Consider the following 72,089-nt stretch of genomic DNA (forward strand, 5'->3'; position numbering starts at 1 on the left):
ATGGTGGATGTTGAGCAAATTTATTGTGATAATCATTTCATGATATTTATAAGTCAAATCATTATGCTATACACCTTAAACTTATACCCTGTTGTATGCCAATTACATCCTAGTAAAACTGGAAGAAAAAAAAACAACTACAACCTTCACTCTGCCCCAGAGTCTCTCCCAGACTTAACTATCTCTAAATTAATCCATCCATTCAGTGAGATACAAACCTTCAGAGGAGCTGGTCAACTTTCAGGATATTTAGACTCTCCTCGACTCCAGCTGTTTCTCTTTTATCCACTCACCTAAATGCCACCATCCTCACTTGCCTCCAGCGCTGCTGGAATATCCTCGCATGAGCTGTTCCTACCTGTCCCTTAAGTTGTACAAGCCACATACCATGGTCAATTAAATTCTCTAAATCACCATGTTGATGTCGCTGATGAAAAACATTCATTAGTTCCCCAAAACTTATCAAATAAAACTCTAATACACCTTTACAGGCTGTTGAATTGTTAGTACCCGGAGCTCAGACCTTCTCATAGATTTTAGGACCCTTCTTTCCACCTAACAGGGTGCTTATAGAGTAGGTACATAATAAGTGTTTGAAGAATGAATAACAAATAAAAAACATTGCTACTAAACCATCAGTGCATAAAATGAAAATAAAGCTCTCTTCATTAATTATTAATTAATAATTATATTAATCAGAATTTCTTTATGTGATCCAAAACTTCATTTTCATAAATGCTAAAAAAAAAAGATGAGATCAGTTGACATTATATTCTGAACTAGATAAATGCCATCCAATTAATGTAATACACATAGGAGCAGGGCTTTAAAAATGAGCAAATGGATTCATTTGTATAAACAAATAAAATGACTTTTTAGGCGATGACATTAGCTAGCACTATATAGATTTTCATTAAATTATTTAAGTTAAAACCATGGTTATTTCTAAAAAGGGTACAAAAGCAGGAGCTTTATATACGTATATAAGTTAGACCGCTTGAAACAGATGGTTCAAGACTTTCGATATTTCTCGTATATGTGTCTGAACTTTGAGAAAAATGATTGACAGGATGGCCTCAAATTACTTCTACTCCCATAAAAAAGCACATATTAAACAATAATGGGAAAATAATCTCAATGCACCAACTCTACATGAAAACTAAGCTGAAATCAAAACTGACAGCTCAGTCCCAAAATGCGCATTCAATCTAATGGGAGAAAATGTCAGCAGAAAATAATTACCCATTACTTTCACTATATTTTCAGTAAAATTAACATGAAAATGTTTCAGGTTGTTGTTGGAGGAAAATTCAACACACAGGTTAATCTTATCTTTAATTATAAAAAAGCAGTGCACACATTTTTTTAACATGCAAATTCAACTGTATATTATTCAGTGTGGGGAAGGTTTGCCATCAGGGGAAAAAAAAAATCTTTCTTTCAGAACAATGGTACCAGGTGCTAACAAATGCATTTCTATTTTTGGTTGTAATTTAATTCTACTCACAAAGAAATGTGCAAGACAGAAAACAATGATAAGAGAAAATTACGTCTATGTTCTGTTTAGTTTTAACATTAACTAACTAGACAGATACACCCGAACATTTGTATAAAAAAGAATTATAATTTTAAAAATAGGTTATAATAGGATGTTTAATGTTAACATTGCATTTTGCAGTTTATATAAGCATTTTAAAGATATTGCCACACTCCTTTTTATGAACTTGCAGAAGTTTTAAAGTCTATTCCTCTGATATGAGACATGATGACTCATCAAAAAGGACATTGTGAAAAATAGTTAGGGCAGATATTGAAATTAAAGTCAATCACATAGAGGTTTGGGGCTTTCCAGGTAGCGCTAGTGGTAAAGAATCCACCTGCCAATGCAGAAGTAAGAGATGCAGGTTTGATTCTGGGTGGGGAAGATCCCCTGGAGGAGGGCACGGCAACCCACTCCAGTTTTCTTGCCTGGAGAATCCCATGGACAGAGAAGCCTGGTGGGGCTACAGTTCATAGGATTACAAAGAGTCAGACATGACTGAAGAGACTTAACAAAGCACAGCACAGAGGTTTAATATTAATTGGAGTAGGGATGATATTGTAGAGTGGCATAAGGCTCTTTAGTTTACTCTTTCCCAGCTTTTTCTGCTGCCTGCCCTGACAGTATCTTCTCTAAGAAGAATGGCAAGGCAACACAAGACAATTGCAGAAGAGTTTTGTTGTTGCTTTTGCTGTTGTTGTTGTTCCTCAACTAGTTTTCATAGAGTAAATTCTGTGATTTCTCCCCAAACTCACAATTTAGGTAACTGTTCCTTGAGGAGACAGCATAGTACAATGATCACGTATTCCAGCTAGAGCCATGATGCCTGAGTTGAAACTTAGCTCTACCACTTACTGTGTATCCTTGGGCAAGTTACTTAACCTCTCTCTATAAATATTTGAAATGGGGATGAGAATATTTCCTTCCTCAGTGGATCGCTTAGAGTATTAAATAAAATGATGCACATAAAATATTTAGTGACTGGAATTTGGGATTTTTCTTTCCTTCAAAGTACAATGTCAAATCTGTTGGTGGCATCATAAATCATGGATTATAAAGACAGACAGTGCTCTTCTGTTAAAGCAACAAGCAACCTCTCCCCAAGTCCTTCTTGTTCTGGGTGTGTTTAGGAGGGGCACAATTGTGCAGAGTCAGGAATAAATGGAAGTGTCATGAACATTCAGTTCAGTTCAGTCACTCAGTCATGTCTGACTCTTTGCGACCCCATGAATTGCAGCACACCAGGTCTCCCTGTCCATCACCAACTCCCAGAGTTCACTCAAACTCATGTCCATCAAGTCGGTGATGCCATCCAGCCATCTCATCCTCTGTTGTCCCCTTCTCCTCCTGCCCCCAATCCCTCCCAGCATCAGAGTCTTTTCCAATGAGTCAACTCTTCGCATGAGGTGGCCAAAGGACTGGAGTTTCAGCTTTAGCATCATTCCTTCCAAAGAACACCCAGGACTAATCTCCTTTAGGATGGACTGGTTGGATCTCCTTGCTGTCCAAGAGACTCTCAAGAGTCTTCTCCAACACCACAGTTCAAAAGCATCAATTTTTCAGCGCTCAGCATTCTTCACAGTCCAACTCTCACATCCATACATGACCACAGGAAAAACCATAGCCTTGACTAGACAGACCTTTTAAAGATCATGAAATCCTTATTAAAGCTTCTCTCTTTCACAAGTGGAGTGAGGTTTGGACCAAACCAAGGCCAGGCAGAGCCTCCCTCTCATGATATGATAAATGTCATATGGCCAATACAGTTTGAGATTCTGCTGACCAATCAGTGTCCCTCTAAGTAACCAAAGGATCTCAAAGAACCACCATGACTAGAAAGAGGCAGGTGTCTTTCATGGTTCTTCCAATGGAATAATGTCCTAATATGCTGACAAGTAAAAAACCTGGTGAACCAAAATTATAGGATTTAATCTCACTTTTATAAAATATTTTTTGTGTGTGTGGACCATCTCTAAAGTCTTTATTCAATTTTTTACAATATTTCTTCTGTTTGACGCTTTGATTTTTTGGCCATGAGGCATGTGGGGTATTAGCTCACCAACCAGGGATTGAACCCATACCTCCTGCATTGGAAGGCAAAGTCTTTATCACTGGAATGCCAGAGAAGTCCCTCGTTTTTACAAAATATTAATAGCCATTTTCAAGCAATGGGATTATGTGAAAGGCACTTTTGTTTTTTTAATTTTGGGACAACTTTAAATTTGTAGAAAAGTTGGAAAGATAGTCCCATGTACCTGTCACCCAGCTTCCCCTACTGTCAACATCTTTTGTAACTGTGGCACATTTGTTAAAACTGAGATTGATATCGTTACCTTACTATTAACTACAGTCCGGACTTCATTTAGATTCTACTAGGTTTTCTAATGATGTCTTTTTTCTTTTCCAGGATTCCACTTTGCCCTTAGGTATCATGTCTCCTGAGTTTCTCTGGTCTATGACAGTTTCTTGGTCTTTTCTTGTTTATCAGAATTTAACTTATATGCAGAGTACATCATGAGAAACGCTGGACTGGAAGAAACACAGCTGGAATCAAGATTGCCGGGAGAAATATCAATAACCTCAGATATGCAGATGACACCACCCTTATGGCAGAAAGTGAAGAGGAACTCAAAAGCCTCTTGATGAAAGTGAAAGTGCACAGTGAAAAAGTTGGCTTAACTCAACATTCAGAAAACTAAGATCATGGCATCCAGTCCCATCACTTCATGGGAAATAGATGGGGAAACAGTGAAAACAGTGTCAGACTTTATTTTTCTGGGCTCCAAAATCACTACAGATGGTGACTGCAGCAATGAAATTAAAAGATGCTTACTCCTTGGAAGGAAAGTTATGACCAACCTAGATAGCATATTCAAAAGCAGAGACATTACTTTGCCAACAAAGGTCCATCTAGTCAAGGCTATGGTTTTTCCTGTGGTCATTTATGGATGTGAGAGTTGGACTGTGAAGAATGCTGAGTGCCAAAAAATTGATGCTTTTGAACTGTGGTGTTGGAGAAGACTCTTGAGAGTCCCTTGCACTGCAAGTAGATCCAACCAGTCCATTCTGAAGGAGATCAGCCCTGGGATTTCTTTGGAAGGAATGATGCTAAAGCTGAAACTCCAGTACTTTGGCCACCTCATGCGAAGAGTGGACTCATTGGAAAAGACTGATGCTGGGAGGGATTGGGAGCAGGAGGAGAAGGGGACGACAGAGGATGAGATGGCTGGATGGCATCACTGCCTGGATGGACGTGAGTCTGAGTGAATTCCGGGAGTTGGTGATGGACAGGGAGGCCTGGCGTGCTGCGATTCATGGGGTTGCAAAGAGTCGGACACGACTGAGCGACTGATCTGATCTGATCTGACTCTTTTGAGGTATACTGGCCAGACAGTTTGTACACTGTGCCTCAATTTGGATTTTCCCGATTTTATTTTTCAGGCTTAGACTGAGAATATAGGTTGTTAAGAAGAATATCACAGAGGTAAAAGTGCCTTTCTTGTTACATCAGCTCAGGGTGTATATGACAACAACGTGACTTTTCACTGGTGATGTCAACCTAGACCTTTTGGTTAAAGTACAATCTGCCAGGTACCTCAATTATAAAGTTACTGTTTTTCCTTTTTCATACCAAAGTCTGGGGACAGGGGTGCTTATTGCTATTGGGATGTCACTGCTTCTGGACCTGCTCAGAAGACAGAGTTGGGAAATAATATGAATGACTTTTACTTTGTTTTATTTTTCAGGTCCATATTTTCTAAATTTCCTGCTAACAACGTTATATTAGTTTTCTGTTGCTATTGCAACAAATTATCACAAACTGAGTGCCTTAAACATACAAAACTTTTATCTTACAGTTTTGTAGTTTATAAGTACCTAATGGAGAAGGAAATGGCAGCCCACACCAGTCTTGCCTAGAAAAAAACTCAACCACCAATGGGTCTCACTGGTCAAAATCCAGGGGTCAAGAGGGCTTGTGTTCCTTTCTGGAGACTCTAGGAAAGACAGAATCCACTTTCTTGCCCTTTCCAGCTTATATAAAATGCTTACATTCCTAGGCTTATTGCTGTCACCTCCCTTCTTCATCTTCAAAGCCAGCAATAATGAGTAGGTTCCTGTCATGTTGCAACTTTCCAACCTCTTGTTCCGCCTCCTTATTCCACTTTTAAGGACCCTTGTGATTACCTTGGGCACAGTTGGATAATCCAAGAAAAATCTTCCTATTTTAAGGACAGTTGATTTTAGCCATCTTAATTCCATCTGCACACTCAATTCCCCTTTGCCATGTAAGGTAACATATCCTCAGGTTCTGGGAACCTGGACATTTTTAAGGAGTTGAGGGAAGATTATTCTGCCTACTACAAATGTGAATTGTTTGGTAACAAGAAAAACACATAAAGTAATGATAAATTAGTGTTTCATAAAACTTTGATCTAACCAGTAGCTTTATTTACCTCTGCAAATTAGAAAAAGTTCTCAACATCTATGAAAAGTTATCATAATATATTGATTTAGTTACTTCAAGACAGTAGTATGTAAAAAGCTACAATGTCTGTCAAATTGTAATAAATACAGAAATCCACAATGACTATTACACCAATGGCATCTCCTGAAATGTGGTGCCCTCACGCTGCGTATGACCTGCTCCAGCCTCCACAGGGGCTAGCAGGGAATTAAGAGGACTATTGCAGACCAGGCCCCACATTAGATGCTTTTCAAACATTACTTCATCCAATGTTCTCAATACCCTGCTGCTGCTGCTGCTGCCACTGCTAAGTCGCTTCAGTCATATCTAACTCTGTGTGACCCCATAGACCGCAGCCCACCAGGCTCTGCCATCCCTGGGATTCTCCAGGCAAGAACACTGGAGTGGGTTGCCATTTCCTTCTCCAATGCATGAAAATGATAAGTGAAAGTGAAGCCACTCAGTTGTGTCTGACTCTTCACGACACCATGGACTGCAGCCTACCAGGCTCCTCCATCTATGGGATTTTCCAGGCAAGAGTACTGGAGTGGGGTTCCATCACCTTCTCCATAATACCCTGCTCAATCTGTCAGTCAGTTCAGTCGCTCAGTCGTGTCTGACTCTTTGCGACCCCATGTTCGCAGCACGCCAGGCCTCCCTGTCCATCACCAACTCCCGGAGTTTACTCAGATTCACGTCCATCGAGTCAGTGATGCCATCCAGCCATCTCATCCTCTTTCTTCCCCTTCTCCTCCTGCCCCCAATCCCTCCCAGCATCAGAGTCTTTTCCAATGAGTCAACTCTTAGCATGAGGTGGCCAAAGTACTGGAGTTTCAGCTTTAGCATCATTCCTTCCAAAGAAATTCCAGGGCTGATGTCCTTCAGAACGGACTGGTTGGATCTCCTTGCAGTGCAAGGGACTCTCAAGAGTCTTCTCCAACACCACAGTTCAAAAGCATCAATTCTTCGGTGCTCAGCTTTCTTCACAGTCCAACTCTCACATCCATAAATGACCACTGGAAAAACCATAGCCTTGACTAGACAGACCTTTGTTGGCAAAGTAATGCCTCTGCTTTTCAATATGCTATCTAGGTTGGTCATAACTTTCCTTCCAAGGAGTAAGCGTCTTTTAATTTCATGGCTGCAGTCACCATCTGTAGTGATTTTGGAGCCCAGAAAAATAAAGTCTGATACTGTTTTCACTGTTTCCCCACCTATTTCCCATGAAGTGATGGGACGGGATGCCATGATCTTAGTTTTCTGAATGTTGAGCTTTAAGCCAACTTTTTCACTCTCCCCCTTCACTTTTCATCAAGAGGCTTTTGAGTTCCTCTTCACTTTCTGCCACAAGGGTGGGGTCATCTGCATATCTGAGGTTATTGATATTTCTCCCAGCAATATTGATTCCAGCTTGTGCTTCTTCCAGTCCAGCGTTTCTCATGGTGTACTCTGCATCTAAGTTAAATAAGCAGGATGACAATATACACCCTTGACGTACTCCTTTTCCTATTTGGAACCAGTCTGTTGTTCCATGTCCAGTCCTAACTGTTGCTTCCTGACCTGCATACAAATTTCTCAAGAGGCAGGTCAGGTGGTCTGGTATTGGCATCTCTTTCAGAATTTTCCAGTTTATTGTGATCCACACAGTCAAAGGCTTTGGCATAGTCAAGAAAGCAGAAATAGATGTTTTTCTGGAATTCTCTTGCTTTTTCCATGATCCAGCGGATGTTGGCAATTTGGTCTCTGGTTCCTCTGCCTTTTCTAAAACCAGCTTGAACAACTGGAAGTTCATGGTTTACGTATTGCTGAAGCCTGGCTTGGAGAATTTTGAGCATTACTTTACTAGTGTGTGAGAGGAGTGCAATTGTGTGGTAGTTTGAGCATTCTTTGGCATTGCCTTTCTTTGGAATTGGAATGAAAACTGACCTTTTCCAGTCCTGTGGCCACTGCTGAGTTTTCCAAATTTGCTGGCATATTGAGTGCAGCACTTTCACAGCATCATCTTTCAGGATTTGAAATAGCTCAACTGGAATTCCATCACCTCCACTAGCTTGGTTCATAGTAATGCTTTCTAAGGCCCACTTGACTTCACATTCCAGGGTGCTCTAGGAATGTGAGCTCCTAGAGCTCACATTGGCTCTAGGTCAATGATCACACCATCGTGATTATCTGGGTTGTAAAGATCTTTTTTGTACAATTCTTCTGTGTATTCTTGCCACCTCTTCTTAATATCTTCTGTTAGGTCCATAACATTTCTGTCCTTTATCGAGCCCATCTTTGCATGAAATGTTCCCTTGGTATCTCTAATTTTCTTGAAGAGATCTCTAGTCTTTCCCATTCTGTTGTTTTCCTCTATTTCTTTGTATTGATCACTGATGAAGGATTTCTTATCTCTTCTTGCTATTCTTTGGAACTCTGCATTCGGAGGCTTATATCTTTCCTTTTCTCCTTTGCTTTTCGCTTCTCTTCTTTTCACAGCTATTTGTAAGGCCTCCCCAGACAGCCATTTTGCTTTTTTGTGTTTCTTTTCCATGGGGATGGTCTTGATCCCTGTCTCCTGTACAAAGTAACAAACCTCAGTCCATAGTTCATCAGGCACTCTATCTATCAGATCTAGTCCCTTAAATCTATTTCTCACTTCCACTGTATAATCATAAGGGATTTGATTTAGGTCATACCTGAATGGTCTAGTGGTTTTCCCTACTTTCTTCAATTTCAGTCTGAGTTTGGCAATAAGGAGTTCATGATCTGAGCCACAGTCAGCTCCTGGTCTTGTTTTTGTTGACTGGATAGAGCTTCTCCATCTTTGGCTGCAAAGAATATAATCAATCTGATTTTGGTGTTGACCATCTGGTGATGTCCATGTGTAGAGTCTTTTCCTGTGTTGTTGGAAGAGGGTGTTTGCTATGACCTGTGCATTTTCTTGGCAAAACTCTATTAGTCTTTGCCCTGCTTCATTCTGTATTCCAAGGCCAAATTTGCCTGTTACGCCAGGTGTTTCTTGACTTCCTACTTTTGCATTCCAGTCCCCTATAATGAAAAGGACATCTTTTTTGGGTGTTAGTTCTAAAAGGTCTTGTAGGTCTTCATAAAACCATTCAACTTCAGCTTCTTCAGCGTTACTGGTTGGGGCATAGACTTGGATTACTGTGATATTGAATGGTTTGCCTTGGAAATGAACAGAGATCATTCTGTTGTTTTTGAGATTGCATCCAAGTACTGCATTTCGAACTCTTTTGTTGACCATGATGGCTACTCCATTTCTTCTGAGGGATTCCTGCCTGAAGTAGTAGATATAATGGTCATCTGAGTTAAATTCACCCATTCCAGTCCATTTTAGTTCGCTGATTCCTAGAATGTCGACGTTCACTCTTGCCATCTCTTGTTTGACCACTTCCAATTTGCCTTGATTCATGGACCTGACATTCCAGGTTCTTACGCAATATTGCTCTTTACAGCATCGGACCTTGCTTCTATCATCAGTCACATCCACAGCTGGGTATTGTTTTTGCTTTGGCTCCATCACTTCATTCTTTCTGGAGTTATTTCTCCACTGATCTCCAGTAGCATATTGGGCATGTACTGACCCAGGGAGTCCCTCTTTCAGTATCCTATCATTTTGCCTTTTCATACTGTTCATGGGGTTCTCAAGGCAAGAATACTGAAGTGGTTTGCCATTCCCTTCTCCAGTGGACCACATTCTGTTAGACCTCTCCACCATGACCCGCCCGTTTGGGCATGGGTGGCTGCGACCAGCGCATTTAGCGCGGGCGGCTACCCCACGTCCGAGGTCAGGGGCAGAAGCCGGGAGGACCCCATGCCTGAGAGGAGAGAGCCAAGAGAAGTTACCCCATGTCCGAGGTCAGGGGTGTCAGCCGAGAGGAGCTACCCAGCATCTGAGGTTAAGGGCAGGAGGAGCAACCCCACCTCCAAGGAGTGGTGGCTGGGCAGGCGCAGGCGGGCCTAGAGGAACTATTCCACGTTCAAGGTCAGAAGGGGCAGCGGTGAGAAGATACCCCTCGACCAAGGTAAGGAGCAGTGGCTGAGCTTTGCTGGAGCAGCTGTGAAGAGATACCCCACGTCCAAGGTAAGAGAAACCCAAGTAAGACGGTAGGTAGTGCAAGTGGGCATCAGAGGGCAGACACACTGAAACCATACTCACAGAAAACTAGTCAATCTAATCACACTAGGATCACAGCCTTGTCTAACTCAATACCCTGCTAGGTGAGGATTAATATCACACTTAATTTAGATTACACATCAAGTCATTTGCCCAACACCATACAACTACTGAATATCAAAATTAGAGTTAAACTGGTAGACCTGACACCAAACCAAAGTCTTTATTCTTTATAGAGTGCAGGGGTGCTCTTTACAGCCATCACCCTATGTCCTTTAAAGACAAAAGAAGGCAAAAACACTGGCCTCCTACAGAGCCTGGAAATGCAGGTTCAGGGAATTCTTGGTCTTTCTGCTAAAGAGATTGGCAACCTACTCCAGTCTTCTTGCTCAGAGAATTCCATGGACAGAGAAACCTGGCCAGCTACATACAGTTCAGGGGGTCACAGAGAGTCAGACAAGACTAAGCGACTTTCACACCACTTCACATCACTGCTAAAATAGGAGCCTCAGCACCTGTCTTTCCACATCACCCACCATGCCACCACCATAATCTTAACCTTATTCAAAATAAAGACTAGATTCTTTTTTTTTCTATCACACAACAGAGCAACTGTTCTAGTGATGATGATGCTACTGCTTAGTCACTTCAGTAGTGTCTGATTCTGTGCAACCCTGTGGACTACAGCCTGTCAGGCTCCTGTATTAATGGGATTCTCCAGGCAAGGATACTGGAGTGGGTTGCAATGCCCTCCTCCAGGGGACCTTCCCAACCCAGGGATCAAACCCAGGTCTCCTGCATTGCAGGCAAATTCTATACCACTTAGCCACAAGGGAAGCCCTGTTCTAGTGATAAATGGACATAAATTAGAGAAACCAAAACTATAGGTGGTTGGTAAATAAGCTTTAATAAGGAAAAGTTTAATAAACAGCAGGAGGAAAAATATTTACCCTTACTATTTCAAATATACATAAATTACAGAAATATTTATGAAGCATTTTAGAATTTTTTAAAAGTTGGGGTTTTTAAAATAGCTCCCATCATTTGGAGTATTTTCCCATGGAACTGATATTTTCATTTACTGCTAGTGGCAATGGAAATTAGTACAACATTTTTGGAAAGCAATGGAAAAATAGCAGGAACCATATGAATTTTCATTAATCTTTTGATCCAGACAATCCAGGAAGTTAAAAAAAATAAATAAATTACTCAGCAGTATAGAAAACCTGGCTTCCCTGGTGGCTGAATGCTAAGAAATCTACCTATAGTGCAGAAGACCCATGTTCGATTCCTGGGGTAGGAAGATCCCCTGGAGAAGGAAATGGCAACTCACTACAGTATTCTTGCCTGGGAAATCCCATGGACAGAGGAGCCTGGAAGGCTACATACAGTCCATGGTGTCACAAGAGTTGAATACAGCTAACAACTAAACCACCACCACCACCACCACCATAAAAAATCTATATGCACAAGGTTCCCTGTTAAGTCGCTTTAGCTGTGTTCAACTCTTGTGACCCTATGGACTGTAGACCACCAGACTCCTCTGTCCATGGGATTCTCCAGGCAAGAATACTGGAATGGGTTGCCATTTTCTTCTCCAGGGGATCTTCTCAACCCAGGGATGGAACCCGCGTCTCATGTCTTCTGCATTGGCAGGTGGATTCTTTACCACTAGCATCACCTGGGAAGCCCCACACACATCAGGTAATTATTGACAAAAACCTAGAAACACCCTAAATGCAGAGCAACAACAAAATGACTTAGTAAATTATAGGACATCAACTTGATGGAAGACAATGTAGTTATTATAATAGTAAATTTAGAATTTTCTCAATGCTAAAAAGCACATTTTTAACATGTCAACAGCTATAAAATCAGGATGTGTCTTATAATCAATATTGTCCTGCATTTCAATTAGAAGCCCCTCCTTTTTTAGAGGTACATAAAATAATGATACATCTTAGATGCAATAAAATATGAAATTTAAAAAAATATGCCAGTATGAAACTATTGTGCTAACATTGAGAGATTCTAAGTGTTTCATTTTGCCTATGTTCAAAATTAAACTATTTATCAATAATAACTTTAAAAGAACAACACATTACAAGAGCTTTGATGAGTGGTGGGAAATTTCTAGAGTACATTCATCTATAAGGAATTTTCATATGCAATGAATAATCCATCTTTTATAAAGAAAGAAAACTGTGGAAGGACCTCTGACAGAAAGAAACTGCTTTTTGGTAAATATGAAGGAATGAAAGGGAAAGGGGTTCAAAATGTTTCCTAATCTACCTTATGATTTGTGGGATGCAGTTTTCTTTTATGTTTAACTTCAAAAGGATCAGGAATTTGGTGCCATGGAGTAAAATTTAGAAACTGAAAATAGCTAAGTAGCTGTCTTTCTTATCATCTTTCATTAAAAGTTATTCTGAATTAAGACATAATTAAACTTGGCATGGAGAATTTGAAGGTAAGTAGTTTTAATCTTACACAAAAATTCTTGCCAAAAGCAAAAAAATAGTGATATAAATTCACATGAGGTTGGAAGGAGTCCTCATTTTTCTAAATACAAGTAAATAGTGATGATTATAAATGCAAAAAATGGGAAGCAATATTAGGAAAGAAATAAATATCATAATACTAAAAGCAGAATTTACTATAAGCATTTTGAGAATTTTTAAAACTACTATCATTAAAGAGTTAACAAAAGAAATGAGATGTCCATTGGTTCTTTTTCCTTTATTTTTTCTATAAGAACATATGAGATTTATTTAGATCTGAGATGAAGAGAAGATGCAACCCAAAAAGAATGACTTAAGTGAGAAATCAATGTAAGTTGGGAAAAAAACATCTAACTTTTTTTTCTGCTGATTACTTTTGATGTAATCATCAGAAACTAGAAATTCTAATTACAATAATTGACTCCAAATCATTTGTGGTATCTTCCCTTTGTTACTCACATGAGTAGCAGAACTTCCAATTTCAGTGGGGCAGAAACAGCCAGAAACAATTCCCACCTCCAGCCAGGAACAGCCTTAGTTTTTCAGCTCCTCTGCAGCCTGTGGTCAAGCTCTCTGCAACGCAATATAAACCAAAGCTACCCACTTTATACTACACACTGGATCCCTCTTTAAGACCATTCTTTACAAAGAAAAATGAGATTTTCATCCTCCTTCAGTTCCCTCTGCTGCCAGTCTCACCGGATATAATGAAGGCCTGGACACCCCAAAACAATCTCAGTTCACAGGCTGACACGGAGACTAGCAGCCGGTACTAGACTGGTGAAGCAGGAAGAATCTTAGAATCTGATGACACCATGAGTCTGCTCTCCCAGCTTTGGAGGGCCAGTCCTAGATGTCCATTGTACATTTTCTATCTTTCCTGTACATTTTCTTTCTACCTAAGCTATAATTATTTCTGGTGTTTGATATTTACAACCATACCTAAGTTGTAACTGATATATCAGGTAAGTATATGTCACGTGCTTCTTGCTTTGTAAAGAACTGTTGTAACATCCTTCAAAAAATAGGATTCCTTTCCTCATTCCCCAAATTGAAGAATGAATCTGTAAGTACCTACACACACTAGACATTCTCTCTTGTGCTCTACTTTTACAGACTGGCAAGAAGGAAACACAAATGAGAAGGAACTGCCAAATAAAAATGACATAGCTGGATAAGATGGTGAGGAGGAGGAGAGTTGGCAAGCGGAAAGTTTGCTCTTCCTTGTCTAACATTCATCAGCTTATAAATATATCTTTAGCAGACTTGAAAGGCAGAAGATAGATCTCTTAAAGCTTTGGATGTGAAGTCAGAAAACATTCTTAGTCCTAGTCCTGTGAACCTGAGGTCTTCATGTAGCCACTCTGGTCTCTTTCCATACATCACTATATACTAACCTCTACTACGTAGAGGTCCTCTACTACATAAAGGTCCCACTATGTGGGACAGTTTCAAGTAAAATAAAATAATCATCATAGAAATGTCCATTTTAGCCATTTTGTGGGCTTGGGCTTCTGGAAATAAGGTTAGAATTGTTATTCCATACTAAATCTTCTCCCAAACATATATATATATATATATATATATAGATTAGAATATTTTCTGACCATCCCTTCATTCTTATTTTAAAACTTCCTGAAGGTCTACTTCATGGATACAATTCTTAGGATCATTTTACCATTGGCTTCCAAACTAGGTATTCCATGCTGACGCATTTGATTATGGAAAACTTTTATCATCTGTGGTACATCTTTCATACTTAATGGTCAGTTTCTAAAGAGAAATAAACCTGGGGGTTATTTTCAATTGGCTGCTAGCACAGTTAATTCAACTCATGTTCATTAGTCACCAACTGTGAGCATCACCGACTCCATGGACATCAATTTGAGCAAACTCTGGGAGATAACAAAGGACAAATGTGCTGCAGTCCATGGACTGCAAGAGTCAGACATAACTTAGCGACTGAACAACAACAAATGTACATATTGCTGTGGGCATTAAGAAGATACTTTCTGAGGATGGGGGTGAGGTTGGTAGAAGTGGTAAAAATAAAATAACTCAGTATACAACATGACTAGGGGCCACTCAATAATTAATAATGTACCCTCAATTAATAATAAAGAATCCCTCATGGGATCCTTGCAATCATAAACTCTATGCTTTTTACCTCATGTCCAAAGCTCACTTGAAGAAGGAGCTATTTATGAAGGAAATTTGTATAGTCTTTCCATTTTTCCTAGCACTTCAGGTTTTACCCTCAAATTAAGCTAATCCCTCAGAAAGGTCTACACTTGTCCTGAGTTATACTGGCTCTTGAGATGAGCCTTGAATAGAATTGTGCCTGTCATTTACTGAGGAATGATGCTAAAGTCACACAGCTTTATATAGTGTTGAGAATCTTTTCCACTGCCCTTAATGGACAGCCCATGTGAGCAGTTTAGTTTAGATTTTAATGTAATGAAATATTTGTTTCTCACCAAAACTGATATGATTATTTTTCTTAGACATCAAACCTATGTTCCAGACCAACTTTTGTTTTCACATTGGTTGCCAACGTGAGCCCAGTTTCTTGTTCATCTCTGCTGCTGCTGCTAAGTCGTAACAGTCGTGTCCAACTCTGTACGACCCCGTAGACAGCAGCCCACCAGCCTCCTCTGTCCCTGGGAGTCTCCAGGCGAGAAAACTGGAGTGGGTTGCCATTTCCTTCTCCATGTTCATCTCTAACAACTATGAAAAAAACTCACATAATGTGAACACTTGTGCTTTTCTCATTCTTCTCATGTTCCAACCCCTCAGACTTAACTTTCCTCTGACTCCAATTCATATTCACCCTGGTCTTATCACTTTTCTCTCCCTCTTATAGCTCACTGCTTTGATATATGAGTTGGCCATAAGCAACTTAAGATGAGTTCTAGAAGAAGACAAAGAATAGATAATAAATGAAATTAATAAATAAGGGTCCAAATTCAGGCAAAGAGTGGATGTCCTGAAGTATTCTAAGGACCCTGAGTCTAAAGGCCATTTCATTCTACATCACATCTGCCTAGCCAGCTATACCAGTCCTAAAGGCGTATGTTCTTCCCAAACCACAGTAAATAAGATCCTCTACAATACATAGTTGGTAGAATCTCCCTGACTCCATGGAATTAGAAACATTGGCCAGAAAGAAACCATTTTTCTCCCAAGGAAACTGGCAGAATCCCATAGAGCTCTTGGAGGTTACTGAACTCTGGCTTCACTACATCACTGCAGCAAGAAAACAAGTACATTTGTACCTGAGCTTATTCCAGGAAAGTTGCCATATACAATGTAGGTAGCAGATTATAAAGTCACTTGCTTAGTTTTCAGTTTGTTAAAGACAATTGAAAAGTTGGCAACTGAATTCAAGTCAGTTAATAGCTGACTAAGGCCAACTTTTCCATACAACTGTGTACTCAATCAGGTAATAATTAATTAAAAATTAAATAAGCAACAAATATTTGTAAACTAGCTGCTATAAGGACAAAATATGAATTAGTCGATGTTGAGAAGCTGGAAAGCGTTGAAAATTCCTATGGCTGAGAAGTATGCAATTAAGTGAGAAAGACTAAATTAATACTCAAAAGTCTATCAACCTAGATGTCCATTGACAGAAGAATGGATAAAGAAGTTGTAGTACATATATACAATGGGATATTACTCAGTCATAAAAAGGAACGAATTTGAGTCCGTTCTAGTGAGGTGGATGAACCTAGAGCCTGCTATACAGATGAAATAAGTCAGAAAAGAGAAAAAAACAAATATTATATATTAACACATACATATGGAATCTAGGAAAAAAGGTACTGGTGAACCTATTTGCAGGGTAGGACTAGAGACCCAGATATAGAGAACAGATTTGTAGACACAACAGAGGAAGGAGAGGGTGGGATGAATTGAGAGAGTAGCATTGAAACATACATTACCATATGTAAAATAGATAGCTAGTGGGAAGTTGCTATATAACACAGGGAGCTCAACCTGGTGCTTTGTGATGACCTAGAGGGAGGGGATGGGGTAGGTGGTGGGAGGGAGGTCCAAGAGGGAGGGGACATATGTATACTTATGGCTGATTCACATTGTTGTATGGCAGAAACCAACATAACATTGTAAAACAATTATCCTCCAATTAAAAATAAATTTTAAAAATTAACCTAAGTCCCAATTCAAAAAAAAAAAAATAGCCTAAACTTTGAAAAATGGTCTTCTGCAGACCTTAGAAAAGCAGCCTATCTTACCCAATTACACAAGTCAAAATGACTTTTTACAAGCTAACCATTAAATTTTGGCTTTGAATGTCAAAAAAAAAATTCATCAATATTATGCAGATAACCTATTCTCTAAATCCTATATAGGAAATACAAAGTGTTCCTACTGGATATAATTAAGAATATATTCATAGAGGCCATAAATTTTGAGATAATTCTCTCTAGATCATATTGGCAAGTGAACAGAAGAAGGAACAGAAGTATGACTGGTTAGGAAAAAAAGAATGAGCAAACAGTAAAAAATAATCAGGAATGATGCCAAATGTAAAACATTCAGACTGTCTCAATAAAGTTGGAATAAAAACAAAAACAAAACCACTTGGCCTGGCAATCTGTAGAATGGTGGAGAATAACACTAGGGAAGAACATTAGCACAGGCTGATAAATTTGTCCTTAACTTAGTGGAAAGGGAGACATCCTTGAACATTTCCAACAAAGGAAGTGATGGCATCAGAGATTCCTTAACAGACAGAATCTAGAAACAAAATGAGGGCTGGATTAGATCTGGGGAGGAAGACATAGTTGAAAAAGAAGTAATCCTACTCTATTTAACACCTCCTTACTGAACAGCAAGTGTTGAATCTACTGATACACCGGTTATGTACACTGAAGACAGAATCACACACAGAATTACTGCAACAACCTTTGGAATAATTTACGAGCGATACTTAGCTTTACTGATATGCAACCATACGGGATTCCTGGATAGAAAATCTATGATCACATCATAATTTAACTATCTCAATCACTTCAGTTTAAAAGAAATCAAAGAGGATGTCCAGCAGAGTCTCTGGATTTCTTTATTCTAGCAATTGAAGCAACAAGGGGTCTGGTTTTCTGAACATTATTGAGTAGAAATGTTTATTTCTGCAAATCTTGCCTTTGTTTTCAAAATTATAAGTGTACTGGTTCCCCTCTAACTCATTAAGTGCTTTTGTTCCATGGCTCCCATTTGAACAACAGAGAAACCTTCAACAAGACAATTTCCATCACAACTGGGATCAATCTGAAATCTAAACTTAATGTAAAAAAATAATTTATTTCCTGCTTTTCAACTTCCTTTTCCTAGACACCAAAGGATAATTCTATTAAAAATGCAATTAGCTCTGATCATCATGCATATCCAATTCAGCAAGTGTTTAGATGCACGATACTGGATGCTTGGGGCTGGTGCACTGGGACGACCCAGAGGGATGGAATGGGGAGGGAGGAGGGAGGAGGGTTCAGGATGGGGAACACATGTATACCTGTGGCGGATTAATTTTGATATTTGGCAAATCTAATACAGTTATGTAAAGTTTAAAAATAAAATAAAATTTAAAAAAAAAATAAAAATTAAAATAAAATCTTCTTTGGGCACACTGCTTTTTGAAAAGCTTTGCAGTTCCAAATGCATTTGAATGTGTTTGGCAAAGGGGTCACTTCTGGACATTGCTGCCCATTTATATCTCCACGTTATATACCCTTACATGCCTTTATACCAAATTCTATTGAGGCCAACCCTCTGACACCCTTTTCAGCTCAGGGTACTCTTATCACACAAATACAGGAAGGTAGATTTATGATGTTTCAAATTCCTCCAGTTGTTATGAAATGGTGAACTTCTTCATTAATATTTTTGAAAACTTCTGAAAATCTCAAAGGATAAAATAAAAACCCTATTCCCACCTCATGCACACAAAAATTGATCATATGTTGACATTCTAAATTTTTGTGTTTTCTAAAGAAATAAGTCAAGTTAACATCTCCTTAGTCTCTTACCCTCTGACCCTGTTTTCTTGCTCTGTCTCAGGAGCAATTCCAGCACTTTGCTATTAAACTTTCCAATCCATTATAATACTTTGATACATATATAAATACCTTCCCTGGCAGCTCAATGACAAAGAGCCGGCCACTCAGTGGCAAAGTGGCCTGCCAATGCAGGAGACACAAGAGATGCAGGTTCAATCCCTCAGTTGGGAAGATCTCAATATAGTTGGGAGAAAGAAATGGCAACCCACTCCAGAATTCTTGCCTAGGAAATCCCATAGACAGAGGAGCCTGATGGACTACAGTTCATGAGGTCACAAAAGAGTCGTATATGACTTAGTGACTAAGCAATGACAACAACATCCGTAAATAATACAAACTGCTATTTTGTGTTACTTTTCACATTTAAATAAATTGCATCATAAAATCATATTGTTCTGTAGTATTTCCACTTAGCATTATATTTTTGAGATCTATCAATATATAACCTCTTTGATTGTGTCCACTCTTTTTCACCCCTGGATTGTGTTTCATTGTGGAAGCAAACACAATTGTATTTTTCTATTTGGATAATTCATTGTTTTTTTTTCACGTTTTTTTTACTTTCATAAACAATGCTGAATGAGAAGTAGCTTTGAGCAAGCAGGTCTACTTATGCAGTTGGAGAGTTATCTCTTTGGGGTTTAGAAATGAGATGTGTATGCACTGTTAGTTTTTTGGGAAACTGCCAAATTGCTCTCCAAAGTGGCTATATCATTTATACCCCTCTGATTATTTCAGTCTTTTTAATTTTTACCAATCTGGTGGTGAAAATTGTGACTAATTGTTGTTTCCATTTGCATCCTCAAGATTACAAGCAAGGAAGGCCGAGTGAAATTCTCCAGGCTGTGACACGTGGGGCGGGGGTGGCTGCTGGCCTTGGGCACAAGAGGTGACAGCACCATCAGCAGCCTTGCCTTAGGGACTTATATTATGGTAGGGCTCCAGGCCACCACTTACAAGGCTCAGAGAAAGGCCTCAGCAAGGTCATCAACTCCCCGCGAAAGGCCTGCAGTACACCATGCTTAGCAAGCCTTCCAGTGTTGCACAATAAGACAAAGCAAAATGCTCCTTGCTTCCTATGTAACATGGTAAAGAGCAGCCTAAGTGTGACAGAATGTTTATCCAAGAGCCACATTTTTAAAAGTAGAAACACTTTGTTCAAAGCAGTAAGGCCCACTGAGTGCCCCACTGAATGGGTGAGGTTTATAATTAGGGGTCTTATCATTTTCTTTCTCAAGTTCCTCTCCTCTTCCATTTTTCTATCCTCCTGAAAGCTCCTGAGTCCTCCTCCAATCTTAGTCTAGCAATTCATGGCAAAGTAATAAAGCACAAACTGGAAATCAGAAAATGTCAACTCTGGGCCCAGCACTGTTGATAAACTAACACAACACTTTGGACAAATCATTTTTCTGCTGAGTCTTATCTTTCTTTTGGGATGATGAAGTGATGCCAAAGGCCATAATCTAGGATTTAAAGCCTCTCACTTTCTAGCTTTCCCTTCAGAGGAACCAGAGATCAAATTGCCAACATCCATTGGATCATTGAAAAATGAGAGAGTTCCAGAAAAACATCTACTTCTGCTTTATTGACTATGCCAAAGCCTTTTACTGTATAAAGTGAAAGTGAAGTTGTTCAGTCGTGTCCGACTCTTTGCAACCCCATGGACTATAGCCTATCAGGCTCCTCTGTCCATGGGATTTTCCAGGCAAGAGTGCTGGAGTGGATTGCCATTTCCTTCTCCAGGGGATCTTCCCGACCCAGGAATCGAACCCGGGTCTCCCACATTGCAGGCAGACGCTTTACCGTCTGACCAACCTAAACAGCATATTTATTTGACTGTATGGATAACAACAAACTGTGGAAAATTCTTAAAGAGATGGGAATACCAGGCCACCTGACCTGCCTCCTGAGAAATCTGTATGCAGGTCAAGAAGCAACAGTTAGAACCAGACATAAAACAACAGACTAGTTCCAAATCGGGAAAGGAGTACATCAAAGCTGTGTATTGCCACCCTGCTTATTTAACTTACATGCAGAGTACATCATGAGAAATGCTGGACTAGATGAAGCACAAGTTGGACTCAAGCTTGCCAGGACAAATATCAATAACCTCAGATACACAGATGACACAACCTTTATGGCAGAAAGCAAAGAAGAACTAAAGAGCCTCTTGATAAAAGTGAAAGAGAAGAGTGAAAAAGTTGACTTAAAACTCAACATTCAGAAAACGAAGATCATGGCATCTGGTCCCACCATTTCATGGCAAATAGATGGAGAAACAATAGAAACAGTGACAGATTTTATTTTCTTGGGCTCCAAAATCACCTCAGATGGTGACTATAGCCATGAAATTAAAAGACACTTGCTCCTCAAAAGAAAAGTTATGACAAACCTAGACAGCATATTAAAAAGCAGAGACATTATTTTGCCAACAAAGGTCTGTCTAGTCAAGGCTATGGTTTTTCCAGTGGTCATGTATGAATGTGAGAGTTGGACTATAAAGAAAGCTGAGCACCAAAGAATTGATGCCTTTGAACTGAGGTGTTGGAGAAGACTCTTGAGAGTCCCTTGGACTGCAAGGAGATCCAACCAGTCCCTCCTAAAGGAAATCAGTGCTGAATATTCATTAGAAGTACTGACACTGAAGCTGAAGCTCCAATACTTTGGCCACCCAATGCAAAGAACTGACTCATTAGAAAAGACTCTGATGCTGGGAAAGATTGAAGGCGGGAGGAGAAGGGGATGACAGAGGATGAGATGGTTGGATGGCATCATCGACTTGATGGACATGAGTTTGAGTAAACTCCAGGAGTTGGTGATAGACATGGAGGCCAGGCATGCTGCACCCCATGGGGTCGCAAAGAGTCAGACATGATTGAGCAACTGAACTGAACTGAACGGATCTCTACCCCATCCCTCTGTATCTGTATCTCGGTGTCTCTGTGTCCTTCTCTGTTTCCATGTCTGTCTCTCTGTCTCTGTCTCACACAAGCACACATACACCCTACCACTATATACATTAAGAAATCACTGTTCCAATTTGCCTGTTTCATTTTATTAGCACATCCCACAGGAGGGGAATGACCCACCAAAGGCAGCAGAGCCAGAACTCCATCCAATTCAGCCAGTGCCATTTCCCACCCCAAATCTGCTTTCTCCTGTCTTTAGAGCCAGGTTCCCTGCTCCTCCCTTGGTGTCAGTCTATCGACCTCATTGCTTATTCCTTTCTAAGGGAAGGAGGGTGAACTAGAGAAAAACCTCATCCATCCCCTCATCACCCAAAGTAGCTGGTGCTCCATCTGTCATTCATTCTACAAGGAACCAGGCTAGGGGATTTCTACCGAGGGAATTTCACTTGCTATCAGGCTTTCAATGTTACACTTATGTGGCAATCAAACCTTATCCAGAGGTCTCTCTGACCCAGTGAGTCAGGGAGAATACAAAATTCACCCAGGCATTACACAGACAATCCCTGAGAATATGTGTGTGATAGTGTGGCAGATAGAATGGTTTCATGATCCCTGACTCTCAGTGTTCATGTCCTTGTAATAATCCTCTCCCTCTGATTGTGGACTGGTTACCTGTGACTTTATTCTAACCAATGGAATATGGCAAAGATGATATGATTTAATTCCCAGGATTATATTATTCTGGACAAGACTCTATCTTGCTAAGCAACTTGCTCTACCTTGTTGCCTATGAAAAAGCAAGCTGCTTTAAGTCCTACAGCCACAAGTAAATTAATTATGCCAACAACCAGCATGAGCATGGAAGCAAGCCTTTTCTCAGTCAAACCTCCAGATGAGAATGCAGCCCTGGTCGACACCTTGATCAAAGCCTTTCAGAGGACTCAACTAAACCATGTTGAGACTCCTGACCTAAAAAAGCTGTGAGATAATACATATGTGTTGTTTTTATCTGCTTTGTATATGGTTACTTGATACACAGCACGTAAAACTAATGCAGGCAGGTATGCTTCATATGGTGTTTTACACATTCAGTATATGGGAGAACTATCTCGAATCTTACGTACAGAAAGAGAAATGTCTTCATGAAGCCAATTCTTTCTGCCCCATGACAACAGTTCGGGTCATGGCCTCTCTCCTCTGCTGAGGAGGAGAGAACCAGAACTCTCAGAGTTCTGACGTATCAGAACTCTGGATACGTCAGAGTATTAAGTCAGAGTAGCCAACGACAGACAAGCATCAAGGCTTTCCTGTCATCTTCAGCATCTGGGCCTCACAACAGAGGTGAGTGGGAAAAAAATCAAAGTAGAGTATTTAAAGGGGCAAAGAACCAAAGCATGGTTCTACCCTTCAAGCTAGAGAGACTCCAATCACTAGTCCCCAGCTACTCTTTCTGATTCTGATGCAACTCAACCAAATTGGGCTACTTCAGGTGAGTCCTTTCTGTAACTAGAATTGACAGAATATTCATTCTGGGCTACATGAGACCTGCATAATCCAGATTCTTTCCCATATTTCTACACTCCCGTTGTGACCTTCTTTTAGTGCTGGACTTCACCTTGCTTCCTCTTGCCGTGGGGCATTTGCACATGTTGGCTCCTGACACATTATTTCCTCCAATTTTCACATAGTTCATTCCTTCTTCAGATCTCAGCTTAGGTGACACAGCCACAGAGAAGCCTGTCCTTAACTTTGTGACTGAGCCTAATGCCTAACGACAGGCCCTCAGGCTATGATAACTCTCACCTCCTCGACATTTGTCACAGGCTAACTGTGCATTGGCCTCTTTGACTCTTTGCTCAATGCAAGACTCCCCCACTAGCCTCTTTCTGAGCCACAAGGAGAGAACTAGGACAAGTTTTGACTTTTTGTTGACTTGCCATTATCTTGCCGGCACTGAGCCTTGAACATAGTATGTTTCAATAAAAACTCGTTCAGTAAAGAGCTGACTAAAACATATCTGTCTAAAATAATTGAGGGGAAAATGAGCCCTGGCCTGAGAGTCAGGACACTCTGTGAACCAGCTTTGCACTCAATTTCAGCATGACATAGAGTTGGCCATTCCGATGCCTTGTGAGTCTTCGTACCCCTGACTCGCTGAGAGTATCGTCAGTGCTACTGGTTGCTTGTTACTGACTGTGTTTTTCACTTTGCCTCTTCAAGGAAGCAATAATGGGAAGACCTTTGAAATCCTGCTTCATTTCCTCAGAGCCCCAAAATTCTCAACAAAAAATTCTCAAAAGGAGTACAGGCTGCATGTAAACCAGAGAGTCCATTGGGGTCTGAAGTTAAAAGGTCATATTGTGTGGAATGGTCCTCATAGTCATCTGGGAACAATAACTGAAACATATAAATTACAGAACTGAGATGGCTGGCTGCTGTATCCATGGAAACAGATGTTGGCTTGGCCAAAGTGCTTTATAATGATTATGATTAATCATCCTTGAAATCACTGTTATTTATTGGTGTATAACTGATGGAACCATGTTGGAAGGGCTATATCATACAGTTTTACAAATTTCCTGTTGCCAGAGTTAGCACTCTGGTCATAAAATAGTAAAAATGTTCTTGAAAATATTCTTATTAAACATCAGAACAGGAAAATATAATGGCCATAGCTCTGAATAATAGTCAATAAAAACATTGTGCCAACTCAAGTCACTAATGTTCAAATTATGCTTTCTTCCATGCTTCATATAAACTTAGTGTTAAAAAGCACTTCAATAAGTGACAACATTTCTTTTGTATGTTTTTCCTAAACACTGTTCACAACTCTGCTTTATCTGTTTAAGTCAGAACTATTTGTTGTTGTTGTTCAGTCACTCAGTCATGTCTGACTCTTTGCGATCCCAAGGACTGCAGCATACAAGGCTTCCCTGTCCATCAGCAAATCCCGGAGCTTGCTCAAACTCATGTCCATTGAGTTGGTGATGCCATCCAACCATCTCGTCCTCTGTCATCCCCTTCTCCTTCTGCATTCAATCTTTTCCAGCATTAGGGTCTTTTCTAATTAGTCAGATCTTCACATCAGGTGGTGAAAGTGTTGAAGCTTCAACTTCAACATCAGTTTCTACAATGAATATTCAGGATTGATTTCCTTTAGGATTGACTGGTTTGATCTCCTTGCAGTCCAAGGGACTCTCAAGAGTCTTCTCCAACACCACAGTTCAAATGCATCAGTTCTTTGGCACTCAGCCTTCTTCTCACAAAAATCTGGAAAAAGTTATGGTTCATTTATTGTTGCCCTTCCTTTAGCCAATCTTCCTTGTCACTAATATTTTTCCACCTTTATTTTCTGTTCAGATAAACTGAAGTTTGTACCTCCACCACTTAAGTGTGATTTATTTTAATCTTGTCACATGCATGATTGAAGCATGACCAGAGTATGGAAACAGTCTTCATGTAAACTCTTTTTCAGCTGGAGATAGGGGGCACTTTACGGAGACAGGGGGCATCTGGTTCTTTCAGAGCCATCTTAGCTTCCTTCTATCCTCCCATCATTGCCTATCCCCACCCTGATCTATAAGTCAACAGGCACCTAACAAAACATGCACAACATTACTCTCCCTCACATGAGACAGAGAAATACCAAGCGATGTGGCAACAGCCCACCGTGGGCTTGGGTGTATTCCTAGTGCATGTTTTCCCAGAACAGATCCAACTCCTCAGATACATATGGCATTGTTTTCAGTGGAAACAGAAACAGAGGGCTGAGAGAGAGGCCAGAGCCTCAGGTGCTGTTGATACAAGTCTTTCCTAAGCACATCCACAAAGCTACTACCGTATCATTCTTGATCTAGTGCCACAAATAAACAGCAACCCCTGGGCCCTGGGCTATGTTCTCTGAACAGCACCGGGATTGTTCTGCACAATGCTCTGATTGTCTGTGGGGCAGGGCAGCTGGAGAGCAATGGAGTGGGTGCTGAAAGTCTGCTCCAGCAGCCACGCTAGGAGATGTTCCGAGCACCAGGTGTGTTAGCCACTGTCGATGCGCAGAAAGGCCCTGAGATGTGAGTCACAGTCACCTCAAACTTCCTGTCCTACTCTATCCTATAGACCTAGAAAATGACCTAGAATGCTTTGTACACCTGCAAAGGACAAGGCAAATGTGGTACACAGGAAATTAATGAAAAAACAATGCAAAAAATATTTGAAAGGAAGCATATTTATACCTATTCTCCAGCAATTTTGGCTGGAGAGTCTTTATATAATACATCACAGAAGGGCAGACATGAGGCTCATATACTGTTTAAATGGGCACAAAAGCAGGGCTGCCCCAGAGGCTTGTGGAACTTCTGTATCTTCAATCCAGAGAACCGAGAGCTACATCAGAAGTTTCCAACTCTCTGCACATTCCAGAATGGAGAATTAGCATTCTTTATTTTTAAATTGCCTCTGGAAGACTCCATGATCTTATTTTAAAACATATTCCATAGATTATTATAAAATGTAATAAAGAGAAGCAACTATTTGTTATGATCTATCCCAGTGTTCTTTACCTGGGGATTATTTTGCTCACTGGGACACTTGTTGCAATGTCTAGAGACATGTTTTATTGTCACAACTGGTGAGGCAGGCAGGAGTTACTGATGTTTAGTGGGTAGAGGTCAGGGACACTACTAAACCCCTCTACAAGGCACAGGACGCTGCCACATAACAAAAAACTAGCCAGCCCAAAATGTCAATAGCGCCAAGTTTGAAAAACCCTTATCTAGACAAATAGCCAGTATGACTAAATTATTCCTCTCTGAAAGATTCATCATTTGAATAACTGGACTAATCATTAAAGGCGTCTCTGTATAGAATGCCTTGGTTTCAGACCATTGCATTAATTTCATCGAAGGATAATACTAGTAAGTATTCAAGTAAAATTAACAATTTCAAACTGCCTACCATGCAGGCACACTCTGCCTTTACAAGGGATACTATTTGAGAGGTGAGTAGTCGCAGGCCTGTAAAACACTAAATAGGTGTTGTAGAGAAGGAAGTAATCCATTCGACTTGGGCATCAGGGAAAATTTAATATAAAATGATTTTGAACTCTCAAGCAAATTGTGCCTTACTTTCTAATGCTATAATTTGGCCATAGTTTTGAACTCTTGATTTGAATTATACCAGGCACTCTTCTAAATACATTCATTATTTCATCACATTCTCAAAAAAATCCTATGAAGTAGGAACTACTATTCTCATCTAACAGATGAGATAGCATTCTAGTAGGGACTTGACCATCTCCAGAGTGAGTGTGCATTGCTGCAGAGCCATGTAATCTCTTAGGAATGGGGCTAAGTGATCTGAACCAGAGATATCACCACCCAATCACTGTCCCCTGACCTCTGCAGGGAGGGGTTCCTGGTCTTTAAGGTCCTCACAGCACCAGCATTCATTATTCTATCACCAACAGGACAATTATTTCACAAAACAATCATTCTGGGGTAGGCTCCAAACTGTGGAGGGAAAACAGGCCTTCAAGTAATCACAGAATGGTAACATTTGAATAGCTATCAGTATATTAACTCTAAAAGGAATTTTACCTTAGTCTATATTCCCCAAATGGGTTAAAAGTTAAGTCCCTGTCATTGCCTCCCCAAGTTCAAATCAATTTTATCCTGATTGAGGCTCAAATTCACTGCTCTGTGACAACCTAGAGGGGTAGGATGGGGTCGGAGGTGGGAGGGATGTTCAAGAGGGAGGGGACGTGCTGGCCAATGGCTGATTCATGTTGATGTATAGCAGGAACCAAGACAATACTGTAAAGCAATTATCCTTCAATTATAAGTAAATATATTTTTTTTAAGTCACCTATTAAAAATAATTTCATCCTGACTGTACAAATATAGTCTAAATGTTGCATTTCATTTATTCACTCATTCAACAAATATGTACTGATCATCTATCACATTCTGGTAAATGGGTTGAATACCTGGGATATAGCAGTAATCAACTACACAAAAATTCCTTAACCTCATGGAACTAATCAATGAAAATGAAACTTTGATATTAGAAGATTCCTAGGTAAAGAAAGTGGCCATAATGTTTCTTGTCTGTATTTAAATTATTGCCATCTTTATTCAACTGAATTTCCAATTTACACTTAATCTTACCATAAAATGTTTAGTGTTTTCCCATGTTGTTTCTCAAATAGATGTAGGCAGGATCTCTGGAAGGGATAATTAATGAAAAATGTCATCACCTAACTCTTTCCGAAATATTTAAATAACAAAGGAAGATGTATTAAGCTAAAAGATACCAATACAATTTTCTTATCTCAATGTGCTTTATTTTCTGAGTGCTTCTAGGTTTCTTTCCAGTGTATAGCAACTGAAATATTTCCACAAATTTATTTCTGAAATAAAATATATCAGGCTGAGAGATTTTAAGAGCAATTTCATTTTTATATCATTCATCTCTTTTCCATATTCTAGTTTAGAGAGCTCAGTTGAGCAGCTTTGCTACATCATTTTTACTGTAATAACGAAGATTTTTATCAGATCCCTTGACAAAACCATTCACTTTACCTTTCTTTGTCTGTTCATGTTGCTCCCTACATCTGAAAATCCTCATTTTGTCTCCACTAACCAATCTGCAACCATCCTTCATAAACTTATTTGAGATTATCTTGCTTATGTATATGTGCTTATTTTCATATTTTTCTCTATTCTTGAAAAGATTTGAAACAGCCTACAAAATGACACATAGGAGATGTAATAGCAACAGTTAAAAGTAAGGCAAGAGAAGAAAGTAAAACCAGAGAGGAGATGAAACACAGCAAGGAATGAGTTTAAAAATGCATATCACCACAACTTGCACATGTGCAATAGGTGAACATAAATCTAGCCCTAAATTTTCTGGCAGCCAACATGAAAAGAGAAACCTCATCAGTCACTCAATTCAGTGTCCATGCCAAATTTCCCAACAAAGTTTAATTGTTCTTGGTGCTCAGAACAGTCAGAAACTTTCCCTGGGATCTTCAAAATAGGTGGTGTAATTAGCAATCATTATAACTTTGTTACCATTCATACAACAAGATACACAGGACTGCTTATTAAAATGAATCTTGATGCAGCCCAGTGGTACATGCACAGACACAATACAGAGAAAAGGTGCCCTTCTGAGAGGTAGAAAGAGAAGGCAGGGATGACTGACCCAACAAAAGAGTATTCCAGACTCACTGATCAGTTTTGACTCAGGAATTTAATGTAGAGTTTCAGGAGGTGGATGAACTTGGCAGTCCTCTCTAAATATTGTTCCTCCTAGCTTTTGATTAATGTTGTGTGGTGACAGCAAACGCATCGAGAGAAGCATTCTGTGTGCCATTGAGTCATCCTCGTATCCAAGCAGAGCCCAGAGCTGGGGCTAGAGTTTGTATCCTTTCCAGAAGGTGGGGACTCTGCAGACTTGCCATCAAGACAAATGTCTGATGCACAGCCAGGCCACCTGCCCCCCAAAAAGGAGAGCAGAGGAAGCACTAGCAAGGCAGGCCAGGATGATTCCCAGAAAATTCTTCTGAACCCATTGTAGAGCCAGATGAACAGGCGGATGAGGTCCCAGTTCTCTTCCATTTAGCATGGACAAAATAGCATTAGTCTGAATTAGCTGAAGATAACCAGACTCCCATTTCAGGCAAAATAAAACATCCAAAAAGCCCCGAAAGCATTTTTAGCTTTAAGCAGACTACTTCTGTGTGTTCCATGACAAACCATTATGAAATGCACATCCAGGAAATAGCAACAAGTTGTAGGGGATTATTATTTATTTGTAAGTCCGCTAAAAGATAAGACTATCCAGCAAAGACAATAACTTGTTTGGAAAGAGAAAAAAGAAGAAAAGGCCAAGTGGCCTTTCTTTTGGACAATAATTGGCCAGCGGGGTCAGAGGCTTGTTCAGGCCACGCCTTATTTGAAATAATAGAGCTTTAATATTTATGTAAGAGTGTTTGCTTGTTTTTTCTATAGCCAAGAGAGAGAGGGGTTGAAGTCAGCCTAACCGGATCATTATGAGCCAAGTTTTAAAGAAGGAAAAACTAAATGCAATCCTTTATAATCCCTAAAGCTATCGTCTGCCATGTTGAAAGACTGTCCGTATTGGCTTTGATCTGAGCAGAACCATAATAGAGGAAGTTTTATAAAATTGCTCTTGTACTCAGAGCAGTCAGAAACTTTCCCTGAGATCTTCAAAATAGGTGGTGTAATTAGCAATCATTATAACTTTGTTACCATTCATACAACAAGATACACAGGACTGCTTATTAAAATGAGTCTTGACACAGGCTAGTGGTACATGCACAGACACAATACAGAGAGGCTCATGTCTACACTGAGCTATTCAAACAGCCAAATCTTATATACAAGGATAAAGATCAAGGGATTTTCAATAAGTGCACCAACAATTCAATATCTATTTATCTAGGAGAGACTGAAGAGGTTAGCGGTGGTCTTTAAAGGAATAAACTTTGCTTAATGTTTACTGTTCCACATATAAAGCATTAGTCTATGAAAACTAAACTCTTAATTTGATAATAAAATACCTGGCATACAGTTTAGGGCTATTGTCCAATAAAGAATAGCTATAACTTATTAAGCAGTGACAGATTTTATTTTCTTGGGCTCCAAAAATCACTGTAGATGGTGACAGCAGCCATGAAATTAAAAGATGCTTGCTCCTGGGGGAAAAAGCTATGACAAACCTAGAAAGCATATTAAAAAGCAGAGACATCACATTGCCAGCAAATGGTTTTTCCAGTAGTCACATACGGATGTGAGTTGGACCATAAAGAAGGCTGAATGCTGAAGAATTGATGCTTTCGAATTGTTGTGCTAGAGAAGACCTTGAGAGTCTCTTGAATTGCAAGATCAAACCAGGCAGTCCTAAAGGAAATCAGCCCTGAATATTCATTTGAAGGATTGTTGCTGAAGCAGAAGCTCTAATACTTTGGCCACCTGATGTGAAGAGCCAACTCACTGGAAAATCCCCTGATGCTGGGAAAAATCGAAGGCAAAAGGAGAAGGAGATGGCAGAGGATGAAAAGGTTAGATACCATCACTGACTCAACGGACATGAATTTGAGCAAACTCTGGGAGATAGTGGAGGACAGAGGAGCCTTGTGTGCTCCAGTCCACGGGGGTGCAGAGAATCAGATACAACTTAATGACTGAACAATAACAAAACATAATTTAGGACAGGAAATACAATCCTCTTAGAGTACAAAATAAACTATACTATTCATCCAATCAAGTGAGGCTGTACCTATAGCATAAATAATGATGGAAAAGTTGAGGAGAAAGGTCCTTGAATATCTTTGGAGGAAAAAAATTACTTCCCTAGAATCTAACTATACATTATTTAGTACAGTAGCCTAACACAGATTCTGATGTGAACTGTTTTTAAAGTAGTGATAAAATTTGAAATAAGTTTTCAACTGTATGAAGTTCTAATCTGTCACATGAGATTTTTAGTACATGTGATAGCTCATTAATCTCCCTGTGGAGGTTTTAAGTTGTTCTACTCTCTATATGCAGAAAGTGGATCCCCTCTTGAGAGTTTAAATAGTTCTCAACTAATAGGATGCCACATCAAATATCTGAAAACCAATTTCAACCTGTTCCCTAGACCTGCCATAACAAAGTAAATTCGTTACCTCAGCAATGTCCCCATCTACAAATAAGGTCATATTCTGAGATACTGGGGGTTACAACTTCAACACATCTTTTCAAGGGAACACAATTCAACCCACTATACAGTCCTAACTTATTCTAACTTATACAGTCCTGAACTTATTCTACAGAATTGAAGGCTCTTTAGAACTGGCAGCTTTAAGCAGTAATGAGGATACCTTGCCCATCCAACTGTAAGTGACCTTGTACCTAAAGAAGTGACATTCCTCATCATGAGAAAGGGACAGCTCTCTTATTGTTTGAGGAGCCACAACATAAGCCATGGAGTGTGTCTTTCTGTTGTTCTCCACTGATGAGAGGCTGTACAGGTTGGTGGTTGATTGCACAGAGCCCGGGGCCCCACTGCCTGGGTTCAAACTCCAGCACCACCACCTCTAGCTGTGGGACCTTAGATGTCTTTTACTGTCTCTGGTCTGCAGTTAACTAGCCTGTAAATGGAGATAATAATAGAACTTCCTCATGGAGATGTTTTGAGATTCAAATGAGCCAATATGTATGAAGTACTTAGAACAGGGCCGAGCACCCAAGGAGCACTATTTTAATGTTAGATATTTTAAGCTGTTTCAAAGTTAAATATTTAAAATAAATGTATTATTTTTCAATATGAGGAATAAAATGTTCACATCTCAATAGAAAACTATCAAGGAAGTTAGGGTTCCCACAAGAACCCCCTTTATGACCCTCATTCCATATTCTCTCTACCTAGTTGTAATTTCTTTTATTTTTAATGTCTTTCCTCCATTAATAATCATGTACCAAGAAGCCTCTCAGTCTAGTTTTGGCTCCACTTTGATCACTCTGTCATGTCGCTCGATTTCACCAACATATCAATAATAGAAGGCAATTGCTTCTTGGATAATGTCTTCATCTCTGGACAAATGACCTCCTCCAGGTAACTATAGACAAGTTCCATGTTTTTCATTTCTTCTACATCCTATAAAACTCAGAACAATATAAAGAACATAAGCAGGTGCTGGATAAATCCCAAATGGTTGAAAGGTAAATACAAAGTAAACCAAGACACTAAGAAGAGGATCCTTTATTGCAGATGAGTTTGCATATCTAAGGATCATTGCTGTGAACCATTTTTGTTCACAAATGCTCAGAAAACTCCAGCAAAGGCATAGAGTACAAAACCTAAGAAGAGATTACAGCTGGGAAGAATTGGCTTCAGGCCTAACATTGCTTTATCATGGTTCTGGCAGGTAATCAATAGGAAATTCTGTTGCATAGACATAAATCATAATTGAGTTTTCATCAGTCTTGTGCCAAGTCTGTGCCTGTATGAAATCCAGGATCTCAGTGCCAAGGTGCCTTATCAGTCCATATGCAAATATGCCTTTTGATGAAATCAAAGAATAGCAGAATTCAGAGGAGACTGCACCTTGTGCTGCCAAAGTTAGGTAGACATTTAACTCTTCATATTGGTCAGTGACTAAAAACTGCCTGCAAAGGGGGAGGAATTTCTCATGCAATGCTGCTCTTTAAATGCTCAAGGGTATTCAGAAATGGGGGAAAAAAATCAACTCACAATGTCTATTCCCCCAAGATAGTATTCAAAAAAATCTCTTACCAAAATCCCTAAAAACTTTATCAAAATTTATTAAAAGACCATTAACTAATACTAAAAATAAGTTTTATATACAGTTTTCTCAAGGCAAAATGGAAAAAAAATAGTATTAGCAACTATCTCCTCTAAATGTCAAAAAGAAGACAAAATTTCCAGACTTTCATCCCTCTCTCAAAGATAACACATCTAAAACTCAAGATGGTTTAAATTGAAAAGCTTTAAATCTACATTCATTTATTTTGAGAGTTGATGGCTAGATTAAATCAAGCTTATAGATTTATAACAATCTGAACTTTTAAAATTCTTTCAAACACCTTCAAGCATACCCTTTTTTTGTTTAGATCAACCACCAGAACTTTTTTTTAAGACACTAAGGACTAACTATCCGAGATGATATTTTACCTAAATATTTGCTCAACAATTCAAACTGCTTCCCATTGCTTACAACAAACACACAGAGAAAGAGATTTTCTAGACCAGCACTTCAGTACAGTAGCCACTATCCATATGTAGCTATATAAATTTAAATCATTCAAACATAATTAAAATTAAAAATTCAGTTCTGCGCTCATACTGGCTACATTTCAAGAGCTGAATACCACACGTGCCTAGCAGCTACAGTATCCTATGACATAAGTATAGAACATTTCTATCATCACAGAAAGTTCTATTGGACAGTGCTGCAAGTCTGTACCATGCTTCTTACATCCATAAAGATCTACGCTTTGTATCATGACAGAGGGAAAGGCCCCTTTTCTCTCTGCATTCTGCAGAGAATCCAGATCTCACTACAGCAACATCTGTTATGAAGAGTGTCCAAAGAAAGGACCACTATTTCCCACCCTGAGCCCACATGCATATGGGAAGAAATAAGAGGCCTCTCCTCCCAGCATGGGAGAGGAAAAGCCTATCAAATTTGCTCTGGGGAAATACAGATGCAGGATGTCAGCAAGATGGCAGAGTAGGAGATTCAAGCCCTCATACTCCCAAAGAAACATCAATTTTAGTAACTGTTCATGGACAGGAATACCCCTGTGGGAACCTGGAAGTCCAGTGGAGAATTTAGAGCACTTCCTTTGAGGATAAAATAAACAAACAAACAAGGATAGAGGCACTGAAGAACAGAAGAGTTTCACTTTCCCTGTGTCAACCATCCTCCACAGCTGCACAGCTCAATGCCATCTCAACCCATGATTTTACCCACAAGGAAAAGTAAGAGCAGAATAAGCACCCATCTTCCCCAGCCTAGTGGGACATAGGTCCCAAAGCCCACTTCTGCCTTACCCTATCCAGAGCATTGAGGGGATCCGCCTAGCCGAATGGTCTTGGGGGGAGTAGGAGCAGGGCAAAAGGGCCGGGGTCACAGAAACCACTGTGCAGATCTCAAAAACTGACCACAGACCCTAGAGGCTGGCCCCCAAACCCCATCAGATATCTCACTGGCAGCCACCCCCCAAACTGGATGGCATGTGACCCAGCACGGTACTTGTATTCTCCCAAGACGGTGCACGTGAGCCTCCACAGACCGTGTATGGGAGCCTCTGCATATGGCATTACAAATCCTTGCAGATAGCACACAGATATCCCAGGCTGGCTTGACGTTACAGGGCTGGGAGAAAGTGTACAACCCTGAATACTCTTCAGAGCACAGACCTGGGGAAAATAACAAAACCAACCCACAGCATGAGAAAAAAATATTTGTTAAATCATATGCAGTGTGTGTGCTGGAGAAGACTCTTGAGATCAAAGAGATCAAACCAGTCAATCCTAAAGGAAATCAAACCTGAATATTCACTGGAAGGACTGATGATGAGGCTGAAAATCCACTACCTTGGCCATCTGATGAGAGGAGTCAACTCATTGGAGAAAATCCTGATGCTAGGAAAGATTGAGGACAAAAGAAGAGGGCAACAGAGAATGAGATGGTTGGATGGCATCACCAAATCAATGGCCATAAGTTGGAGCAAACTCTGAGAGATAGTGAAGGACAGGGAAGCCTGGTGTGCTGTGGTCCATGAGATTGCAGAGTCTGACACAACTTAGTGACTGAACAACAATACAGTATATGACAAGGGATATATTCAGCACCTATAAAGAATTCTTAGAGCTCAACAGTAAAGCGACTTATAACCTGAATGAAAACGGAGAGAATATTTGAAGTCATTGCTCAAAAAAAAAAGTAACCAATAGCAAGTGAAAACATGCTCAACATGGTTACCCATAGTGATATTCACTTGAAAAACAACGAGAAACCACTGAGCACTCACTGAGATGGCTATCATAAAAAGACAGAGCATCAGAAGTGTTGACAAGGTTTCCCCATGAAGCAGGGTGTGTTGACCCATGGCAGAGCACACTTGCTTCTGAGTGAGAGGCATTCCTGGTACAGACCAAGGAGAAAGTGCAAATGTGTATGAGGTTGCATTATAAATGCCCACCTGAGTGTTCTCAACTTTGTCAGCATAAAAAAGGGAAGAAGGGTATTTCTGGACTCTCTGATGCTTTCGTGCCTTATCACCTGGGGCCCCAAAGAGCTACAGAATCCACAAACTTTCTAATCTCTCTAAGAGGATGATGTCCACCAGTGTGTTGTGAGAAAGCCCCTAAACAAAGAAGAAACTTAAAACCAAAGACCCAACATTCACCATCTTGTTACACCATGTTATGCAACATAAACATTGGTGTATCGCTCTGAAGAAACAGCACATTAAGCAAAATAAGAAAGAGGCTGCAGAACATGCTAAACTTTTGGCCAAGAGAATGAAGGTGGCCAAAGACAAAGACGGGGAACAGATTGCCAAGAGATGGAGAATGTCTTCTCTGAGAACTTCTGAGTACAGTCAAAAATGAGATGTTGTAAGAGTAATAAATTGTTGTTTCTTCACTAAGTTGTGTCTGACTCTTTGCAACTCCATGGACTGTAGCCCGCCAGGCTCCTCTGTCCATGGCATTTTCCAGGCAAGAAGATTGGAGTGAGTTGCCATGCCCTCCTCCTGGGGATCTTCCCAACCCAGGGATTGAACATGGGTCTCCTGCACTGGCACGTAGATTCTTTACCACTGAGCCACCCATAACAAATAAATAAAAAGGGAAGCCCATAACAAATAAATAAAATCAGATAAAAACCAAAAACAGAGTGTATAATGAAAAAATATCTCTAGATCATTTTCTGCTTCTTCAATTTACAGTGTAATATGGGGTGATTAATAAACTTGCTAATTCATGGAACACAGGAGTTATTAAATTAATGTCACATTAAAAAACCAGATAAGAGGTAGCATACTTATTAACATGGAAAGCCATTTCACTGTTACATAAATAACAATTTTATAAACACTTACAAATATGTTTTCCATGCAATGAAAAAAAGTGAAAGTATTAGTCACTCAGTCATGTCCAACTCTTTATGACCCCATTTACTATAGCCCCCCAGGCTCCTCTGTCCATGGAATTCTCCAGGCAAGAATACTGGAGTGGGTAGTGATTCCTTTCTCCAGAGGATCTTCCTGACCCAGAGGTTGAATCCAGGTCTCTTACATTTCTGGCAGATTCTTTACCATCTGAGCCTGTAATGCAGGAGACCAGGTTTGATCTCCTGGCAGGCTACAGTCCATGGGGTTGTGACATGACTGAGCAACTAACACTTTTCATGTAATATCACCAAAGAAATCCTGTCTCACAGAGAAAAATCAGAATGTTTAAAATTACCAAAAGCTTTGAAGTCCAGTGCCAGGAATAGCATAAGTGTCCAATTAATATTTATAGACTGATGGGGGGGAATATTTATGTATAAATAAGAATATTGACTATAGGAATACACAGATGATTTTTTCACACAGTATTTCAGTACCATGTTCAGTTTGGAGCCTGAAACTTAAGTGAATAGAGAACTTGGAATAGTTCCAGAGAAAAGCAATGAAAATGATTAAAGACTTGGAAAATGGGGCCTATAAATCATGAGTACAGGAACTGGGGCTTATTTAACCTGAAAGAAAAAGCTACATGACTGCACCAGATTCTTATATCTGAAAGTGAAAGATGGGTGAGATTTCCCATCACCCGTCCATACAGCGCTGCAAGCAGAAATCCAGAAGTGGCAAAGATATTTTCCAAGTATTGGTATTATTTCTGTGAACCTCTCTCTCTTTTCTTGTGGTTTTTAAAACAACCAACAGCAGCCCTGGGACAAGCTGGGTGTGCATTGATTAAACCCACAAATGTGTATCTAGTGCCACCGTGGGCCAGGTGCCTTGCTGGGCATTATGGAGAGACAAGAGTGGGGTAATGTGTGACTCCTAACCTCAGGAGTGTGGAGGGTTAGTCCAGGAGACAACCATGTAAAGACGGTTGCTGGATGTCAGGGAATCTCCTCTGCAGATGATACACAGTGTCTCTAAGAAAGGCACAGGAAAGTTCACTTGGGAGGCTGGGGTAAAAAAAAAAAAAAAAAAAGAGTTTATTTACCAGGGTCTTAATGCTGCAAATGAGTTTGTTGAGCAGAAGTAGGCAGGAGAGCACTTAGGACATTCTGTGTGAACAGACATCAAGCACAGAAAAATCCAGGCATGTGAGACGGACACGTGAGAGCTTGAACCAGTCAGGAGGGCCGGAGCAGATAAGGGAAATGTTATCACATCCAATTTGCAGATGAAGAAACTGAGGTTCAGTTTCTTTCGATTTGGGCAAGGTTATCAGCAATCAAGATCAGAGTTGGGACTTGAACTCACAAGTCCTGATCTCCAGTTGTTACTCCTTTAGCAATTCTAAGGTGCCATGGTGTGTCAGATAAATATTTCTTTCCATCAGAGCTGAAATTGTTATCAACAAAAAATTCATCTTGTTGAGTAATTTGAGGGGGAGATGATGTCATCATGGTCATATGGTGCAAAGTCACTGGATTCTGTGTACACACACACACACACACACACACGAGTTATTTATAAATACAGTTTAATTTAGCCAAAATGTCATTTACTAATGAATAATGCATCTCTGCTTTATTTGTTCAGTTATACCCTACATAGTAAAGATGAGAGATGTGAACTAGAATTAAATTATTTTCAATTTTTTATTTTAAATTGAAACAAAATGTACCATGTACCCGAGCTGCAGGAAGAGAGCTTTCTATTATCACTCCTGCTGCAGCCTCACATCTTTTCTTTTCCTCATGTTTTTAATGAAAATCTTCAGCCAATCTAACAATAATCAAAAAATGATTCTGGATCAACATACACAAAATGTGGGGAAAGTAGCAGCTTGCTGGAGTCCAGGCAAATCATAAAATAAAACAGAAGTCATTGGCGAGTTAGCGATTTAGTTTATTTGATTTGTTTTCTCTATAATTGGAAACTAGCAAAATTACTTCTGAAGTTTTGGATATTAAGAATCTAGAATTCCTGAATCTGAATGTTTCCGTCTCCATAATTGACTGATAATGAAGGAAAAGTGCATTTCCAATTCTCTTTAGTCTTTGTGTACAGACACAAGGACCTAACTGCAGATAAAAGGCTGCAGAAGAAGACCTGATAGTCCAAAAAACATTATAAGACTCAAACATACAAAACATCATTACTTCATTCATTCTAATGTTTCTTTTTTTCACATAACCCCAAAATATAATGACTATTGTATTCATTTTCTATGTGCAAGACAGAAATCCATCTAAAACATATCCCTCTTCTAAAAATCCGCTGTTTCTTAGAAGGTTCCTAGATAAACTCCCAATTAAATAAGTTGCCCTAGAAAACCTCATACCAATATTCCTATGTGATCACAGTTTCAGAATGACATTTTTTCCTGCCCCATGCCTGGAAACACCTTAAAATTCAATATCGGAGGATGAACTTTCCTGGTTCAATTTCCCAAGTGTCCTAATCATAATTATATCCAGTGTGTTGGTAATTACTCCCAGGAAGTGCTCAAGGACACGAAAGCTCGCCTCTCTATCTTGGTCTTCTAGTCCCCTTCTCCTAGCATGGAAATGCTGTATTAAGTGAGGAAGACGGAACTGTGCTGGGTGGTCACAACGACTGTGATTACCTCTATGCACTTGCCTTACAAAGGCACCAAAAGTCACTGAGAAGCAGGGCAATTTCTTAGCCATTAGTTTGTGAGAATCCTGGCTGCCCTAATATGGTTTAAAACATGAACATCATGACCTCAATGTTCTCAGAAGGTGTTAGTCTCCCTGCCTCTCTTTCAGGGAAGTCCTGAGTTATTTTGCTTAGAAAGAGTGGATGCATTTTAAAGCAAATAGTCCTGAGTATAGCTTGAGTACATGTCTGAACTCTCGGCTTCAGGTCGAGCTAACCTACAAAAATGAGAAATATAAGCTTGGCCTATTAGTGAGCCCTGATCGGCTCTGACACCACTGAGGAGAGTGACTTCAGAAACTGGCACTAGCTAGTACGCATGCACTGGCTGGGAGTCCACACGAGCTGGTCGCCCAGAGTGATGGTTGGAGGCAGAAGCCCCTCTCACCTAAACCTGCAGGTGCAAAAGCCAGAGGAGTCATCTAAGTTCCTGTCCTAAATAATATGACTCGCGTTAAAACTAGAGAGATGCATTGGCATAGGTCTTTATATTGATGTAAAGAGACCCAGAGGTAGGAAGCAGAGCCTGAATTGAAGGTAAGTAGGAGGGTGTTTGAGGAAACTGCATAATGCATTGGGTGGATGGTGGGATTTATTTTAAAGTCCATAGATGGAGCTGACCTCCCTACAGGAGAACCCCTCCCCTAGCCAGGCTGGGTCTGCGTTTGCCCAGGCTACTGCTGCTGCTGCTGCTAACCCACTTCAGTCGTGTCTGACTCTGTGCAACCCCAGAGATGGCAGCCCACCAGGCTCCCCTGTCCCTGGGATTCTCCAGGCAAGAACACTGGAGTGGGTTGCCATTTCCTTCTCCAATGCATGAAAGTGAAAAGTGAAAGTGAAGTCTCTCAGTCGTGTCCAACTCTTCGCCACCCCACGGACTCAGCCTACCAGGCTCCTCCATCCATGGGATTTTCCAGGCAAGAGTACTGGAGTGGGGTGCCATTGCCTTCTCCGTTGCCCAGGCTGGTACACTCCTAAATCAGAGGTACATTCTCAGGTATGTTCTGCAGTCTCTACCCTTTACTGCTGATGCATAAAATGAAGCCAATGGAGCTGAGGAACTCTTTCAAGCACATTTTGGCTGTCTTGGGAAAATCAGCACTAGTTATTAGGTTCTAGTGTAGTTGACAGAATTTCAGCAGAGAGCCCAGGACTGATATGCAGGCATGTGAGGAAGACTGATGGAGTGGATCGCCATAAGTACATCCCACTGTTCTCCTCCCAGGCAGGTGGTATCCACGGGTCAGAAGAAAGAGATTACAGGGTGAGCTGAAATTCTACCAACTATTAGAATAATAGTGGTACCAGGAGATGCAGAAAGAACTGGACATGGTATTTCAGGTGGAGGAAAGCAGTGGAATTTTATTTGTTATATATCCACATTGGCTGCTGTGTGGATCAGTTGTGTAGTCTTTAAAAGATCCAGTTAAGAGTGTTCTTCTTTCAGAACAGACTGATATGCTCGCTCTGCTGCTGCTGCAGCTAAGTCACTTCAGTCATGTCCAACTCTGTGCGACCCCATAGACGGCAGCCCACCAGGCTGCCCCGTCCCTGGGATTCTCCAGGCAAGAACACTGGAGTGGGTTGCCATTTCCTTCTCCAATGCATGAAAGTGAAAACTGAAAGTGAAGTCGCTCAGTCGTGTCCGACTCTTAGCGACCCCATGGACTGTAGCCCACCAGGCTCCTCCATCCACGGGATTTTCCAGGCAAGAGTACTGGAGTGGGGTGCCATTGCCTTCTCCATATGCTCGCTCTATTAGTCTGTAAATTTTCAAAAGGTAAATGGAACTATAGATAGACAGCATCCTCCAAACTGGGATTTAAGTGGTCGTGCTATATCAGATCCTAGCAGATTCCTTGATGAATAGGGAGGGTATCAGAGAATGGTGCCCTGGTGGGAAGGATCAGGACCAGGAGTAAGCCCTAATTTGGTTTCTCACGGAGGACGCCCATATCAGTCAGGGCAGGCTAACATCTGCAAACCCTCTTTCACTCCCTTAAGATCGCTGCCCAAATGTCACCTTATTGAAGAGTAATTTTATGGCCACCCCACACAAGATAGAAGTCCCATACTTATTTTTCTTTATTTTTCTTCTACATCATGACCGTTGTCTATAGCACTATATATTTTACTGAGTTATTTATTCTCTGTATCCTCTCACTAGCACTTAAGTTCCATGAGGCCAGGAACTTGACCTGTTTCATTCACTGTTGTACCTCGAGCACCTAAGTCAGCACCTTCGTACTGGCCATTTAATAGTTATTTGTGCCGTGACTAGTACATGGTGGGAGGGACAAATTGAGAAATTGGGACTGGTATACACATACTACAATATATAAAATAGATAATAAGAATGCACTGTAGAGCACAGGGAACTCTACTCAATACTCTGTAATAACCCATATAGGAAAAGACTCTAAAAAGAGGGGCTATATGTATATTTATAGACTTCCCAGGTGACTCAGTGGTAAAGACTCTGCCTGCCAATACAAGAGATGCAGGAGACACAGGTTCGATCCCTGGGTCAGGAAGATTCCCTGAAATAGGAAATAGCAACCCACTCCAGTATTCTTGCCCTGGAAATCCCATGGACAGAGGAGCCTAGTGGGCTACAGTCCATAGGGTTACAAAGAGTCAGACATGACTGAGTGACTGAGCACACACACACACATATCTACCAAATGTAGCAATTTAATAATGTACTTGAGGTGTCATTATTCTTTTGAGGGTTCCTGCAACCCAGCAAAACAAATTTATTTTTGAAAAAAATTTTAAATTAAAATTATTTATTTCTTATATATATAATTACACAACCAGGAAACTTAACAATATTAAAAATATAGCCTAAACTAAAAATAAAAATAGTGCATGGTAACTTCATTCATGATAACATATGCTCGGTAGCACTCCCTTTCCTATTTATCTAAGTCAATAAATTCAATCATTTGCTTCCCCTCTTCCCTATCCATAATTTGAGTTGCACTGCCCAAATGAAAAAAAGATCCGATGGTCAGCAAGTTCTATCTTAGAGCATTATATCACACTGATGTCTCTTGTATGAGGGGATGAATGCCGAATAGTTAGCAGATGAGAGGTTGAGTGCTTTTACTAAGTTGATTTAACATAAGTATGCTCTCCATATAGCTCTGGAAGATAAAGATAAAGACAGAAATTGGGCATGGCATGACACAAGGCACTTGACATGCATTATCACATTTAATCTGTACAGCCATCTTGCGAAAGAGAGAAAACTAAAGCTATTTCACCGAAGAGAACACCATGTCTCAGTGATATTAAGTTAGTATCACAGTAGAATTCAAAACAATGTCTGTCTGACTCTAAAAGCCTATGGTCGTTGTGCCACACCATTGGAGGGAGACAATGAAGTATGCTTCACACAAGTGCAACTTCCGCAGAATTTAAGCATCATTTTAATGGTCACAGTTTATAAGAAAAAAACCCTAGGTTCATTTCCAAGAATACTTATTTCATGCTGTTATGAAAATACTTGACACATAAAGTCAACTCTTGCTATTTTTAGACATATTATGCAAGATTTTGGCTCACCCAGGGCAAATCTTTGTTTAAAGCCCGTTTATTAACCAATAGCACCTACTCTGCTTCATGAATTGTCTTTCTGATATTATTGGCAGTTTGTACCCTGCCTACTTAATTACTGAGCTCTAAAATAATCAATGTCTTTTGCCTCACCAAAGCCAAAGCCAAGGCAAATTATGAGACAGAGAGATGCTTCTGCGTCCTCCCATCCCTTCCTTGTTAGAACCTCGCTAGAAGAGAACAGAGAAACAAAAGGAATATAGGCTGCAAGAATTGCTCACTTAACAGTAGGTCTGACATGTAAAGGTCAATAACCAGAATCCTAGTAGGCCATCCCAAGAGCCAATGTTCAGCTGGCTTGGATGGTGTTTCTAATTTTAGAAGTCAATGAGGTAGTAACCACTTCTGTGTGCACCATACTGAGTGTCTTCTAGATTATTATATAGTGCTCACAAAACCTTCACTAAACTTAGATATAAAGGAACTAGAATCCACCCAGGTTTATCTGACTCCAGGGCCCATGTCCTTCTCCACCAAACTATGGTACAGACCAGGAACGTTCCAGGTCAGAGAAGCCATGGGCATCTCAAACCCCAGTGCCCATCTGTGGAAGCAGGACCTTTAGCTCATGGCTAGATAGAAAAGGGTCATGGGACCAGGCCTAGCTAAGCATACCAGGGCCTGATACACATACCATTAACATGTGACATAAGTCAATGAGGCTCACTTCAGTTAAGGCACTGCTCATGGAATCTCAAAAGTTTTTGGATGGAAGCATACACAAGGACCTAACTGCAGATAAAAGGTTTCAGAAGACCTGATAGTCCAACAAAAATTATCAAGACTCTTAAACATACAAAACATCATCTACTTCATTCATTCTACTCATATTTTTTCATATAACCCCAAAATATGATGGCTATTGTATTAATTTTCTACATGCAATACAGATAACACCTTAAACATATCCCTCTTCTAAAGCTATAATTCTGAACTACAGATGAATTAATCAAGGTACTTCCTGTTATAATCAGCTTTCATCATCACCAGATTTACACCTGAACAGGGTACTTCTCTGGTTACTCTGCTTGGGTCCTCCCATTCCAGCTCTTGCCTCAAAGGTACAGGTTAAACCAAGAGGATTTCAAGGAAACCAAAGAAACACTGTGATCCAGGTAGCCCTAAGAATCAATCAAGTAGTTCCCCCATGGGACGACCCAACCCTCAGTCTAAACACTGGATAATATAGCCTAGTCAGGCCACAGGTTTTTAAAAAATATTTTATTAAGGGTCTTTACAGAGCAACATCCAAACTCCAGATCCTGCCAAGAACACCCCGTTATGGTTGAGTACTGGCTGGAGCACGGTAGGTGGCTCCAGCTTCCCACTCTTCTGTTCAGAGATGGGGGTGGAAGGGGCTTCTTAGAGCCAGTCTTACCACTTGGGTCCTCAGGCAGCATGACTTCACTTTGATGCCGAGCACATCCTGTCTGAGTAGCACATGGCACACAGCAGTATCACCATGGTATTTAACAGAGTCCTGCATTATCAGGCCATCCACAAACTTTGTGGACTTAGCCCTATGTCCTCATAATTTCCTAGTCCTGCGACCTCACAGGCTTTGACCCCACCCTTCATAATAGGCAGCACATCATAGCAGAGCCTCCTCTGCACAGCGAGTTCTTCTGGGAGGCTGTAAAGGAGAGACTCTGCCTAAGCAATGGTGCACAGAACTCTTGTGGCCACATTTTCAGTTTAGAGCTAGATACTGCCCTCAGGGAAGCCAAATCTCTTCTGAACCACAGCAGTCAATCTGCAGATCTGCTGGCCCTTCTCACCAAGAACATTCTGCATCCTGGTGGCCAGAATAATGATTTCTGTCCTGGTTGGTGTAACTCAGACCTTCCCATTCCACCGTAGTCATCTTCAGTCAGTTGCTGAATGTGAAACCCATTGGGTTCACTTTTGAGGATGCTATCAGTGACAAACCTCTCCACCTTGGAATCTGTACCACCGTCTTGCTGCCATATGTCACCATAAGGAAAGGCTTCTAACATTTCTTGAGCTCATACTATGTACCAGATACTTTTTTGAGTTTAGACTTTTGAGGTCCAAATTTGAGTAGTCAGAATAAGTAGTTTTGTTTATCTCTCCATATTTGCACTTATTTTTAACTACTCTATCTCTGAGTTGTGTTTCCTAAAACTTCACTGCAGTAGAAGTTTTCCAAGTAAAGAAAGGAAATTCAGGCCAGGAAATAAGTGGCATGAATAAATGACTGGAAATGTGAAAGGTCTCTACCTGCTTTGGGAAAAGATGAGAAGATGGGTGAAATACAAGGCGGTGGACATGGTGGGCGATGAGGACGGTCACCATCTTTATTTTACTCTGTGGGGGAAATTTCAGGAGGGAGATTATAGAGAAATAATTGGAGGTGGATAAGAACCTTGTAATATCTGGTCCTTTATAACACCTTTTATAACCTTATAACATCATACTCCTTTTGTCTCAGTCACTTCAGCACTCAGTCCATTTCATTCTCAGGAGGAATGTGCTTTGAAATCTATTTTAACTTAGCATCTGTTCCAGGGAAAGCTTGATTTCTGCAAGAAAAATCAGGATGGCTTCCCAGTTTCTCCTCAATCCAACCTTCATTCACAGGGCTTTCCTCATTCTCTTTGATGTGAATTTTCAGAATATCATTGTGTATAATCAGTATTCAAACATAGGTTCAACAAGCCCATCGAAAATCAAGTTCAAATGTTTCTATGATACTTCTTACCAAAAATAGAGTCCTCTCTTTCTGGCCATGAGAGTCACCACCATAAAGTATATGGGTTGGCCCTACAAAGAGTACCAGCCTGAGGGGACAGGTAGAAGCAGAAATCTAGCACCAGTCTGCTCCCAAAGTTGAGGAGCTCAGTAGAAGGTGGCATCACTCTCAAAATAAAACACTTGGTTTTTCCCATTCAAATAAATTACTAAGGCTATTAGTAGCCTTTTGTCTCAACAGAAAAAAAAAAAAAAAAAAAAACAGGCTTATGTAATACATTACTGTGTGGATCACAATAAACTGTGGAAAATTCTGAAAGAGATGGGAATACCAGACCACCTGACCTGCCTCTTGAGAAACCTATATGCAGGTCAGGAAGCAACAGTTAGAACTTGACATGGAACAACAGACTAGTTCCAAATAGGAAAAGGAGTACGCCAAGGCTGTATATTGTCACCCTGCTTATTTAACTTATATGCAGAGTACATCATGAGAAATGCTGGGCTGGAGGAAGCACAAGCTGGAATCAAGATTGCTGGGAGAAATATCAATAACCTCAGATATGCAGATGACACCACCCTTATGGCAGAAAGTGAAGAGGAACTAAAGAGCTTCTTGATGAAAGTGAAAGAGGAGAGTGAAAAAGTTGGCTTAAAGTTCAACATTCAGAAAACTAAGATCATGGCATCTGGTCCCATCTCTTCATGGGAAATAGATGGGGAAACAGTGGAAACAGTGTCAGGCTTTATTTTTCTGGGCTCCAAAAATCACTGCAGATGGTGACTGCAGCCATGAAATTAAAAGACGCTTACTCCTTGGAAAGTTATGACCAACCTAGACAGCATATTAAAAAGCAGAGACATTACTTCGTCAACAAAGGTCCGTCTAGTCAAGGCTATGGTTTTTCCTGTGGTCATGTATGAATGTGAGAGTTGGACTATAAAGAAAGCTGAGTGCCAAAGAATTGATGCTTTTCAGCTGTGGTGTTGGAAAAGACTCTTGAGAGTCCCTTGGACTGCAAGGAAATCCAACTAGTCCATCCTAAAGGAGATCGGTCCTGGGTGTTCATTGGAAGGACTGATGTTGAAGCTGAAACTCCAATACTTTGGCTACCTCATGAGAAGAGTTGACTCATTGGAAAAGACTCTGATGCTGGGAGGGATTCGGGGCAGGAGGAGAAGGGGACGACAGAGGATGAAATGGCTAGATGGCATCACCAATTCAACGACAGAGGATGAGATGGCTGGATGGCATCACCAACTCAATGGACATGCTGCTGCTGCTGCTGCTAAGTCACGAGTTTGGGTAAACTCTAGGAGTTGGTGATGGACAGGGAGGCCTGGCGTGCTTCGGTTCATGGGATTGCAAAAAATTGGACACAACTGAGTTAATGAACTGAAATCATTTCAGTGAGAAAGAATAATGACAAAAGATAGATAATTTTGTATGGAAGAAAATGAGTTGAGCCCTAGAATAATAACAAAATGTGACTTTATATACAATAATATGTGTAAATAAGTGCCTGTCATAGAGGAAGTAGTGATGATGTCTATTTGTTACTAATATAAGTAATAATATTTCATATTTATTATTTTTAGGGCATTGAGAGTGTTTATGTAATCAATTTTTAAAGAGTTACCAAAAAATCCATGGCTAATGTGCTATCATTTCAGTGTAAATTAAATGTAGTGGTTCTGATCCATAATAGAAGACAACTATATTATGATATGTATTTTATAAGCTGATGCAAATATGGCAATGTTTTAAGTTTTGACAACTGCATGAGAAAGTACTCCAGAGTTATATTATTCTTGTTCATTTTCAAGATGTTTAAAATGTTTTAAAATTTTATATATTATATAATATATAATTATTCTAATCTCCCAAATAGAAAAGACAGCCTTCATACTGGAAGTGGAGGCAAAGAACCTCTCACGCTAGATGAAATGGCTGAGATCTGGTCCTATTTACTTCTCATACAACCTTGAGCTGATCAATTTATTACCTCTCTAAGCAAGCATTTTCTCACATGTAAAATACAGGAACTGAACTAGATCTCTCAGGGTCTTTACTCAAATTTTATGACCAAGTCTACTCTTTGGCAGCTAAAAAAATGGGGCTAATTTTAATGCATATTGTCTGTTCCCATATCTTGCAAATAACTGATTGCCTAGAAGGGTCAAAGAAGTACCATCTGCTTCTATTACCAATTACATTGTAAAGCTGCCTCAAGTTTGAAAAAAAAAATTTAGTGAAAAACAGAAGTTGCCAGGAAATGTGTTGTAAACAATATCACCCCACATATTTGCTGAATAATTCATAACCAGTACCTAGTAGAAGCATAATTTTTAAAATGACATTTCCCCCAAATACCTGAATGTTCTGACATCAGTAACAAATGATTTAGTTGACATTACTTTTTAAATTACAGTGTTAAAGATTGACATCTCAGATTTAAATTTATTTTATTCTTATCAATTTCCTTTAAATCAACTTTGCTGTATTATATTGGAATGAAATTTTTCCATACTTGACTATCCTTCATTATTGTTCACATATCCTTTTTTAATATTCTTTAGCCAATGTTTTTTCTTTTGAAATATCCCATTTTTCCTCACCAATGAGACCTTTGTTTCATTCAAACTGCAAAAAATAATTTTGCAATCTGATAAATTAATATAAGAACATTCTATTTAATTCTGTAAGGACTAGTACATTAGTGATTTCCAATCTGATACAATGAAAACGTATTTGTTCCATCTTATTTGACTCACCATTAGCTTTTATCCGCTCTACCATTATCTTTTATCCTTTCTACCATTTTCATTGGCCTCCTCAAACTGCAATTTGCTTCCATTTTTAACAAAACTGTATTTCTGCCCCAATTTTTTTTCAGGTAGGATAAGATATACTTATGTCTTCTACTGCATCACCAAATCACAAAGCACTAACAGAAAGTGAGACTATATGAGAAATTTTGCATAGCAGTACTGTTATACCAGTTATAATTTACAAGGGACATTAGTAACAGCTGTGTCTCCAAACTTTAATGCAATGTCAGCCGAGCCTCCCAAGTGAGCCAATCACAGCCCTTCCAGACTTTAATCACAATCTCATAATTGCCTCCCCTTGAGAATGCAAGGTGCTTCCCTGATAGTTCTCAAATCTGCCAGCACAACCTCCAACCCATTCAGGTAATATATACTTCTTAGAAGATTGCAAGGGCCCCCCAGATTTTCTGAATAGGAAGGGCTTCTGGGCAGCTCTCTGATTTGAGTAGGTAGTTGTACAACTTGAGGCCAACATACATAGAAAGCTTGCTATTTTTCTTAGATTATATGAACATTCAGATTGTTTGGGGGTTCCCCTCCTTTTAAGACATCCCTTGGTTCCTCAGCTGCAACAGTGACTTGACTTTTCATTTAACTAGAAAGTCCTGTTACAATGAAAGTTCCAGAGGGTGGGAATTGACTCTACTTCTTTATACAGACTTTCAGATGTTAACTATGCTGTGGGATACCGTCTGGCTATGACAAGTGACTTTGTGCAAAAACAAAGTCTGCCTTTTATTCAGCCTGAAAATTTTCTACCTACTGGACAACTGTCATGATTAGCCATCCTGGATAACTCTTTTTACTGGGTCAAAAGTATAATGTGTTGAATTTTTTAAAGTTTTATTCATTCTTTCATTTATTCAACAACTATTTACTGAGAACTCATTACTATATATTAAAAATAAAACCAAAATTAGTATTTTGGGTAAGGTTTTTTGTGCTTATTTCAACCTATAAATTATAATATTCTTCAAAACTATAGCTAATAAGAGTAAATAAAGAAGGGCTAAGTGACAGACCCATGGATAATTAGAAAAGATATCTACCTAAAAGTCTTCATTTGAGCTCACCACCCACATGTATTTATTCTCTCTCTCTCTTTCCCCATCACCCTCCTAATGTTTCTGTTCACATTTCCCATTCTGTGCTTAATGACAGAAACCTTCTGTCATTGAGTAATGTGTTACCACAGATGGGAAGCACGCCAGTCTCCTTAAACTCATCTCTGCCTTGGATAGATCACTGTTTAGTTGTAGTGCCAGTGGGTCCCCTAGAAAGTGGGCACTGAGATGAAGTTAGGAGTATAAGAGGTTTATTGGGTTGTGATTAGAGGAGTAGAGTCATGATTATGAGAAATAAAAAAGGAGAGGGAGCACAATGGGACAGGAAGAAAATCAGATCACCACACACAGATCTGACAAAGTTTTGCCAACCCAGTGAGGAGCAGTGGAACATAACTTATTGGGTACAAAAGGCTGGGTTCTAGTACCTCTGCTCAGTAGCTGGCTAGTCATTGCCCAGGAAGAGCATAGCTTCATCTAGAAAACTGAAGTTGATCCTATAGTCATTAGCAGCTGGAGGCTATCACTGACCACACTCCCCATAGCTGAACATCAAGTTCTACCTTGAAGGAAAATCCAAGCCCAGGCAACTGAAGTGTTTTCAAGCACAAAGCCCTAAGGAAATGGGGTAAGACTCTCCTCAAACTCAGTCTATGAACAGGAGCAGAGAAAGAGCTGCCTAAAAGGAATGTAGAAGGACTGGGAAGAGTAATCAAAGGAGATACCCAGAACATCTCTCCGGCACCTGAGTCACAGAGGACCCAAAAGACTGTGAGAACCCCAGGGTGTGAAGACACGAACCTAGTGCTTCAATCATCTGAATCCAGACCAGGAATCACTCCTAACTCTACCACTTAAGAGCCTGGTGATATTGGTTATTACCCAGTCTCTCCACATTGTAGCCTCCTTATCAGTACAATGTATGAACATAAGAGGAGTATTGAAAGTTAAAGATAATGATAAAATCACTTTAACATATTAATTCTCAATATTAATTAAGGTAGACCTAAATAAAATCCTTTATGATTATACTGTAGAAGTGATAAACAGATTCAAGGGATTAGATCTGATAGACAGAGTGCCTGAAGAACTATGGAAGGAGGTTCATAACATTGTACAGGAAGTCATGATCAAAACCATCCCTAAGAAAAAGAAATGAAAAAAGGCAAAATGGTTGTCTGAGGAGGCCTTAAAATAAGAAAAGCAAAAGGCAAAGGAGAAAAGGAAAGATATTATCCATCCAAATACAGAGTTCCAAAGAGTAGCAAGGAGAAATAAAAAAGCCTTCCTAAGTGATCAATGCAAAGAAATAGAGGAAAATAATAGAATGGGAAAGACTAAGGGTCTCTTCAAGAAAATTAGAGATACCAAGGGAACATTTCATGCAAAGATGGACACAATAAAGGACAGAAACTGTACAAACCTAACAGAAGCAGAAGATATCAAGAAGAGGTGGCAAGAATACACAGAAGAACTATGCAAAAGAGATCTTAATGACCCAGATAACCACAATGGTGTGATTGCTCACCTAGAGCCAGACATCCTGGAATGTGAAATCAAGTGGGCCTTAGGAAGCATCACTATGAACAAAGCTAATGGAGGTGATAGTATTCCAGTTGAGCTATTACAAATCCTAAAAGATGATGCTGTGAAAGAGCTGCACTCAATATGCCAGCATCTGGAAAACTCAGCAGTGGCCACAGGACTGGAAAAGGTCAGTTTTCATTCCAATCCCAAAGAAAGGCAATGCCAAAGAAGGCTCAAACTACTGCAAATTGTGCTCATCTCACAAGCTAGCGAAGTAATGCTCAAAATTCTACAAGCCAGGCTTCAACAATACGTGAACCATGAACTTCCAGATGTTCAAGCTGGATTCTAAAAGGCAGAGGAACCAGGGATCAAATTGCCAACATCCACTGGATCACCAGGCTTCCCCGGTGGCTCAGACAGTAAAGAGCCTGCCTGTAGTGCGGGAGACCCAGGTTCAATCCCTGGGTCAGGAAGATCCCCTGGAGAAGGAAATGGTAACCCACTCCAGTATTCTTGCCTGGAAAATCCAATGGACAGAGGAGCCTGGCAGGCTACACTCCATGGGGTCAAAAAGAGTCAGACATGACTGAGAGACTCTTTCTTTCTTTCTTTCTTCCTTCCTTTCTTTCTTTCTTTCTTTCTTTCTTTTTTTCACTGGATCATAGAAAAAGCAAGAGAATTCCAGAAAAACATCTACTTCTACTTTATTGACTATGCTAAAGCCTTTGTCTGTGTGGATCACAACAAACTATGCAAAATTCTTAAAGAGAATACCAGACCACCTGATCTGCCTCCTGAGAAATCTGCATGCAGGTCAAGAAGCAACAGCTAGAACCACACATGGAAGCACAGACAGGTTCCAAATTAGGAAAGGAGTACCTCAAGGCTGTATATTTGTAACCCTGTTTATTTAACTTATATGCAGAGTACCTCATGAGAAATGCTGGACTAGATGAAGCACAAGCTGGAATCAAGATTGCTGGGAGAAATATAAATAACCTCAGATATGCAGATGATACCACCTTTATGGCAGAAGGTGAAGAGGAACTAAAGAGCCTCTTGATAAAAGTGAAAGATGAAAGTGAAAAAGCTGGTTTAAAACTCAACATTCAAAAAATGAAGATCATGGCATCCAGTCCCATCGCTTCATGGCAAATAGATGGGGAAACAATGGAAACAGGGACAGACTTTACTTTCTAAGGCTCCCATATCACTGCAGATGGTGACTGCAGCCATGAAATTAAACAACACTTGCTCCCTGGAAGAAAATCTATGACCAACCTAGATAACATACTAAAAAGCAGAGACATTACTTTGCTGTCTAGTCAAGGCTATGGTTTTTCCAGTAGTCATGTATGGATGCGAGAGTTGGACTATAAAGAAAACTGAGCACCAAAGAATTGATGCTTTTGAACTGTAGTTTTGGGACTCTTCAGACTCCCTTGGACTGCAAGGAGATCAAACCAGTCAATCCTAAAGGAAATCAGTCCTGAATATTCATTGGAGGACTGATGCTGAATCTGAAACTCCAATACTTTGGCCACCTGATCCAAAAAACTGACTCATTAGAAGAGACCCTCATGCTGGGAAAGATTGAAGGAAGGAGGAAAAGGGGACAACAAAGGATGAGATGGCTAGACGGCATCACCAACTTCATGGACTTGAGTTTGAGCAAGCTCTGGGAGTTGGTGACGGACAGAGAAGCCTGGCGTGCTGCAGTCCATGGTGTCCAGGGTTGGACACGACTGAGTGACTGAAATGAACTGATTAATTAAGCATTATTCCTGTTGCTGTCAGTTGTTGTTCTATTGAAGACCTTGTTAACTTACTTCAGATTTGCCCCAGGACAGGGCTGCTAGAATAGAGAGCATCTGGTTGAGTGGATAAGGCTCTGGAAATGAACTGCCTGACTTCAAATCCCAACTCTACTATCTATAAGCTGTGAACACTTGAGTAATTATTGAACTTCTCAGTGCCTCAGCATTCTACTCTACAAAAGGAGGATAATAACAATACCTATTTCTTGGGTTTATTTCAGGAAAGGTATTTAGTGCAGGGCCAGCCACTTAGCAAGTGCTCAATAAACCATACCTATTTTCACTAAAAGTATTTTTGCTTTATTATAACATTACTAACTTTATTTAAAAACATTTCAAAAATAGATGTTTAAAACTAGAATAAAACAAAAAAAAATCCATTTGTTGTATGTAAAAAGACAGCTTCAGTTCAGTTCAGTTCAGTCACTCAGTCATGTCCGACTCTTCATGACCCCATGAATCATAGCACGCCAGGCCTCCCTGTCCATCACCATCTCCCAGAGTTCACTCAGACTCACGTCCATCGAGTCAGTGATGCCATCCAGCCATCTCATCCTCTGTCGTCCCCTTCTCCTCCTGCCCCCAATCCCTCCCAGCATCAGAGTCCTTTCCAATGAGTCAACTCTTCGCATGAGGTGGCCAAAGTACTGCAGTTTCAGCTTTAGCATCATTCCTTCCAAAGAACACCCAGGGCTGATCTCCTTCAGAATGGACTGGTTGGATCTCCTTGCAGTCCAAGGGACTCTCAAGAGTCTTCTCCAGCACCACAGTTCAAAAGCACCAATTCTTTGGTACTCAGCCTTCTTCACAGTCCAACTCTCACATCCATACATGACCACAGGAAAAACCATAGCCTTGACTAGACGGACCTTTGTTGGCAAAGTAATGTCTCTGCTTTTCAATATGCTTACACAATCCCAAATAATCTGTATGCAAGGTCCCAAAGTTCTCTATAGCTTTCCACTAGCACCTAGTATGTTTTCAACATATATCTAAATATTCCATACCCATTCTTCAATGATTATCTTGCAGGATACTGTAAGGAAAAACCTCCATCATCTCCACAAATTCTGAACTTTCTTCTTGTTCCAATTCAAGAAGCAAAAATGCATGCAGTGGACTGAAATGGAAAACTGTTGATGCACATCACTCCTTGGTCTACATTTTCAGTTTTGATTCTAGATACATCCGTAGACTATATAACATCTGGTTGGAAATATTTTCAGTAATCTAGGCCTTTGGCATTATGTTGACGAAACTGGATGACTGATTGTTCCTGACATATTTTTTAATCCAGATGTTTGGATTTCCTGAAGGCCTGGCCCAAGTGTTGGTTTGTTCTTGGAAAGATATTACAGTGCAAGCATCTTAAAATTCAGAACTCTACTTTATAAACCTATTCAGCAATGTGCCCTATACACTTAATCCCACAAATGCTACTTGATTTGTTATTCAACCAAATTGTTAATTTAAAAGGCATTTTGGGGGGAGAATGGATACATGTATTTGTACCACTTAGTCCCTTTGCTATTCACCAAAAACTATCACAATGTTTTTAATCAGCTATACCTCAATGCAAAATAAAAAGTATTTTTAAGGAAGAAAAAAAAAAGCATTGAGAGGATACTAGAGATGCAATATTCAGGAAATGTGTTAACAATAGGACACAAATATGAAAAAAACGATCACTAAAGGGTACTAATACATTTTAGGTACAAACTCCAGACTTCCATAGACTGATCTCTTGGCCTGAAAATATGTGGTTAAGTTACTATAACTTATGGGTGAATTTTCTGAATGCCCTGTTGGTAGTTAGAATGAATTTACCCATTAACAAGAGGAAACTGAAAAAGCTGGCTTAAAACTCAACATTCCAAAAACTAACATCATGGCATCACTTCATGGCAAATAGATGGGGAAAAAATGGAACAGTGGCAGATTTTATTTTCTTGGGCTCCAAAATCGCTGCAGATGGTGACTTAGTTCAGTTCAGTTCAGTAGCTGTGTCGTGTCTGACTCTTTGCGACCCCATGAATTGCAGCACGCCAGGCCTCCCTGTCCATCACCATCTCCCAGAGTTCACTCAGACTCACGTCCATCGAGTCAGTGATGCCATCCAGCCATCTCATCCTCTGTCGTCCCCTTCTCCTCCTGCCCCCAATCCCTCCCAGCATCAGAGTCCTTTCCAATGAGTCAACTCTTCGCATGAGGTGGCCAAAGTACTGGAGTTTCAGCTTTAGCATCATTCCTTCCAAAGAACACCCAGGGCTGATCTCCTTTAGAATGGACTGGTTGAATCTCCTTGCAGTCCAAGGAACTCTCAAGAGTCTTCTCCAACACCACAGTTCAAAAGCATCAATTCTACAGTGCTCAGCCTTCTTCACAGTCCAACTCTCACATCCATACATGACCACAGGAAAAACCATAGCCTTGACTAGACGGACCTTTGTTGGCAAAGTAATGTCTCTGCTTTTCAATATGCATCTAGGTTGGTCATAACTTTTCTTCCAAGGAGTAAGCATCTTACTACAGCCATGAAATTAAAAGATGTTTGCTCCTTGGAAGGAAAGCTATGAGAAACCTAGACAGCATATTAAAAAGCAGAGACATCACTTTGCCAACATAGGTCCATATAGTCAAAGATATGGTTTTTCAAGTAGTCATGGATGGATGTGAGTGTTGGACTATAAAGAAGGCTGAGTACCAAAGAATTGATGCTTTCAAACTGTGGTTCCAGAGAAGACTCTTGAGAGTCCCTTGGACTGCAAGGAGATCAAAACAGTCAGTCCTAAAGGAAATCAACCCTGGATATTCATTGGAAGGGCTAATGCCGAAGCCAAAGCTCCAATACTTTGACCCTCTGATGCAAAGAGCCCATTCATTGGAAAAGACCCTGATGCTGGGAAAGACTGAAGGCAAAAGAAGAAAGGGGCAGTAGAGGATGAAATGGTTAGACAGCATTACCGATGTATATGAGTTTAAGCAAACTCCAGGAAACAGGAAAGGACAGGGAAACCTGGCACCCTGCAGTGCATGGGGTTGGATACAACTTGGTGACTGAACAACAACCCATTAACAAAAATTATAAAGGATGGTAAAGTTCCAAGTTTAGTCCACAAAAGTCTATTTAACTGCATGTTATTAACTGACTCCAGAGTTCTACCTTGAGTCTTCTGGGCTCTGCATGTTCCAGGACTTTAAAGCCATTAGTTATAAGTAATTCCTAACCTACTCTAAGCCAGGGTCCTCCTAAGCTGTAAACCCTGATCTCAACAAATCCATCTTAAAAGAAAAGATTAACCAGCTGTAGAGAGTGGACCTAGTGGTGCCTCTGTTTCTAGACAGCTTCCACCTCAGGAAAGCAAGATTGAAAACATGTGGACACACGAGTAATATTTTCCCTCCACTTTATACTTCCCAGAGTCTAATTTCATAACACTTGGTATTTCCCACTTCTAATTCTTCCTAGTCTGATTTTTCCTTCTTAGTCTTTCAGTGGCTGGTCTTTCAGAGACCAATCTGAAGAATGACCACAATGGTCCACAAGTTCAATTCCTCCTTTTCTAACACCAAAAAACAGGGCTCTGGAACCACCAATAATTGACCAAAAAATGAAAAATGATGGTGACTCAATGTGAATTTAAAAAATTAAAAAGTAAAGAAGACATATATATGAATGTGATATCATCTTGAAAATGTACACATCATATCTTTATTCATTATCTTCTGGCTCATTCTCAGCTCAGGCATTTATTTCCAGAGCCTTCCCTGATCACACCTCCATCTCAAGCCTTGTTCCATGTCTCTCCTCTGTGCTTCTAACTTCCTTATGTCTCTCTCTGTGAGTGCCCTCACCACATTGCACTAAAAATGTCCACTTATATACCTGTCTCTCTGATTAGATTGGAACCTTCTTGAAACAAGAACTTTGACTCACCTGTCCTCTCATCCCCAGCACCAACAAAATATGTGTATGCAGTATATGTGCTCAGAAAGTTTTTATGAATAAATTACCCTCTATCAGGCACCAAACAATATGCAAGATATTTTATAATTATTTGGGTATCTAATGTAATAGTATAAATATTTTTAAATTATAGGTATTATCACATGTAATTCCAGCAAAAACCTTATGAGATAGGGATGACTGTTGCCAGTTTAGAGGGGTTGAGTCATGCAATCAGACAGGATCAAAACTGGAACTGAAAGTTAGGGGAAAGGATTTCCAAAGCCCTGTGTCCAGCACTCTTTCTCACTGCTCGTATGAGCTATTGGCACTACAGAATGATGCATTATTCACTTTTTTCCCCAAAATAAACCATCTGCTTGTTCTGTCCCATTAATATGTAATCAAGAATTAGTAAGATTTGTTTGCAATAATTTTGTCTTAGACATTATACTTCAGAGTCTAACCAAGTACACATTTTTCTATTAATGTCCAAGTGACAGCATTAATATGCAGTGTCAATGTAATAACTGAAATATAATGCCAGCTGAAATCTCACAGACACTGGGTATGAGCTGCATGGATTGTATATGGAAAATACTATCTTCTTTGTTACTTAGAAGATCTGATCTTTGTCAGCTGTTAAAAGGGCTTGTAGATGATGTGGAGATTCCTCTGGCTTTGTAGGCACCATCATCATGAATTAATAGATGAAATACAGCCTGCACACACACTTGGAAAACACTGCTGGCTTTTATTTTTGCATAGTCTTACATTTTCCACTGACAGGTTCCAGGATCAGAGAGGAAGTCTGGAATCATTATAATCAACAGCTTTTAAAAAAAAAAAAAAGGCAGAAAGACAGAGCTCACTCATTTCCTAATGGCAACAAAATGATTGAGAGAACAAGTTCAGGACCCCTGTGCCTTGCTGCAAAAAGTGACAAGATTAAAAAGGATAAGACATTGCTGCCAAGATGCTGAGGAGCCATCTCAAAGAACTTGGAAGGTGACTCCAAAACATATGGTCAGAGCATGGACTTCCAGTCAATCCACGAAATCAGATGTAAGATGAAGCCTGCCCTCGGGGATCAACATGAAGGCTCCAGATTGGCATATGAGTGTGGGACACCTGGAAAAAGTAGGGCAAAAATCAAAACTCATCTCTTAAGTGAAGAGGAAATCTTGCATGATATCAGCTAGGGAAGGAAAGATACCCTGGATTACTGCCCAGGACAAAAGATGCTCTCATGGTATCTGAGATCAAACTAAGCACTTATATCCTCAGAGACCTAAGTTTATTCAGTATATTTGGATCATTGTTAAAATGGGACTCACCCATGTCTAGCAATTTTAATCCCTATGAATTTTTGCCTCCAGCATTCTCTGTGGAATATCATGGCCTGTTCTGGGAATATATGGAAAATCCTATGTTCCCAGGTGACCTAGGGACCTCATCCAAATAAAACAATACCACCCTCCTTCTCAGATAATTTAAACTCCATTGACAATTTCTCTGCTGCTCTTATGTACATATTCAGAGCTCAGTTAAGGAAGCTGTGCCTGTCTAGTTCCCCTACCTGACTGTAAACCTAAAACCTTACCCTACCAAAGAATAACTGGGAAATGAACCCTCCAGATAAACAAAAATTCTTTGTCTAAAATCTGATTCTTTAATGAAAAGAAAATGTTTCCTTTAGACCAATAGTAAAAACTCACTCTTTCCTTCTGCCCCCATCCCTGTTAGTCTTTTTGCTAAGTAATATAAGTGACAACAGGTTACAGGATACCATGCTTAGCATTATCACATATCTACAGCTTCAGTCTGTAAAAATTCAAGCAGTAGAAGAGGTTTTGTGACCACTGAGAAGCCACTAAGAAGAAATAGTTAAAAGACCTAAAAAATGCAACAAGATGTAGATTTTACTCAAATTTTATGAATGCTTAGTATATTATGCAAAGTGCTGACATGCTCTGATAGTTTGAGTTTCAAATCATGGCAACTAATTTGAACTAATATATGCAATGCTAGGACTTCTCTGGTAGTTCAGACAGTAAAGAATCTGCTTGCAAGGCAGGAGACTCAGTTCAACCCCTGGGTCAGGAAAATCCTCTAGAGAAGGGAATGGCAACTCACTCCAGTATTCTTGCTTGGAGAATTCCATGGACAGAGGAGCCTGGCAGGCTACAGTCCATGAGGTTCCAGAAAGTTGGACACAACTGAGCAACTAACACTTTCACTTTCACGCAACTTAAAGGGAATTCATTAGAAGATTTCTGCAGGGTTGCACCAAACCCAGAGTGAAGATCAACCTAGATTCAGGAATGGAGCTGGGACTGGGTGTCCTATCCCAGACTGAGACAAAGGCTGAACCAGAGTCCTCTCATTCCCTGTAGGGAATGAGAACAGACTCCATCTCTCAGTCTGCTTTTCTCTGTCTACCTGATTCTTCTTTCTCACAGCTGTCCTTGTCTGCTCATGAGTTCACAGTACAGAGCACGGTCACCAGTAGTTACTCAGTTTTAAATTCTACATACAAATACTCAGAGGGAGACATCTCCCTGTTTTCTGCTTGCCTCAATCTCTCTCCCTAGAAAGTAAGCTGAATTAGGCTTGAAGATAGTGAACTGCCAATAATATAATTTAACTGATTTCAGGTAGATACACAACAAAATTTCCATGATGTCATTAAGCATAATATAGTGCAAGAAAACAAATATTACAATAAAACCACAGGGCTTGTATCATTGAAAAGCCCAAAGATTTGCAAACCCATGACTGGAATAATAAAGAATTATAAAAAATAAGGACAGTGCGAAAATAAAATGTTATTCAATACATGTGCCATACATGAGTAAGCTGAGCACTCTGGGATGCAGACAGACAAAATGAGGATCTCAAGATGTTTGGGGCAGGATGAATGCAGATAAAAGATTAAAGAAGGAAGCAGCATGATTGGGCAAAGTAAAGCTCAGATCACCATGCAGATTTGACCAAGTCTGAGACAAACAAAAAGCAGGTCCAAAGTAATGAACCCCTATTAGAGGAGGTCAGTGTTGGACAGAAATAGCCACGCCCTAGTACCCCTGCCACATCACTCATTGGCGAGAAGCTGCCCAGAAAGAGCAGAGCCATAGCATGAAAGCTGAACTGAATCCTGAAGCCAGTAACAGCAGGAAATGGTCTGCTAACTGCACTCCTTGCAGCTGAATAGCAAATTTTTTCTTGAAGAGAGATTTAAGTGGCACAACTCCACTTCAGCAGCGTATAAAAGCAGAATGATAGCCAGGTGGATAAAAGCCTGCATTCCCACCAGCAGAGAGAACATGCTCGTTTTCTTGTACCTTTACCAACACTGAATATTACATGTGGTTGATTCCTTTTTTAGATTTTCAAGTCTTCTGTACATAGTATTTTCTTGTAATTTAAAAAAATTAACTTCCATAACTACGGTTACCAAAAAAAAGGTAGAAAGACATTTATCATTTTTTGCTGCCTTGAATCCATTCCTCTTTGTAGAATGCCCCAGTTTTTATTCTGGGAGAGTCACTTCTCCTGCTGGACTGTCAGTAGAAGGGCAATGCCAGTGTCATAGGCTACACTGCGCCTCCCCCCACCACACATACACACAAAAATCATATGTTGATGTCTTAAACTCCTAGTACTTTAGAAGGTAACTATATTTGGAGATAGGGTCTTTAAAGACATAAATTAAAATAAGGTCATTAGAGTCGGCCCTAATCTAATATGATGTTGTCTTTTTTAAGAAGAGGACATTCAGACACAGACATGTACAGAGCAGAGACTATGTGAAGACATGGGGAGAAACTTGGTTGTTCAATCGCTCAGTCATTTCCGACACATTGCAATCCCATGGACTGCAGCATGCCAGGCTTCCCTGTCCCTCACTATCTCCCCGAGTTTGCTCAAACTCATGACCATTGAGTCGGTGATGCCATCCAACCATCTCAGCCTCTGCCATCTTCTTCTCCTCCTGCCCTAAATCTTTTCCAGCATCAGAGTCTTTTCCAGTAAGTTGGCTCTTCGCCCTAAGTGGCCAAAGTACTGGAGCTTCAGCTTCAACATCAGGCCTTCCAATAGATATTCAAGGTTGATTTCCTTCGGGATTGACTGGTTTGATCTCCTTGCTGTCCAGGAGACTCTCAAGAGTCTCCTCCAGCATTACAGTTTGAAAGCATCAATTCTTAAACACTCAGTTACCTGGTCATCTACAAACCAAGGAAAGTGGCCTGGAAAAGATCCTTCTATTACAGCCGTCAGAAGGAATCAACTCTGCTGAAACCTTGATGTTGGATTTCTAGCCTCAAAAGCTTCAAGAAAATTAATTTCTGTTGCTTAAGCCCCTACCCCAAGCTATAATATTTTATAACTACAGCCCTGGAAAATTCATGTAATCAGGTTTCTACTTCCTACTATGAAAGAAGAGAAGAACGGGTCCTTCTTCAGTATATAGCTGGTAGAAAGCTCGTGATACAAGCTGCAGGGTTGGCAGTAGAAGCAGTGCTCTGCCCTGGTCACTGTGCTGTGGAGAGTATTCTATGCTCCTTGGCTCTTTAGAGAGCATCCCTACCTAGCACTCGCCCCTTTTTCTCATGAGTATTTCCCTCCCCTCCAATAGCCTTGCAATAATTTCACAGTCAGGTCTGACAGCTCATCCAGGATTCCTAACTGACACAGAAAGTTTTTCTATCACTACTAAATAAATCAGTTTGGCAGCAAAACCCAGTGTGGAGAAACTGTTCATCATTCAGGAAACAAACATGTAAATATATCATTTACATCCATCCAGAATGTAGGTATAAAATCATCTTCCTCAATGGTTCAAGAAGCAAATTTTGAGACATTACTGTTAAGAGAGATTTTTCCCAGGGCTATCATGATAGAGAAAATATGCCTGCTTTTTCAAATTTTTAACCATTTCTTATAAACTAAAATTTTACTACATTTGCCCTTGCCTCCTCCCTACTGTGACTTTAGCAAATCACAGGTAACGATTTGTGAAACTAAACTACACTTTTCACAATTTGCTGTGGCATTTAAGTGGTTGAGTGTTTGGAGTCCAGGTCTTCTAGTCCTATTTTGAGAAAGAATGACACAAATAGATCTTTCTGCACTAGCTCACATGGCAAGGGCCAGAAAGGTAAAATCACATTATCTCAAGAACTTGAACTGATATAACTAACTGCATGATACCTAGATTTGATACTATTTAAATAACTGTGTGTTAATAATATTGATTAAGGATGGAGTAATGCCTGAAGTAAATCTCTAATAGTGGAACTACCCTTAGTCTAATTCTGGTCAATATTTCTCTTCAGTGACCTCTGCAAAGGGTAGGAGGTATGCTTTTCAAATTTAACAAGTACAAAACTAAAGGAGATAATCAATATGTTAGACACAGAAGTTAAAATTTTAAATGATACTGATTGCCCAACCAGTTCTGTCATTTCCTTTTCATTGACAAAATGAAAACATAAAAAGATGGCATTTTAAAATGTCTTGAATTTAGTACCAAAATTTTTACTCTAGTACCAAAATTTCAATAACAATGTATGTGGCTTTAAAATGTTCCAGGTAAACCATTTAACTCAGAAAAGTATAAGGGAATTAACTGAGATGTAAAAAAAAAACACCCAAAGCAATATCCTATTTTTATAAGACTACAAATGTATATATATTAATACATATATACACAAACAAGTATGTATGTGTGCATACTTAAATACATAAAATAAGGATCTAAATTGCTGAATGTTTATCGCTTGGGAAGAGTATTTAGGAGAGAGGAGTGGAAAGAAGGATCTCTCTTATTTTATTCTACATTTTTATCTATGGTATAGAACTTTTACCAAAATAACTTACTCATGTATTAATTGTATAATAAAAGATTAATTAACCAAGTATATAAGGCACAGGTTAAAAACTTTGCATTTCACCTTAGGCTTCAAGATAAAATTTTTATGTCTAAATTACAGGAAGAATTAGTTCTAGGCCTCACTAGTCCAGTCAAACAGCATCACAAAAAATGCATTTGATCCTCAAAAGTATGTTTACCATAATAAGTGTACACAGGGGAGGAAAAACATAATAGCTAGTAGTTTAAAATCCATTTCATATATTGGAAGAGATTGAACTGATTAACCAAAAAAGAAAGCAAAATAAGAGGCAACTTAAGATTTTTTAAAATATTTCAAAAGACATCAAAAAAGAGGTCAAGACATATTAAAAGTGAAAGAAAGTGAAAGTATTAGTCGCTCAGATCAGATCAAATCAGATCAGTCGCTCAGTCGCGTCCAACTCTTTGCGACCCCATGAATCCCAGCACGCCAGGCCTCCCTGTCCATCACTAACTCCCGGAGTTCACTCAGACTCACAGAAAAACCATTTTCTGTGATCAGTTTGACTAGACCAGTGAAGTTTGAAGCTAATTCTTCCTGTAACTTGGGCATAAAATTTTTTTTTTCTTGAAGCTTAAGGTGAAATTTAAAGTTTTTAACCCTGCACCTTGTATACTTGGTAAATTAATCTTTTACTATACACCCATCAGGAGATAGATGATGATGAGAATTGCACAACAATTTGAATATACACTGGACTATACACTACACTATACACTTAATTATATATACTGAAGGACAGGGAAGCCTGGCGTGCTGCAGTCCATGGGATCACAAAGAGCTGGACATGACTTAGTGACTAAATAACAACAAAAACACTGAACTATACACTGAACTGTATAGTTAAGTATGGTTAAAATAATATGTTTTATGTTATGTGAATTATATCACACATTAAATTTTTTTAAAAAAGAGGGTCAAGAATTTTAACTAGAGGGAACAACTAGAATTAGTAGAAGTATAGGAAAGCAGACATTAGGTCAATAATTCTAACAATTAGAACTTCACCCAAATGTAATCCTGCACTTCTGGGTGGGGCTAGGTGACCATCTCTTCAGTTCAGTTCAGTCGCTCTGTCGTGTCCGACTCTTTGCGACCCCATGAGTCCCAGCACGCCAGGCCTCCCTGTCCATCACCAACTCCTGGAGTTCACTCAGACTCACGTCCATCGAGTTAGTGATGCCATCCAGCCATCTCATCCTCTGTCGTCCCCTTCTCCTCCTGCCCCCAAGCCCTCCCAGCATCAGAGACTTTTCCAAAGAATCAACTCTTTGCATGAGGTGGCCAAAGTATTGGAGTTTCAGCTTTAGCATCATTCCCTCCAAAGAAATCCCAGGGCTGATCTCCTTCAGAACGGACTGTTTGGATCTCCTTGCAGTCCAAGGGACTCTCAAGAGTCTTCTCCAACACCACAGTTCAAAAGCATCAATTCTTTGGCACTCAGCCTTCTTCACAGTCCAACTCTTACATCCATACATGGCCACAGGAAAAACCACAGCCTGACTAGACGAACCTTTGTTGGCAAAGTAGTGTCTCTGCTTTTCAATATGCTATCTAGGTTGGTCATAACTTTCCTTCCAAGGAGTAAGCGTCTTTTAATTTCATGGCTGCAGTCACCATCTGCACTGATTTTGGAGCCCAGAAAAATAAAGTCTGACACTGTTTCCACTATTTCCCCATCTATTTCCCATGAAGTGGTGGGACCAGATGCCATGATCTTCATTTTCTGAATGTTGAGCTTTAAGCCAACTTATTCACTCTCCACTTTCACTTTCATCAAGAGGCTTTTGAGTTCCTCTTCACTTTCTGCCATAAGGGTGGTATCATCTGCATATCTGAGGTGATTGATATTTCTCCTGGCAATCTTGATTCCAGCTTGTGCTTCTTCGAGTCCAGCGTTTCTCATGATGTACTCTGCATCGAAGTTAAATAAGCAGGGTGACAATACACAGCCTTGATGTACTTCTTTCCCTATTTGGAACCAGTCTGTTGTTCCATGTCCAGTTCTAACTGTTGCTTCCTGACCTGCATACAGATTTCTCAAGAGGCTGGTCAGGTGGTCTGGTATTCCCATCTCTTTCAGAATTTTCCACAGTTTATTGTGATCCACACAGTCAAAGGCTTTGGCATAGTCAATAAAGCAGAAATAGATGTTTTTCTGGAACTCTCTTGCTTTTTCCATGATCCAGCGGATGTTGGCAATTTGATCTCTGGTTCCTCTGCCTTTTCTGAAACCAGCTTGAACATCTGGAAGTTCACGGTTCACATACTGCTGAAGCCTGGCTTGGAGAATTTTAAGCATTACTTTACTAGCATGTGAGATGAGTGCAATTGTGCGGTAGTTTGAGCATTCTTTGGCATTGCCTTTCTTTGGGACTGGAATGAAAACTGACCTTTTCCAGTCCTGTGGCCACTGCTGAGTTTTCCAAATTTGCTGGCATATTGAGTGCAGCACTTTCACAGCATCATCTTTCAGGATTTGGAATAGCTTAACTGGAATTCCATCACCTCCATTAGCTTTGTTCATAGTGATGCTTTCTAAGGCCCACTTGACTTCACATTCCAAGATATCTGGCTCTAGATGAGTGATCACACCATCGTGATTATCTGGGTCGTGAAGATCTTTTTTGTATAGTTCTTCTGTGTATTCTTGCTACCTCTTCTTAATATCTTCTGCTTCTGTTAGGTCCATAACATTTCTGTCCTTTATCGAGCCCATCTTTGCATGAAATGTTCCCTTGGTATCTCTAATTTTCTTGAAGAGATCTCTAGTCTTTCCCATTCTATTATTTTCCTCTATTTCTTTGCATTGATCGCTGAGGAAGGCTTTCTTATCTCTCCTTGCTATTCTTTGGAACTCTGCATTCAGATGCTTATATCTTTCCTTTTCTCCTTTGCTTTTCGCTTCTCGTCTTTTCACAGCTATTTGTAAGGCCTCCCCAGACAGCCATTTTGCTTTTTTGCATTTCTTTTCCATAAGTTACAAAAAGAATGCTTCTGCTTCAGTTTGATACTAATTATATTTTGTCTACACTCATCTCTGTAATAAATTTTATCTGGAGTACACTTTCTTAATAAGTTCAAATTATCATGCTCATATATTAGTTTCCTAGGTGTCCCATAACTACCACAGACTGAGTGGCTTAAAACAGAATATTATTGTCTCATGGTTCTAGAGGCTGGAATTCTGAAATCAAGGCATCAGCAGGCCCATCCTCCCTCCAAAGGCTTGAGGGAAGATTGTTTCTTGTCATTGCTATCAATCCTTCATATTCCTTGACTTGTTGATCCATCACTTAGATCCCTGCCTCAGTCATCACACTGCCTTCTCTCCAGTGTGGTTCTGTCTCTTTCTACTCTTCTTAACAAGGCCCCCAGTCACTGAAGTTACCGTAATCCAGTATGATTGCATCTTAATTTAACCAACTACACCTGTAATGACTTTATTTCCTTTACAATCTGAGGTTCCAGGTAGACAGTTGGAGGTTGGGGACACTATTCAACCCTGTACATGTTTAAATTATCATGAATTCTGAAACACACTAAATTGGTTTGCTCTATACTTGCAGCCCAAGTCTGTGCTCATAATTCTGAAGGTAATAAAAGCCATACAGATTAGAAATGAAAGGGAAAGTGGAACTGCATATAGGCAAAACAGAAGAGCCTGAGGTCTGGACAGGAATAAATTAATATAAAGGAAGCAAAGTACAAAAACAATGACCTTCTATAAAATTAGTATGATTTTTTTGTATTTGTAATTTTATGTTTTTAGATGTCCTGGTAGCATGTACATGATATGTGCATGAGATATCTCTGCAAATGTATATAATAGCAGTAGTTCACTTTCTTTATGATCAAAGATAGTGCTACCAAGAAAGCAGCTAACTTGTGTGTATAGACATGGACTTTGGGCCATCTTTCTGTGAACAGCCACTTGCTGGCATCCCACTGTAATAGATTATTGAGAGCTGGAATGATTCCCAAGAAAGTATATTGAAATTTACTTTATTTTCTCATTAAAGTCAGGCAATTGCAGTGTATAGTATAAATTACACCTCAACTTAAATTACATGTTTTCCTTTAGCCAAGGGAGAATTTTTTTCAATTGCAATCTTCACAAGTGTATCTATAAATCCATAAATGAAAGGGGAAACTTTTCTTTATATTCCCAAATAAATATCAGCATGAGGTTTTGCAATATGCTAACATTTAATCTTACCTCACTGAGAAATGTAAGTGATTTTTCTAGTTAATTGTCAGAAACTCCTGATAGAGTTGTTTTTCTCTGAAATTTTAACTATATTAATGAGACTACCTCATAAATGTATTACACTTGCCTGCACTGGTGAATAGAGCATAGTAGATTATATTTAGCTTTTTCCCTTATGATTTCTATTGAAAGTTATTCATTTGTAATGGGCTGAATGGTGGCCCCAAAAAGATATGTTCATGTATAGTATGGGCTGAATTGGGCCCCCCCACATTCACATGTTGAAGCCCAAACTTTAACTTCAACTTCACATTCTATTTCAGAATGTGACTATATGTGGGGATAAGGTCTTTAAGAAGGAAAATAAGTTAAAATGAGGCCTTTAGGGTGAGCCAATCAGACTAGCATCCTTACAAGAAGAGGAAATTTAGACACACCAAGAGACACCAGGGGCACATCTGCAAAGAGGAAAGAACACAGGAGGATATGATGAGAAGGGGGCTGTCTGCAAGCGAAAGAGGGAGGCCTTGGAAGGCACAGAATCTGCCAACCGTGACTTCCCTGGTGGTCCAGTGGTTATATTCAGACCTCCCAATGCAGGGGGTATGGGTTCCATCCCTGGTCAGGGAACTAAGATACCACATGCTGCAACTAAAAGATACTGAGTGCTGAACCTAATACCTGGCGAAGCCAAAATAAAAACAAACAAAGACAAAACCTGCCAACACCTTAACCTTGGGCTGCTAGCCTCCAGGACTATGAAACAATAAAATTCTGTTTATGTTATGTCATCTGCCGTATTTTGATATGGCAACCCTAGATGTAAATCAATACAACATCCTAATCCCTAGAATCTGTGAATAGCACCTTACATGGCAAAAGAATGAATGTTACTCAATATGGCAAAAGATGTGATCACGTTAAGACCCTTGAGGGAGGAGAAAAGGAGTTTATCCTGGATTATCTGGGTAAACACCAAATGCCATCACCAATATCCTTACAAGAGAGAGGCAGATGGAGTTTAGAGACACACAGGGAAAAAATGATGCGAAATGATGCAGCCACAAGCCAAGGAATGCCAACAGCACTAGAAGCTGAGAGAGACAAGGACCAGTCTCTCCTAGAGGCTCTAGAGGAAGTTCGGCCCTGCCAACTTCTGGCCTCAAAAACCATTATGGCAGTCTCAGAAAACAAATATAACATACTTCGTTTTAATACAGTGATGTTCTCATGGCTCTTGGCATATGGAGTTTCTAATTGACTACTCTGTGATTATACTGGAAGTACTTGCTCTTTTTCTGATAGTAACAAAATAAACATGCTATTTGCATTCATTCATTTAACATAACCTCATGCACCACAAATTATTTTTAAGAATCAAAGGGTATTATGAACTTCCCTATCCCCCACCACCTTTGTTTCCTCAATTCTTTTATTTTTTCTAAAATTTATTAAATAACGGTCCATATGTTTAAAGTTAAAATTAAATTTGCCTTAAAATAATATTAGATGATTAAGAGCAACTCTATGTACAAGGGCTTCCCTGATGGCTCAGTGGTAAAGAATCTACCTGCCAATGAAGGAGATGCCAGAGACATGGGTTCAAACCCTGCCAGGAAGATCCCCTGAAGGAGGGCATGGCAACCCACTTGAGTATTCTTGCTGGGGAAATCCCATGGACAGAGAAGCCTGGCAGGCTACAGTCCATGGGGTTGCAAAGAGTCAGACACAACTGAGCAACTATGTGCAAAGTTCCTGGCTTCACAATTATCATTTTCTTTTTCTGACCTCAGTTTCTTTAACTTTCAGATAAATATTACATTATTTACCATATTTGTGAGGTTTTCAGAACATTTCCACAAGTTTGATCACCAACTGTGAATACATTAGTGTAAAATTATCAAATGACTTCCTTAAAAATATATTTTTATTTTATGTTTTCCCAAAAGGAAATTTTATCCTATAACTGTGCTATTTTGTATTAACATCTTTGTTGAATCTTTCAGACCTTGTTTAAAATCTTGAAAACCTCATACAATCCTTTTGACTCATTTGAAGCTAAAGAATGGAGTTTGAATTACCAATGTAAAAGTACATGTTCATGAAAATAAATTTGCTTCAGTATAATTTTAACTAAACACAGAATTACAGTGCTTAACAAAGAAAAACTCATTTGGAAAAACATTATAATAGCTTAAAATTTTACTATGATAAGTTAGTAACCAAGTTCATAACATAGTCAATCAACCTCAATCTTATAAGTATTTAATATATGGCTTATGCCTTACATTCTGCTAGAAGCTAAGTGCTAGAGATTCATATATATATATATATATATATATGCAGATTTTTATTTATTATATAAATATTGGGTTGACCAAAAAGTTCATTCAGGTTCTTCCCTAAGATCTTACAGAAAAAACCCAAATTAACTTTTCAGCCAACCCAATATAAAATATATGAAAGAATTTCTGTTGCTTCGGAGTTCAGGAGTAGAAGTTAGCAGAAGTAGCCCAATGTCTTCAATTCTAGTAAAAGAGCAGAAGTGTCTCATGAATGATAGACCAAACTAAGTCTCACTGCTTAAAGCTGAGACTGGAATAGAGGTCCAATAAATATGAGAGGGGTCTGGAAAAAACCTGTGAGTGAAAACTACCTGGGGCTATAATTTAAGTAAACTTGTGATCTAAAGGAGACAGACTGACCTCAAAGTCATGAGCAGGAGCAAATTATACTCTGAAATAAACTCACAGATATAAAGAATAAACTAGTGATTATCAGTGGGGAAAGGGTAGGGAAGAGGGCAAGATAGGGCTAGGGAACAAAGAGATACAAACGACAATGTATAAAATAAATAAGCTATGAGGATATATTGTACCACACAGGGAATATACTGAAATATTTTATAATAACTTTAAATGGAGTAAATCTATAAAAATTTGAATCACTATGTTGTATACCTGAAACTAATCTAATATTGTCAATCAACTATGCTTCAATAAAAATAAACAAAGAATACATTAACCTAAAAATAAATTCATTTGGTATTTTTTTAACCTTTATATAGACATTTCCTACATTTTAGCATCTATGATATGGCTTAAATGAGTGAAAATTCAAATATGCCTTTCCCATTCTTTATTCCATTCCTCAACATTATCCATATGTTGGTATTTCATTAATTAAAATAGAAACTGGATATTTAAAGCCTGCTGCCAAGTCTGATATCAATTCCATTAGACCAATCATTTTCTAATCTCATGAAATCTTTTCCAATTTTATGCCTTAAAAATAGGTAATTATCCACATTCTAGATGGCACCCAGAGACAAAAGCATTGATCAAAATGAAATAAGCCCACCACATAAAGTTCTTTTGTACTCTTATGAAAATTTTGAGTTAACACTTTTGAGAAGCACAGATCAAATGGTAAAATTAGACTAAGAGGGTATCATCATAGAAATTGTAATTTCATCCTTAGTTCTGCTATTTTGACTTCCACCCTCTTATTAGTAAGTTTTATGACTTAAAAGCTCATCATAAGATTTCAATCCCAATTTTCTTGACTTTAACATGCCCCAAAAGCATGAAGTTCTTTCTTTTTTATTCCTACTGGTTGAGTGTAATAGTTACATTATTCCTAGTGAGTTTTCCCAATATTAGCATTCAATCTGAGTCAATTCAGATAACAAATCTTTGTGCTACATTTACACTCAAACTAGACATTTAATTTTCAGGATACCATATTTTAATCAGTCATCGGGGACTCTTATCTGTTTTCAGTCTGGCTGTTTCAGAGGTAATTGGCATTACCAGAGTACTAAGGTTATTCCTGCTCTAATCTCAAAGGTAGAAAATTAATGTATCTGAAATTGCAGATATAAAATGACCCTGAATGTCTAACCTGAGAGGTGGTGGGGCCAAGATCCAGCTTGCATAACTTATGAAGGGAACCCTTCATAAGGACAGAAAGAAACACAATGCTTCTACTTTTCATAGGAAAAATAACAAAGAGCCATTCATATCCTCTAGATAATTCACTAATTCCAAAATTCCACCTGTGATGAAAATACATCCATCATGGTCAATTTTAAGCTTCTAACATAGAGTTGGGAAGAGATGCTAACAAACATCTCTTAGGCCTATATGAACTGAGCTGGTTGCAGTACTCCAACCGTGACCAGGACACACAAAAAAGAAGATAGTCAAAATACGTAGGTGCCTGTGAGGTGCCGGACTATAGCTTGGACAAACTAATATGGGGACAAAGACATGTTTCCTTCACTTCCGTATTTTCCCAGAATGTCAACTCTAGTGTGGCCTACACAGTAGATGCTCAAAACACACGTGTGAACAGCACTAGTAAATTCACTCAGAGTTTGTGCTCAGTGTCTACTGTGCATGATTACTCAAGATTCACCCCAGAGTTCACCGAAACCTCAGCCTACATTTTTCAGCATACTAATATTGATGCCCAACCAAAATTCCTGTCTTCTTCTGGTCCTGCCAGACTATTAACTAAATTTATTTCCTCTTGTTTGTTAATCTGGAGTCCTTTCCTGGCTACATTTTTACCTCTCTCCCAGTTTCCTGGCCCTCTGTGGCTTCCGGGTCCTTTTGTCCTGTATGCTACCCTAGGTAGCTCCCTAGGTCATCAACACAAGCAGGAACCAGAGCCTTAGAACATTCTTTTAATATTTATATTTATTAATTTGGCTGTGCTGGGTCTTACTTGCAGCATGCCCGATCTTCAGTCTTCATTATTGCCACATAGAATCTTTTAGCTACAACACGTAGGATCTTTAGTTCTAGCTGAGTTGTGGATGTGGGATCTAGTTACCAGGTATTGAACCTGGAGCCCCTGCATTAGAAGCCTGGAGTCTTAGCCGCTGGACCACCAGGGAAGTCCCTAGAATACTCAATATATCTTTTTCTGATTCTTCTTGATATTTGATTCTATCATCCTTGAGTATTATTCTTTGGACTAGTATAATTCATCTAACTTTTCTTGATTCTAATCTCTGGACCTTGAGTCTCATTCCCCAAGGTTCTTGCTGGTACTAACCACAACTTCTCCCTGAATTCCCTTAGTGCTCCTAGCTCCTCAAGTGCATTTGCCCTTTAATTTGGCATTATGCTGAGCTACTCTTGGAAATTCCTTTTAATTAGTCATATTTGAATCTGACTTTATGTGAATATTCCCATAGGTGTCATACTGACTGACTGTTTTTTATGAGCCAAATTAATGAAAAAGTCCATTGATTTGATTTGCCTATATTACTTAGTGAGCCACCCAGTATCACATGAGGTCCCAGTCTAGCCACATAGTTTCAAATCACTGGGCTTCTTCACAGCGATTCTTCTTTTCCTTCATCTAACCACTCTATTCCATTCTTTCCTCAAAATTTAAAGAGCAAAGATGTCACTCTATCCTG

The 72,089-nt window shown here is 39.6% G+C and overlaps 1 pseudogene; it reads right to left on the reverse strand.

Annotated features, from left to right (window-relative positions):
• Positions 1–32,136: 32,136 nt before the first annotated feature.
• LOC102401290 lies at positions 32,137–44,623 on the reverse strand (annotated as a pseudogene).
• Positions 44,624–72,089: the final 27,466 nt, after the last annotated feature.

Source organism: Bubalus bubalis, chromosome 12 (genome assembly GCF_019923935.1).
Source record: "Bubalus bubalis isolate 160015118507 breed Murrah chromosome 12, NDDB_SH_1, whole genome shotgun sequence".
NCBI classification, from domain to species: Eukaryota; Metazoa; Chordata; class Mammalia; order Artiodactyla; family Bovidae; genus Bubalus; species Bubalus bubalis.